We start from the raw sequence: 61,650 nt of genomic DNA, 5'->3' as shown, positions 1-61,650 counted from the left end.
CTCACACAGAGCTGCCCCCCCACGGCCCCTCATGCAGACCCCGATTGAGGTCAAATCATTAATTAATGGCTGGATATCAACCTTCCAGCCGGGCTCCAGCTCCACAAAAACCTGCCGGCATCACCCGGAATTCCCTGAGCACAGGGTGATGATGGAGGTGACACCTGTGGGCTACAGGGGTGCCTGGGAGTGAAACAGGAAATACCAGGGCTGGCAGCGAATCCAAAGTGTGGAGAATCCCTGTTTTTCAGGGATAGAGAGAGGCCTGAGCAGTCACGCCAATGGCTGAGCCTTCCTCACTCACCTGCGCTGGCGATGCCCAGCAGGAGGGACTGTCCTGGAAAAAGTCTCTTCCCAAAATCCTGCCCCCCCTCTGGCTCCACGAAGATCTCCAGACAGGCAGGTGTTCCCTGTTCACCCCTGGATCTGATCCCTGTCAATTCGAGATCTGTTGCTTCTCCGTTAAAGGAAGAACAACAAACCCCCCAAACTGTAAAAAATTACCCCGGGTCATAAATAAAATGTTAACAATTCCCTTCGTGCTTTTTCTTGTTCTGTTCCTCGTTAACGAGCCCTACCTTGGAGAACTGGAGTGGCATTTTATGTCTGTGAACACAAGGTGGCAGGATTAAAAAGCAGATTTTAGGTACGGCTACATCCCATCAATGCAGGGATACAGAACTGGTTTCCTGACGGAGCAGGAATAAAGTGTTGGAAATAACCAGAACGTTGTTCTCCAGTACAGCCAAGAAGCAGGATCGTATCCTCCCTGAAATTACAGCAATAAAAGCTTAAAAAATGTAATAAATTCAAAGAACTGGGAATTAAGATTAAATAAAGCCCAGATAGGTTTGATTAGCTCGAGATCCACCTCGTGGAAACTGTTTCCCGAGGGATTCACAATGCTCCAAAAAAAAAGCAATTCACAGGAAGATTTTCAGTGGACATTAGATGTGGGGTCAAAAAAACACTCACGAACTCTTAAAACTTATTTCCTGCTTTAAATCAAGAAAATGTGCCAAAGTCTGGTAAAGAAATAAGAATAATTCATTGCAAACTCAGGACGGGATGAAAACAGAGGTAGCTTTAATGCTGCTTCAGACTGAAGTTAAAAACACGTGGAGAATGATTGAAATTGGTCAATTTAAACCAGAACAGTCTCAAACCCGTGTAAACAACAGCAACACATCAACAGTGTCTTCAGAACGTGCCAGGAACTCCGGGAGTGATTCCTCCTGATGCTTCATCCCACCAGTTTTATTCTTTATTCCAAAATTGCCCATTTGATTCTTTTTGCTGGAATCAGAGAGGTGGAAGCACTTTAATATCTCTTCTCTGGGTGAGGAAGCCTGACAAAAATCCATCCATCTCACACCACAGTCGTGATGTTGGGAGGATTGATCCCGTGCTCTTCGTGCCGCCCATAAAATCAATTTACGTGTCTTAAAAATCACCTTATTCTAAAGGCCCTTCGAGTTCAAGGAAATCAGTCAATTAAATGAATGATAATATGGGGAGAACAGGAAAAAAAAAAACCCAAAGCAACAGTCTAAAAAATAAATATGTAGAAATCAAGAAAAATATGGAGAGGACAGCCTGTTAAATTTAAACATAAGTGAAACAGTGACACAAAAGGTTTGATCAAACAGTACAAGAAATGAGGAGAAGGAGCAGTTTGTATACAAAAATAATTTTTAAATCTTTGCCGACAGATTTTTACAGTACTCGTATCCTAAAAAATAGTTTTCTATTATTCACGTTAAGTACATCTTATAATTTATTTCCTAGTCTAGTTTATTAACAAAACCTGTAGAAAAGCAGGAAATAAAAAGTCAGGAAGAGATGACCGAAACTTCAGATGTCTGCAGGCACAGATATCTGGATTGGGTTCGTTCTGAGACGCGCTTCTTGACGTGGTTCTGGTCCCTCTGCTCACAGGACGCCGAATTTTCCGGAGAAGTAGTTTGTTTTCCCGGGGGATGTTGCATTCCTTGCATCCCCTGCCCTGGGAGGCGTGTCCAGGGTGGTGTATCGAATCTGGAACCCACCCGCAGTCACCGAGGCATCTGTCAGAAACTTCAAGGTCATGACGTTGCCTGAGAGGAGACAAAGAAAAATAAACTTACATTTTGGGTGGCATAAAAAATGTGATATTTCAGGGTGGGTTTTTTTTGGTTTTTAAGTGCCCTTTGTTGCTGAAATTCTGAGGTTTTCCCAGCAATCCACCTGCTCCAGTGGGAGGTGTCCCTGCCCATGGCAGGGCTGGAACGAGATGGGCTTTAAAGGTCCCTTCCAACCCAAACCATTCATTCCAGGTCTCTGTGATGTCAGGAATTCCATTTTCCTATGTAAGGGCAGCGGGAGGCACCTCAGTACCCTCGAAAATTGGGCTGATTGACATTTATTTAGAAGGAATTGTGTTTGGGTTTTTTTTTAGCAGAAATAAATTACCTGTGCTGATGATGTCATCGGGCAACTCATCTCCACAAAACCTGGGAAAAGATAGGAATGCTCCAGGTTAAAGGATACAGGGATTGTGGCACAGAACCTGCTCTGAGCTGGGGCTCCCAGGCTCTGCTTTTCTTGGGGATCAAGGCAATAAATTGGTTTTAGGTTTTCAGTGTGTGTGATTTTATCTTAAATCTACTGCCTAAAGAATTTTTGAACTTTATCCCACAGTAAAGTTTAGAGGAGGGAAAAATGCAGGAAAAAAATTCTCAATATATTCAGGAAGAAAATGATGCAAGACAAGAAAAAGAGGAATTTAACAAGGCATTAAGGAGAAGAACAGCGGCCCAAGGCTAAGAAAGGAAGAATACTGTCAGAAAAATAAACATTTAAAATTATGTGTAAAAGCAAAACAAACAGAATATCCTTGCTTTGCTACACATGATCTGTAGGGAGGGTGTGAAAAGTAGCATTAAAAGTGCCTTTTATCACTTTTAATGGTTTGGTTTTTGGTTTGTTTTGTACAGTCCCTGTACTGGAAAATCGAGGTATTTCACACCTAAACATGACTTATAAAGGTTAAGTGAAAGTATGACGTTGAAGAAAGTGAGAATGAAGCAAAGAAGGACTTAAATCTAATAAGAGAGATGAAATATAACACTTATTCTGGTATTAGCTAATGCTTCACTTCTGTAGCAAAGAGTAACTTAAATTAAATATATTTTTCCTATTTTAACACCTTGCCTCCCTCCTTTCAGTTAAAGCAAACACAAAATGCTGTTTGAGATTCCGAAGAGTCCTTCCTGGGAAATCCTGGAGGACTGGGATAAGCAGCTGACTAAAAAGTCTTGCAGCTTTCTTTCATCTGGTTAAACAAAGTGAAAAAAGGGCAAAGCTCCATTCCCTGAAACTCTTAACAGGCCTGTCTTAATAATATTAAAGTAAATTGGGAAGATTAAAGCAAAGGAAAGATAAATCAGGTATTATTGCTGCAGGAATTATGGACAACTCAGCAGTGCTGGATGAGGGATACAGTGTCCTTCTGAAATTCTAGGGGGAAAAAATTAATAATATATTTGCATATTGAAGCTGGATTTGCTTTACCTGCCCACGAAGCCATTGACATCGTCATAGCTGTCGTAGATTTCCAGGAAATCCGCCATGCAGGCAACGTCATCTTCCACGTCGAACTCCAGGAACTGCAGGTGGATCCTCTGGCCGTACTTGACTCGGATGTGCCAGTAGCAAATCTGCTCGTTTTCGTACTCATTCGGGTACCCTGGGGACTTAAACACGTGCCTGGAATCGGTGAAGACTCCCCCACACTCCTTTCCTGAGAGGGAAATGAAAACATCACAGTTTGGGTATTCCTTCTGACTACGGCTGTGGGTTGGGTCTTTGGGCACTTCGACCTGGCAGATCCATAAAAAAATCCCACAGGAACATCCAGAGTGACAGAACTTCAGCACTTGGTGAGTGTCAGTCATTCCCAGCTTTTGGGAGAAGATATTTTGGAAGCAAGAGGTGAGAGCCCTGAACTCAGAGGCAAAGCTTTGATTGACTGCAGTGGACTCGGGGCCAGGGCTTTGTGTGTTTTATGTCAAAGGCATTTGGGATTTCTGCCTCTTTCAGGCTTTACAGCTGGACTTGCACATCACCCTGACTCTCATTTTCAGCCTTTCTTCTCCAAAAAAAACCTCTGCAAAGAGGCTTTCTGCAAAAAGCCTTCTGAAGGCTGGTGGTCACACCCATGGTGGTGTGCTCCTGTTGTTCCTGCAGCCCTGCACTCCCTTTGGGAGGAAAACACTTGTTCCAGTTTGATTTGGGCTCCAGTAGCTGGAATGCTGCCCCCAGCTCTGGGGCTGCAGCACAAGAAAGATGTGGAGCTGCTGGAGAGAGTCCAGAGGAGCCCATGGAGATGCTCCAGGGCTGGATCCCTCTGCTCTGGAGCCAGGCTGGGAGAGCTGGGGGGTTCTCCTGGAGAAGAGAAGGCTCCAGGGAGACCTGAGAGCCCCTTGCAGGGCCTAAAGGGGCTCCAGGAGAGCTGGAGAGGGACTGGGGACAAGGCATGGAGGGACAGGACACAGGGAATGGCTTCCCACTGCCAGAGGGCAGGGAGAGATGGGAGATTGGGAAGGAATTGCTGGCTGGGAGGGTGGGCAGGCCCTGGCACAGGTTGGGCAGAGAAGCTGTGGCTGCCCCTGGATCCCTGGAAGTGTCCAAGGCCAGGTTGGATTTGGAGCAACCTGTGCTAGTGGAAGGTGTCCCTGCCCAGGGCAGGGGCTTGGACTGGATGATCTTTAATGTCCCTTCCCACCCAAACCACTCTGGAATTCTGGGATTCCACGATCACTGCTGGGTGGGACGCACATTTCAAACATCAAAGAGCCCCACAAGTTCCTCCTCAGGTGACACTTTCAGCATCCTGGAGCAGAGCACAGGCTCAGTTCAACCAGAGGTTTGTCTTTGCTCCCCTGGCCCCTCAGCTGCTCCTGCAGACACCCCCACCAGGCTGTGCAGAGCGTGAGCAGCAATCCTGGGCATGGGAGAGGCTGAAGCTCTGCTGTGCTGGCAGCTCTGGTTTCCTTTTGTCCTCTGCCCAAACAGTGTTTGGCCAGTAACTCCCTCCTGGCCCAGAGCAGAGGCTGATGAGGAGAAGGTCAGGCTCACATGCTGTAATTCCGAGTGCAGGAGTCTCCCCTTGGATGTGGAACATCTGGGAACGGCCCCCACCCCGCAGAGCTATTTGATGAGCGTAAACAAGCGCAGGCCCTGTGAGCACAAACAAAGCGTGCACAGCTGTGCAGACGTCATGGAAACTCCAGTCTGGCTGTGCCAGGCATGGCAGGACACTGGGAGCAGGGGGACAGCCAGGTTAGGCTCTGCTTTCCTTCCTGCTGCCTGCTTTTTCCAGCTTCCATGCTACACGAGGTGATGCCAAGCTAATCTGTAACACAGTGGCCCTGTGGATGTTTGAGTCACCTCCTGGGGTGAGGTCTTGTCACTCACGTTTATCACATCTCCAGATCTGCTCTGGAGATTCATTTTTCTCCATCTCGTTACAGACACACGCACAAGGCACTGCTGGCATCTGGATCTGTCAGGGTTGCAGTCAGAGGATCATGGAATCACAGAATGGTTTGTGCTGGAAGGGACCTTAAAGCCCATCCAGTTCCAACCCCCAACACCTTCCACCAGCCCAGGGTGCTCCAACCTGGCCTTGGACACTTCCAGGGATCCAGGGGCAGCCACAGCTTCTCTGGCCAACCTGTGCCAGGCCCTCATCACCCTCCCACCAGTAATTCCTTCCTAAGAGAAATTCCTAAGGTGCCAGTCCCGGACATGACATTCGTTTTCAGAACCTTTCCCGTCTCAGCCACAAAAAAGAAGGAATAAGAGTTTAACACTGAATTAAACTTATCCACAGGAAAAATACCTGGGAAATGGTTCCCATTTGAAACACCTCAGATTGCTGAAATGAAAGTGGAGGTTGAGCAGGACAGAGCCAGGGGCTGCTCTGCACTCACCGTGGGGGTTGTAGCAGTAGGCGTCCCACCTCTCGCTGCGGTTGAGGCGAATCCCGTAGTCAACAATTCCGGTCTTCCCAAAGCCACAGTTGGCTCCAGCTTTTACTATGGGATAACCAACCCTGCCCTTGGCCATCCAGCCAGCAGCACACACGTGGAAACCTGCAGCAGGGAGAGGAAAATGCCACATGGACGGGATCAATCAGTCCCAGGCCAGGAACGCTGCTTGTCCTTCAGCTAAGTCTTACTCAGGCTGATGACTCAGCGACCTGGGTGTAATTGGCCTGGTAGAAATTGAGCTCCAGGAAAGAACAGGACTTTGAGAGGATCATTTTAAACACAGAGTATAAAATTGCATTGTGTTCTCCACGGTGTCATTACCGGGACTTCGTTTGAGGATGAAAATCAAACACAGATGGGCTGCAGAGTTGCCCAAGCAGTCAGCCTGAAGTGCTCTACCAGCACTTGTAATCAAATTATACACTGGATGAGTTGTCTAAGTGTGCTCTTTGTTTCCCTTTTGAAGTCACACAAATTTACTCAATCAGATCTGAGGAGTCCCCAGCGAGGAGTTCTGAGCATGAATAAAACACTCCATACAAAACACGGCTAAACCCCTGCAGTATTCATTTAAAACGCTTTCAATTTAAATTTAAATACCTGGGATGCATCAAGCACTTCTTGCCAAACTGAAAGACCCTGTTAATGCATTTTGGGGCTGAGAACTTAAACCCAGTAGGCAAAGAATGCAACGTTGTTCCCTGGCTGGTGGAGACCAATCCAGTGCTTGCACTGAGAGGAAATGGGAACATATTTGTGGCATCTTTGGGCTCTGAGCTGCTCAGAGAGACAAAAGCACCCCTTTCACATGTATGCTGGTGCTGAGAGCCAGTTCTGATTCAACAGCAGAGCAAGAAAATGTCTGGAGTGGGGAGGGTATTTTCCATTGTTTTCCCAATGCTCTGAATGAGTGGATAATTTCTTATTAGGAATCAACTAGAAATACAGTGGAGCCCTCACTCAGCTCCACTTTTTACTCCAAGAACACACAACTCACTTTCTCCCAGAGCAAATATGGCTGGAATAAAAATCTTGATGAAAACAAGAGCTTGACCTGTTGGAATGATTCCAGAGGAGGCCATGGAGCCGCTCCAAGGGCTGGAGCTCCTCTGCTCTGGAGCCAGGCTGGGAGAGCTGGGGGGATTCACCTGGAGAAGAGAAGGCTCCAGGGACACCTGAGAGCCCCTTGCAGGGCCTGAAGGGGCTCCAGGAGAGCTGGAGAGGGACTGGGGACAAGGCATGGAGGGACAGGACACAGGGAATGGCTTTGGGCTGAAGGAGGGTTGTTTTAGATGGGATATTGGGAAGGAATTCCTGGCTGGGAGGGTGGTGAGGCCCTGGCACCGGTCACACTCCAGTTACCAAGGTGGGAAACTGGAAGCAACCTGAGCAAAAATCCAGGGATTTCCACATCAGTCAGTGCCCGAGTTCACAACAGACACCCCAATCCACAACTGCCAACCCCGAAGGAGGGCTGTGAGAAGCCAAGTGCCGGGAGTTTTCCATGATTTTTTCCATACCTATTTTCCGGGCCGCCTCCAGCTGCTGGTACGTGGCCAGGTGTCCTCCCTCGTACTCGCACACGGCCTTGGCCTCGGCGTAGGTGAGCCGGTACTTCCCGGAGCGCGATTCCCGGTGGTACACGCCGGCTGCCCGCTCTGTGGGAACGAGGGCAGGGGAACATGGATTCACATGGATGCCACATCTCGGCCCTCCCACCTCCAGCAGGGAGGCCTCAGCGTGGGGCTCCGGCTCCTCCTTCTGCCAGGTGGGAAGAGGAGCCAAAGGTCCAGCTGGCAGATGTGCCGCTCGCCGGGAAAACACTTCCCTCCCATCCCTCCCCGCTTCCCAAAGCTTGGGTTTGTTTGGGAGAAGTTTTTAACAACAGAGCTTGGAGAATTTTTGAACGGCAGCAGATCAACAAAGGCCGGGCAGGACTCCCATGGGATGAGGGTGAGGGCAGTTTTTGGGAACGCCGGGTGTCAGCACCCCCGGGGCTGTGGATCCTGCCTCGCTCCGAGGAAGCTCCTTCTGGATTGCTATCACAGCATCCCTCTGGCTGCAGCTTGAAGAGCCTTTGGAAGATGAATCAGAGCTTTGTTTTGAGTCTCCAGAGAAGTTAAATCAGAGCTACTTGGATCGAGGAGAGGCGGGAATGAAAGGGGAGAAAAATGCGAAGTAAAAATATCTGAGCGTGTGTCACCGAGGGCAGGGCCGGAACAATCCCTGGCTGACATTTCTGCTGCACACAAAATTCATACATTTTCTTCAGTTTTTCTTTTTTTTTTTTTTTCATTGCTGGTGCAAATATGATGAAAAGCAGCTTTCCAGGGAAACCTGGAAACTGCCAGCTCTGCTGTAAGTTTTAGAATCTCTTCGTGTTGCACTTGTCTGGTGCCATATGTGTGGAAATCTGCCTGAGAACCAGCGTGCATATTTAATCTGAGCCGTGGTTTTGTTTAGGTCTCTCTCCTATATTTAGGATAATCTGAGAGAGGTGGCTGTTTGGAGCTATCACTGAAAAAGAAAAAAAGATGGAAAACAGGGAGCACTTTTACAGTAGTTATTGGTGCCATGGGAAAAGAAGGATGTCTTTTTTAGGGCCATACTTGGAGTCAGTAGTTTTGGCTGGGTTAGGGTGGTTGTTAAAGAGCCCTGGTCACCACTGAATTGTGGTTAATGGTGAGATCCCTCAATAGACCTGGAGTGACGTTGGCCAGGGTGGTTTTTGGACCTGCTGTCACTGGCCCTGTGCCCAGAGAAATAAATTATATTGCTAACAGCAGCCTCAGAAGAGCCAGAGCCGCCTTCCGGAACATCACTGGGAATATCGGTGGCATGGGCACGGGATAACAGGTCCTCCCTGGAAAAACCCTTCTGAAGGAGCCACTTTTATTGCAAAGAAGAGCCATAACAACTCCCAGCTGTGAAACAGTGGTGTGTTATATTAACAAGGCCCATTTTAATTAAGGATTTATTCCTAGGAAGCATTGCTTTTCATTGCCTCAACAGCCTGTTGTGCCTAAGCTCGTGGTAAGTGCTGATAAATCAGCTCACTGCTGCTGTGGGCAGGGTTGTGCTGGATTCAGAATGCAGCAATGGGAAATGGGAGACAACCTGGAATCCACACTGGTGATCACTGAGCTGCCAGGGAAGGAAGGGAACTGAGGGGTGAATTGGAACACAGACTGTATCCCTCGGGACTCACTGACCTGCACCACCTTCACCACTCACAGAGCACCAGAATTCTGAGGTCAGGCACCTTGGCAAAATGAGCCAGAACAAGAGATGTCCTCGAGCTCATTGCCACTGGTCTTTGCTGGTAAAATCCCCCAATCCTCTGGTTGCCACCTCTGTAAGGCCCATCCTGTCCCTGGATGCACCACCAGGGGTCTGGGGGGATTCTCCTCACTCCCTGTAAAAACTTCCCGTTTTCAGCTGTTTTTTCACCTGGTGGTATTGTTTTCAAATCTTAGCCCTCTAGAGGTAACTCCCCCCACTTGTTGCTGAAATGTCACTATGGACAGGCATCATATTTTTCAGAATATTGCTGGGAACTTCTGCTCTCCACAGGGGCTGCAAGGGCTGGCACCAACAGCAGCACCACCAAATCTTCCCCCGACACCCTGGTGAGTGTTGTCACCCTGCAAGGAGCAATCTGCAGCTCCCTCCCTCTCTGTTATTCCTTTGTAACTTGGCAAAAGTAGCCTCTGGAAAACCAGACCACACACATGGAGTCCCCCAGGCGTTGGGATTTGCTGCTGGCTCGGTGTGTCCCAGTTTAAAGCATTCCCTAATTAACTGATTGGATCTTCCACTGGCAGCTTTCCCCCCTCCCCTCCCTCTCAAGTACAGCAGGGGCTGTGCAGACAAAGTGCTTCATCAAACACAGAGCCAGGCAAAGCACTGGGATTATTAACTGTTCACTGACACATTTCTGTCTCTGGATGCGTATCTTTATATAAGCTATTCACAGGCAGGCAGGAGAAGGCACTGGAATTGCTCTTTATGGAGGTGGGACCTGCAGATAAACCTGCATGGAATGCTTGTATTTGCAAGCACAAGCACGTGCCCCCCACTGCCAAAAGGCCAGGGGGTCCAGGTGTTTCTTCCAGCTCCCATTTCCTAAAATCCCTCCTTGGAGCCCAGGGACAGCCAGGACAGGGAGCCCCTCCTCACCCCCAGCAGCAGGAGGTGGGGAAATGCAGCCAAACCCTTCTGCACAGACACAAGCAGATGAAATTTGGGCTGCTGAAGTCCCCACAGTATGCAGGGAACAGACACTAAATGCTGAATAAAAAGGAATATTTAGCTTTTATGCAGAGCTCTCGGCAAGGACCTCTGAAAACACGCGTGGTCAAACTCAGAGAACTCCCCAAACGGGGCAGGGAAAGCCCCTAAACCACCCTGACACGTGGAGTGGGAATGGGGATGGAATTCTGAGCACTGAGCCCTGGAAAACCTACCCTGTGGCACCAAGCACTGGCACTGGAATAAGGATGTATGAAAACGTGGGCGAGACTGTCCCAACCCTCTCATCAGCTGGCAAGAAACCAGCAACACCAACATTCCATTCCCACAGGGAACACATTCCCAGGGAGGTGGTGGAGGCAGCTGCAGCAGGACTGCACTGCACAGCCTGACTGAGAAACAAGAGATGTTTGTGAGGAGAGAAAAGGTAGGACGTGAGCGTTTCCAGGCTGCAGTAATTCAGGATTTTACAGCTTATGATTTGTTGGGGGGAAAAAAAAAAAGGGGGAAGATGGAAATCCCCCTACATTTTCAGTTTGGTGCTGTATCAGAAGAGGAGATCAGCAAAGCTCAGGTGTTTTATTCAAGGAGGGGCTCTTGCTTTAATTCACAGTGAAGGTGAAATTGGGGTGACTTGTTTTACTATTCAAGTTACCCTTTTTTTCTTTTTTTAAAATACACAGAAGCCTGAACTGGATGTCTGTGATTTTGCCCATTTTTTTTGCATTTCTATACAGTGTCACTGAATTCCATTGGTAATTCAATTTGAGCTTCATTTCCCTAATGTTATTGCTGTAGTTACACCAGATAGTGCATTTCGAGTTTGGTTTTATTTAGAACAAGTCATCAATTTTCCCTCCCTGGTTTATTTTTACCGACTCCCATGGTAAATGCTTAGAGGTGCAGCAAACCAGAATTTTGCTGTGCATGCCAATTAACACTCAGCTGCTCCATTTTAAAGAAGTTGAGATGTTTTTCCGTCAATTTGACTGCGATTCATGAAACTGCTGAAGTGACTGATCACTGCTATCCCAAATTTGCATTTATGCTGTTGGAACCCCTAAAGCTGGATAAAACACCTACAGATACACCAATATTTGCAAATAAAACACCCAGGACCCATTCCCTGACCATGAGTAAAAGTGGGATGTGTGTGAGACTCTTCCCCATCGTCAGGGTGGTCTCACCTGCCACTCAACTTCTCTGCCTTGGCCACCAAGGCTTAACAAACCCTCAGCCCAACTTATCTCCTGGGTCTCCTTATTGTTATTCCAGCCAGGAGTAAAAACTTCTGCTCATTTCCCACACAAACCTCCCCTTTGTCATCCTATTTTTGAACAGCAGCCACTGGAGGTGGAACCTGAAGGTGCCTTGGAGCTCCCCTCTGGCTGTGGGACACAGGAGGAATGTCCCAAGGTCAGGAGGAGAGAGGAGTCATTAAAAATGGGCAGTCAAATGGAAATACAGATCATTTCTGGGTCTCATTTGTGTTCCTGGTGGTCTGCATGGTCCTCTGGGAGGGGCTGGAGCCATGTGGGTGCTGCACCAGCTGACAGAGCGTGGCCCTGGTCCCTCCTGGGGCATCTGAGCACGACAGGAACACAGGGATTCCCTAAAATCCTCACAGAATCACACAGCATTCTGCAGAGGAGAAAGGATTTGTAAGCATCTGTCAATAAAACAGAGCACTCGGTGCGTGCCTTTATTTTGGCATCCTTTGTGTGACTCCACTCTGAGTAAGTTTTCCTGTTGTACTGGATAATTATAAAGATCTCTAAAAGAACCTCAGAGCTGTTAAAACCCACTTGAGGTACAAGAAACCCTTCCCACAGCATTTTTTTCTCTCTTGCCCTTTGGAAATCTCCTGTGCCCTGTTAAACGATGTGAGCAAACCAATGGCCAAAAACACAGACATTTCTGTGCTTTTCTAGAAACCTTGGAAATATCACCACTATTATTTCCAGACCATTTAGTTTCCTATGCAGGACCCCAGGCATGTGAAGTATGCTCATGCAGAAAGCAATTCATTCCTTTGGCAAATGTTTCTTTTCTTTCCAGACCCCGTTTTCCTTCATTAGAAGCCACTGCTGTTTAGTGCAGTTTTCACCTCACGCTGCAGGAAAAACACGTTTGGATAAATACTCCATCCTTAGCTTTTCATGCCTTTGAGAGAAACAGCAAACCAGCAAAACTTCTACCCACCACTCAGCTCAAATGGTTTCAGGAGCTGCAGTGCAGGATTTTTGTGGATTGCCAGCGATGCCCAGCTCAGCTTTGTGGTGCTGCCGGACCCACGAACGCAGCGGCTCCTGCAGCAAAACGTTCCCGAGAGCGAAGTTAGTCCTTACCCAGCCAGATGGAGTTGTGCAGCACCCCATCCTTGAAGCCCCACGCTCCAGCCTCGTCCCACAGCAGGGCAGAGAAGAGGATCAGGGCAATCATCTCCTGGGCAGGCTCAGGCTGTAAATACTCCCCGGTCGAACGCTCCGGGCCGGCTCTGGCTCGGTGCTCCTGGAACATCTGCGAGCCAGACCTTAAATAGCACGTTGAGCTGTGAGGTCAGTGGGGCTGCTCCAATTGTGCTGCTGCAGTTCTTACACAATGAACTGTGGTGTCTGCAGTCGCCCATGTGACTCACTTTTGGCTCTCTCCGTTCCCAGCCTGTCCAAGAATCCATTCTATCCCTCACTACTGCAGCACACACGGCCGCTCTCCGAGCCAAAGGCTCTTCATTCTTCGGCGCTCGCTGCCTTCTGATTCCATAAAATAAAACTCAGAGCCAGTCCATCTCTGCTCCCAGTCACACCACTCACAGCACCTGAGAGATCACACTCTGTCTCATTCCCCTTTAAACATTCTGCCCTTCTGTAAATAATTTGGATTTAATTTCACCCAATCAATGGAAAAACGTCAGGAGAAGGTTTTACACTGACTGTTTGAGTTCAGCTTCCCCACACGGAATCTGTCACTGCAAATCAACCTCCCGGCTCAGCACAAAGCTGCAAGTGTCAAAAACAGATGCTCTTTGCTCTGCAAAGTGGGAAATAAAGCTCAAAACTTCCCCTCCAAACCACAGTTGAAAGGCTGAATCACAGCGTGACAGCTGTCTGCTCGTCTTCCCTTCTGGCTGCGAGTGAACCCCGCAGCTGCTCCTCGTGGGTGAGCGGGAGAGAGGAGAGGGGGAAGGATGAGAGTATGGAAAAGGAGCTGGTGCTCCACACTCCTGAGCAGCCCTTGGAAAACTCTGCAGTTGTGATAACATCGGTAACTTCTGAGTCAGGAGCTACGGACAGAGACAGGACAATGATCACACCAACAATCAGACTACAAGAGGAGGAGAGGAAGGGGTGGGGATGGCTGGGCCCACTCAAAAATGTTTTAACACAGATGACTTGAGGTGAGGAAGATTCTTCCTCACTCCAGGCTTAGAGTGAGGGAAGCCTGGCTACACTGTACACACACTCACACATGTTCCTCCCACCTGAACTCAGACAGATGCTGAAGGGAAAGGCTGTTGGGAAACAGAGCTGAGGGAATGAAAAGGCACCTTCCACCAATTTACCGGTGTCTAGGCCTGTCCCTCTCCAGCTCTCACTGGTGGGAGCAGATCTGCTCTTGCAGTGAGGTTCCCCTACGTGCACACAGTGGGGTCAGCTGGTCCAACCTCACAGAGGATGCTGGGACAGGGACTGATCCAGGGACTGATCCAGGGATTGATCCAGGGACTGATCCAGGGACTGATTCAGGGATTGATCCAGGGACTGATCCAGGGACTGATCCAGGGACTGATTCAGGGATTGATCCAGGGACTGATCCAGGCACTGCCAGTTTGTTGGGAGACATTCATGGCGTCCTCTGGAAACCTGGAAACAATAAAAGAGGCAGGAGGGGAAGGGATGGAAACCAAGGGAAAGGGAAAATTCAACAGTAACATAATTTACTGGTAATCTGAAAAGATAAATTCCTGGTTCAGATGGAGGGAGAGAAGCGTGATGTGATGTCTGTCCTTGCACAGGACACCTTTCCTCTGTGCCACTCCATGAGAATCCCCCTGGCTGGGATGGTATTGGGAGTTGGTATTAATGGTCTATCCATGCCACAGGAATTGCTCTGTCCTTGGGAGGTGGGTGCCAGTGCACAGGATCCCAGAAATGTGTGAACACTGAGCTATTTCTAAGAGCAAGGAGTGCAAACCATGGAGATGATTTGTCACGGACTGACTCAGTGAAATCATTAAGAAAGATGCTCATGCAATAGTAAATAAAAAATACCATTTACTGAAGTGAACTGTTAATGGGGAAAGGCCTCAGCTGGAAAAAGCAACTTAATAAATAAAGGGCATAAAGCAGCAAACAGTGTTTGAGAGCAGCTCCTCATCTGTGCAAGGTCTGATGTTTGGGTGAATACAGAATCCAGGGGAGCCGGGGGGGTCGGGCTCTGCTCCCAGGGAACAGGGACAGGAGGAGAGGGAACGGCCTCAGGCTGTGCCAGGGGAGGGGCAGGTGGGACATCAGCAGGAATTTCTCCTGGAAAGGGTGGTCAGGCCCTGGCACAGCTGCCCAGGGAGGTTTGGAGTGCCCAGCCCTGGAGGTGCCCAAGGCAGGCCTGGCCGTGGCACTCAGTGCTCTGGGCTGGGGACAAGGTGGGGATGGGCACAGGGGGATCCATGGGCTGGGAGGGCTTTTCCAACCTCAGGGATTCCTGGGATTCTACCAAAAGCTCTGCAGGGTTCAGTAACTGTTTTAGAGTGAGGAGGAACTGTTTTGCAGTGCCAGTGAAGTGGCACCTCCAGACCTGCCCTGCACATCTGCCCCTCCAGTGAGCTGGAAAGTTCTCACCTGCAAATCCCAGCAGAGCCTCCGACCACCAGGATATTCCACAGCTGGCCACAGGCACTTGGAGACATCTGGCTGACATTCTTTAGCTTTCTTCCAAGTTTTCCACATTTAAATACGTACCAGACAAATCTTATATAAATTGAAGGGGAAGGGGGCTTTTCTTAACTCTTCCTGAACTCTTTCCTTAACTCTTCTCTTGTTTCTTCTTTTTTCTTCAGCAAAGCACCAGGTTTTTTAGTGCCTCTTTGTAGCAGGAAAATTATGTTACAACTCCAATTGTACCTTTAGGTCTCTCCTTGAAAATCAACGTGTTCTTTCCATCTTTCCTGTAGGTTGTATTTTCTAGACCCCTGACTATTCCTGATCCTCTCCCTGTTGTCTTCCCAGGTGTCCTCCATCCTTCTGCAAGTGCCAACAAAAGGCTCCACTGTGACAACACAGAGGTGAGTCATTTATTTTCCACGGGGTGTTTTGGTTCCTGTGATCTCCTGGTTTGACCTTTGCCCCTGGTGAAATTCCCTGGAAAAACAAGAAGTCGAGATTTTAAAATAACACTTTTTTTTTTTTTCTTTAAATTACGTGGACAAGAAGGTGGTTTAAGGAGGAAAATGCATCCAAAGTGGGATTTGGCAGGTCTAACCTGATTATATTCACCTGCTTTTCCAATCTCTCTTTCCTTGGATGCCTCTGCCCCAGTGAAAGCCAAAAAGTGACACAGAAATGGTGTTTTTGGGGGGGAAAGAGTTGATGGAATTCTTACATTTGTGATTTGGACTGGTGAAAAACTCCCTGCTCATAAACTCACAAACCAGGATCTCGACGTTGTTCACACGTTTGTTGTAGTTAAGGCAAGACAGAAGGAATTTCTAATGAAATCTCCCAACTTTTTCTGTCCCCCATGAACTTCAGATGATGCAATCTGATGAAGAATTTGATAACGTGAGGACTCCTTGGCCGATGATCTGAGCATTTACGGTCCCAGTGGCGACTTCATCTTCCAGACAGGATTTTGCCTTACAAATAAATATTTTCCAATCTCCCCTCCTTTGTCTTAAAGTCTCCTTTGTCTTGAAATCAATGCCCATTTTTATCAGCAGCATCAATGAGGCAAGACTCAGCTTCTCTGGGTGATGGTGCTGGAGTTTAAAAATAAAAAAAAAAAGCAAACAAACCCCTCCATGTGAGAGGAGAACAAAACCAAAAACATTGGGGAATATTAAGAGCAGATGTTGGGAGAGAATAATGGATTCTCTTATAAAAATTCTGACCATTTGCCAAGTCGAAGTGTTTGAAGTCCTCTATAGTGAGAGTTATTCTAAATAAAAGAGTTGAACCAATCAAAAATTTAAAAAAATACAGGTATAACAAAATTAACAAGTGTCTCAGGGAAGAGACACTTTAAATTACATTTTTAAACTGCAGAAATATATTCCCAAAAGCACGAGATGCTATAAACAGAGTTTTCAGATGTGAGACTGAGGCATGGGTAATGTGGGAGGGGGGTGCCAAGACAAACAGGCTCCAGAGAGTGCCAGGAAACTCCTCAAAAATAAAAACCAAGAGTTGCAACTCCATCCACTGCAGAGCCAACTGCAACAATGTGGAGGGGCTTGGGGAAATATTAATATTAAAGATGTTATTAATAAAACCTTATTGCTAAAATATTGTTCATATTAATAGGAAATAGTGGAGATAATTATTTGTTCATCCACTGCAGGGGATCGTTATTTCTGAGGAAGGAATAAATGTCCTTTCCCTCTGATTTAAGCTGTTTATGTGGCTGGTGAGTTCTGTGGCTCTGTGGGGCTGATCCCTGTCCTGGCAACGCTTAAAATGCATCCACTGGACACAATGAATGAATTACTGGATAAAGGAGTGCAGTAAAATTCAAATTACTCCCATTTTCAGTGAGGTGCAGCAAAACTGACAGTATTGCCTACAAAGTAAACACTTTTCTATTTTAATAGAAAACATTATATAAGTGTAAAATATTATCTATAAATATACAATAATAAATTATATAAATGTTATAATTGAAATTATAAAGTAACTAAGAATTTATAAGGGTCTTAATCTCCTACATTTATCATATTTCACTGGCAGAAAACAAATAAATCATTATCTAACTCCAAGCATCTCATTTAAGGGTGTGAATGAAGAGCTTTTCCATTAAATGAGCCTCCAAAGGGCATTCCCACATCCTGAATATCCCATTAGTTTTTCCCTGGTTCACCTAAAAACCCTTTTACTTGTCCATCTCAGAACATCACAGACTTTAAAAACCACTTTCCTCCCTTCAGCTGGGCATGGGCAGGGGGTGAGCTTTCAGAAAACACTCTGAGTTTGTGCAGAAATAATTGGGATAATCTGGCCAGGCCCACGGACACTTTGGGAAAACTGGCCTTACCAAACCTCATGAAATGTTCTGTGCTCCTGATGTGCTGGTTCTGATCGATGTTCCTGGTAGATGCACTAGAAAATGTTGTGTGCTGTGTCAGATTTTGTAATGGAATACAGGGATCTCCCACAGGGATATGCTGTGGAATCCCAAATATTCCCTTATCCCTCTGGACACTGGGGTGTGGTGGTGGAATCTGCCCTTGGTCATACAGTCACCTCAGCTCCCACAAAACCAACCCCACACACTCATCTGCTTTCCAGTAATACTCTAAATTCCTCTCCAAACCCAAACAGATGGATGTGGGGATAAAATCCTCGACACACGAGTCTCAGCAGTCGTTGCTTCAGCCTCCCCTCTCTGTCTGCAACACTCACCTCCCACCCTACTCCAGCACTCATCTCCCACCCCACTCCAACACTCACCTCCCACCCCAACACTCACCTCCCACCCCACTCCAACACTCACATCCCACCCCACTCCAACACTCATCCCCCACCCCACTCTAACACTCACTCATCTCCCACCCCTCTCCACCACTCATCTCCCACCCCACTCCAGCACTCATCATCCCACTCCCCTGCACGTCCCTTTTGTCTCCTCCCACCTGCTGCCACCTCAGCCCCTGAGGAAATCACTTTTCTGTCCTTTCCTCACGTCCCAGTGACTCAGGATTGCACCAGCTCCTCCCTGAGGGTTGTTTGGTTTAGTCAGGGGGATGTCTGAGATCTCTGGCACCCGTTCCTGTGGAGGATTGGGTTGTATCCATGGCCATGCTCCACATCCTGTGGGCTCCGGAGGAACAAGGTGGTGTCTCTGCCCGTGGAATTCCACGCAATTCCACGATTGCAGCATCCAGTGGGAACTCATGGCCTGGCACAAGTTGGCTGGAAATGATTTTGTCATGGTGTGGATCATCCCTGCTGCTCATGGGATGATGCCTGGGAGGGTTTTCCCTAGGAAGTCACAGCCACCATCAGCATCTTCCCAGAAGGAATGACCTGCTGGATGCCTGGACCTCTAAAGGATGCAATCCCAGCTTTCCAGCTGATGGGCAATATTGGGTTGTCCTTTGCTGGGGGTAACATCAGCCTTTCCTCTTCTAATCATGCTGGGTTCATTTCTTTATTTCTTTATTTATTTCCCATGTGTTTCTCTTTCCCAGATTATCCCGATGCACCTGTGTTTTGATGGAGCTGTTATTTTCCTTGCTTTACTCTTTTTAAAAACCCATATTTTCTTTGCCATCCTTCTCACTGTGAAATAAAATGGAATATCCTATCCCATAGGAACACCTCTCTATTAAGTCATTTTTTACAAGGCTGTTGTCCCAACCTCCCCCTGCTCTTCCCATGTTTATTAAAACCCCCCTTTGCTTTGTTCCCAAAACTGGGCACCTCGGGACTGATCAAGTTTTATTTTTACAGCATTAATTTGTCCTTGTTTTTCATGCCCTCGCTGTGCTTCTCTCCCCCCTCCACCTCCCCCTTTTGGGCCATCACAACCCTCCCAAAGAACAATTCCAGCAGCAAAGCAACCCCTTCCAGGGACGTGAATTCCACTGCACAAACACAACTGTGAACCTGAGTTCTTCTCAAGCAAAATCATGTACCATGTGTCAAAATAACCCAGCTGGTAAATTCACAGCCATCCTGGAAATGGAAAATAGAAATTCCTCTTAAATTACAATATCATTGGTTCATATCCCTTTGATATTTATCTTGCCCAACAGCAAATATTATTAAATACAACTCCAGGTGCTGCAGAAAAAATTACAAAGTGGGGATGTAAGTGGTAAATTATATTTCTTGCACTTGAAGCTGAAAAGGTAAAAAGAGAATTCTTGCAGATCTCGCCAAAAAAGTAAAAAAAAATCTCTTTTCTTGGTGTGAGGAGTTTTTAAATAGTGCTCAAGTGCCTCACTGGGGTATGAGTTTCTGCACTTAAAGATGTAGGTTCAGGAGTTGTATTTATAAGTATTTTATTTTATTTAAGAGTATATTATATAAATTATATATATATAATATATATTATATATGTGAGTATTTTATTTTATTTTTTTTTTATGAGTGTATTTCTGAGTATATTCATGAATGTCAGGAAAACTTTGCAGTGCCACAAGCCCAGTGTGGCTGATCCAAAACTGAGATTTGGATCCAAGGAATCTTCAGTCTGTAATTCAGGAGCTTGGAACGAGAGGATCTTTAAGGTCCCTTCCATCCCAAGCCTTTCCTTGATTCCATGACCTTAAAGCATCCAAATTCAGCCTTAGAAAAAATTTATAATTAAAGTTTTTCTTGGGGAGCATTGCCACAATGGATCACCCTAAATAATGACATTAATTTTTCTTCTGTTTCCTTCTTTTTTACTCAAGTTTTCCTGTTTGGTTTTTTTTCCCATATAAGTGCTTCCATGGCAGTGAAATATGTGTGAGGTTTGATATTCAGTTTGCAGAACAGATCCAAGTATTTTCCAGGAATCCCAGCCCGACTTCAGCAGAGCATTCTCAAAGCTGGAAGTGTCATTCCAGAAACTCTGTTCTCTGTCTGGATTTAACAGCTGCATCCCATTAAATTCAATCAATATCCCAAATTTAGAGCGAGTGATGAAGCTGCAGAGCTGAATGAATCATCTTCTCCCAAAAAGCTGGGCATAGAAATCTTCCCGACATTTACCGTGCCTGGAATATCCCGGGCTTGGATGCAGCACTGCTCCTGCTCCACACTCGTCCTGGGAAAGGCAGAAATAATCAGGAAATGTGGCTGTTTCCAAAATACCTGGAATGAAAAATCAAGTTGTTTCACTTCGAAGGAAATATCGGAGCTCCTTCAATAAATTCTTTTTCCGGTCAGAAATGTTTTTTACTTGATTTTATGGACAGTTTTCTCCCCCCCTTAAAGCTGTTAGTCAGCTTTCTGTGGGGAAATAATAAAGTTACAGATTCATTCACTGGATTCTAAAGCTGCCTCAGCTGTGAGGAACAACAGAGTAGATATTTAATGTTGGTTTAATGTGAATAATCCACGAGGATCTGTCAGACCTGCTGGACACAGCAAGGTACCTTAAGCCAGAATTAGTGCCATAAAACAACAGTGTTAAAAAAAAACAACACTGTGAAAATGAAACTGAGCTTTTAAGAATTAATAAAACTCCCTTTTAAAGGAAATGAGCTGGGCTAACTGGTGCTGTGGCTTTGTCTTCAAAAGGGGGGTTAGGGTGCAAGAGAACAGGGAGGAATTCAAATATAAGCTCATCCAAAACTGTTAAACCTTGGGTTAGTTTGGGGGGGGGGAAAGGAAAAAGGGAAAGGAAGAGGGAAAGGGAAAATGAAAAGGGAAAGGGAAATAAGAGCAAAAGAAAAATAAAAGGAAAGGAAAAGGGAAAAGAAGAAGGAAAGGGAAAAGGAAAGGGAAAAGGAGAAGGAAAAGGAAAGAAGAAAAATGAAAGAAAGATAAAAAGGAAAAGGAAGAGAAAAGGGAAAAGGAAAAAAGAATAAGAGAAAAAGAAAGGAAAAGGGAGAAAAGGAGAAGGAAAAGAAAAGAAGGAAAATGAAAGAAAGATAAAAAGGAAAAGGAAAAGAGAAGACAAGAAAAGGGAAAAGAAAAAGAATAAGAGGAAAAGAAGGAAAAACAAAAAGAAACAGGAAAGGGGATAAGAAAAATAATAAGAGGAAAAGGAAATAAGAAAAGAGAAAGTAAATGAAAAAGAGAAAGTAAACAGTAAAGGAAGAGACCCACAAGCCATGAAATCCAATCCATTTCCCCTGGAGGGCCTGGCAGAGGAGGTTCCTCCCTGGAGAAGGAAGTGGCATTCCCACAGAAGGGCAGGACACAGCCATCAATCAACCCTTGGCTTCACATTGGGCCTTCCAGTGAAAAACCAGGGCCAAAGAAACCGAATTCCATGAAATATCCGGGGCAGCCGAGGGGCACTCGGAGCTCGGGATGTGCCAAAGGACGTCAGGCTGGAGCTGGAAACAGAACCTGCATTCCCTGAGAACGGGACCTTCCCATGGCACTTCTGTGCCAGTTTTCCCAGTCAGGTGTGTTCAAGCTTAGGGAAGGTGTGACCTGGAATGTCAGTATGGAACTGCCTGAATGCCAGGGTTTGTCTGGATTGGGAGTGAGATGAACCGACCACACCAGTGGTGTTACAACACTCAGCCCAACACGCTCAGTTCCCATTAACAGCTCCACACAAGGGACCTTTCCTCACCATTTTCCAGGAATACGTCGAGGCCAAAGCTCTATAATCCTAGGATTCCTTCCCTTCCCGGATATATCCCCTACATAAGCACTTCTCGTGTTTTAACTTGCTCATATTCACTTTTTAATTGAGCTCAGCTGCCTCCACAGCTTTCTATTTAACGCTTTCTGAACACTCAGTAAGGGTTTCTTTCACAAAGAATGGATTGTGCAACATAATTTTTGGAAATTAAAACAAAAAAATGGGGGAAACGTCAGAATTGCTTACAAAAAAAAGCCCAAACCTTTTGAGAGACCCAGGCATTTATTTAAATATCCCCCAAAATATTATCTTGCTAATCTTTCTTTGGAATTACATTCATACAGAATCCTGCTGACTGCAAAGTCTGGTGAGACACAGAAAAGGTCTTTGTTTCATAGAATCATGGAATTCCAGACTGGTTTGGGTGGGAAGGGACCTTAAAGCTCATCCAGTCCAACCCCTGCCATGGGCAGGGACACCTCCCACTAGCACAGGTTGCTCCAGCCTGGCCTTGGACACTCCCAGGGATCCAGGGGCAGCCACAGCTTCTCTGGAAAATCTGCTCCAGCCCATCCCCACCCTCCCAGCCAGGAATTCCTTCCCAATCTCCCATCTCTCCCTGCCCTCTGGCAGTGGGAAGCCATTCCCTGTGTCCTGTCCCTCCAGGCCTTGTCCCCAGTCCCTCTCCAGCTCTCCTGGAGCCCCTTTAGGCCCTGCCAGGGGCTCTCAGGTCTCCCTGGATCCTTCTCTTCTCCAGGTGAACCCCCCAGCTCTCCCAGCCTGGCTCCAGAGCAGAGGGATCCAGCCCTGGCAGCATCTCCATGGGCTCCTCTGGACTCTCTCCAGCAGCTCCACATCTTTCTTGAGTTGAGGACCCCACTGGATGCAGCACTTCCATATGGGAAGTATTTTTCCATATGGACCATTCCAGGCCGTCACTGAGGCCAAAGAAACACTTTAGCCCTGCTACAGCCTTTGCCATGAGCTTGGGACACACCTGAGGCAATGTTTTTTACTCCTAAGGAATATAAACAACCAATTTCTATTCATTCATCACATAAAATAAAGGCACAGAATAACACTCTGGTCAGGCACATCTCCACACCCTCTCTCCTCCTCTCCCTTGGCACATGGAATTTTCTCTTGCCTTGCTCAAAAAAAGAGAAAGGACTGAAAAAGGGCTGTGTTTGTGCTGCCCACAGAGTGGAGCCCTTGGAACGACAGCTGGGACCTGTGCTGAGGCTGCATTTTGGCAGGTGCTTTAAGGCCTGTCCTGCTGGCAGCACCACTGGGGGAAAGTTGTTCTTCCCTCCCTGGGATGGCACAGGATGAGCTGGACTGGAGGAATGAGCCAGCTGAACCCAGCTTTAGTCAGGGTTAGTTTTCAAGCTGCTTCATTTCCCAGCCTAGATTGCCACATGGCTGCAAGAACACTCAGGATGCAGGAGAAACAGGGAAATGAAGGGTGGGACAAGTTGGTGAGAGACCACCAGCCACGTGTTCTTGGTGTCTCATTGACCACAAGTCTGATGGGCTACAGACTTTGGGATTTCCAAACTGTCATCATGGGGGTTTGGGATGCTGCTTTTTGAGGTAGATGACATCACCCACAGCTCCTGAGAAGCACAGTAAGTGTAAGATTCTGAGCTGTTCCTTTTCCCTGGTGTTGCACCAAGGACAGAAGGAAGAGATTTCTCTGTTTGCCTGAGGTTTGTAGTTTGGGTTTTTTTTTCCTAGTAAATTAGCAGGGATCACTGAGGATGGGAGGTGGAACAGCTAATCACCATTCCCTTTAGGCTAACTCCTGGACAAAGCACAAAGGATTGGGACAACTGGGTGGTGAGGTCAAACCCATTTCTCCCAGTTGCTCTGAGCACAGCATACTGGCTGTTCTGGAACATGAAGTCTCTGTGCTCTCTCTTCCTGAAAACTTCCCAAAGAACACAGGGAAAAGCACTGATAAACAGGAATGTGACTGTACCCTGCTTGTGGGATAGTTCCCAGGTCCTTAAAGAACCTGGAATCTTATTCCCTTTTCTCTCTCTGAAGGTACTGCCATGAGATCCTTGACAGTTTCTGTCCAGAAACTGAGCTGTGGTCAAATAGTTTTGGTACCAGCAAAAGGTACCTTATGGCTGTAAACTTTCCTCCAGCTTCATCAGGGTATTTCTTGCTGTAGATGATCCCTAATCACGACTTTATTTTGAAGTTTCCAGTTCGGATTCCTGGGCTCATCGAGAGTTTTTCAGGCCCCTGAAAATCAAGTTTGGAATCCCTGCAGACTGCTCAGAGAAATCCTGGGGGTTTTAGAGCTCCTCGTGCTCCACGCTGTGTTTTACTCCTTGCTTTTCCCTGTCAGCTAAACCCTCCCAAGTTATGAAATCCACGCTTTTCCCTTTACTCTGATTCACGTGTGGTTAACACTGTAAATCCACAGCACACAGAAATCCTTTAGGATATCAGCTCCAAGTCAACCCTCTTCCTGTTAAGGAGCTTGGCCTAGCTCAGCATGTCCAGTGAAGCTCCTTCACCAAACAAGCACAAACACACAGTGCAGCTCAGATCCCACAGCGGGCCGTGTCACCACATTGGCGCTGCTCACTCCCTGGAGCTCGGAGAAATGTGGCTCTTCCAGACCAGCTGAGACTTCCCAGCGTGACCAAGGTCACTGGAGAACCGCCTGCCACTCTGACATTTCAGCCTGAACTCTGCTGCACTGAGGTCATAACATAATCACCTCCCCCTCCCTGGCCACTCCAGCTCAACCTCTCCCTTTGCCTCATTAGTAACAGGCTGGGTGTTTACAAAGCAATAGTAAACACAGTTAGCCATTGTCAAGGCAGAAAATAATAACAACAACAGTAATTATAAACCCTCAAGTACAGGGTCAGAGGGTCAGCCACTCATCTTAAAAAGCAGAGAGAATACTTGAAAGTGCCATGGTAATTACACTGTGGGTAAAGCTCCCACTGAATTCAGTGGCGTGAGGTGACTGCTAGCAAAGCAGGGCACAATCCAAGATTCCCTTGGTAGAGCAAAAATTCTGAAAACCTTTATCCAGCACAGCCCTCCTGTTTTCCTCTGGAAGTCGAGTTCCACATCTGCTAAGTGACAAAGTCAGCATCTACTCTTTCCCCCACTATTCGGCATAGTTTGAATTTCTGAGGATTAATTTCTTGAGCAGTCAGTGATGCCTGACTGCAACCCATACAAAAACACTTGGGCCGAGTGAGGACGAGTCTGTTTGCAATTTTGAGGGTAACATTTAAAAGATCCGTCAGCTTAGTTTGAAAGGAAACCTGAAAGTGATATACCTCATTTTTTTCTTGGCTTAGGATGCACACTCTTTCCTTTAATTATCTACATAGAACCCTGGAATTGTTTGGGTTGGAAGGGACCTTAAAGCCCATCCAGTGCCACCCCCTGCCATGGGCAGGGACACCTTCCACCAGCCCAGGGTGCTCCAACCTGGCCTTGGACACTTCCAGGGATCCAGGGGCAGCCACAGCTTCTCTGGGAAATCTATTCCAGCCCATCCCCACCCTCCCAGCCAGCAATTCCTTCCCAATATCCCATCTCTCCCTGCCCTCTGGCAGTGGGAAGCCATTCCCTGTGTCCTGTCCCTCCATCCCTTGTCCCAAGTCCGGTCTTTTACCCTCCCTTCACGGAGGACCAGCACTTTCTCCTCCTCAAATCGATCCTCACTGAAATCAAAGTTGTTTGTTTGTTTGTTTCCCCCCGAAATCTCTTTAGAGGTCACATTTAGGCGGCATAACCTGACACTTGGTGTTGCGGAGTTTTTCTGTAAATTAGTTTTTCTGTAAATTAGTTTTTCTCCATCCGCCGCGAGGGGGGCTCTGCGCGACGCCTTCTGCCGCAGAAGGGAGCCGAACTCCTTATAACACAAACACAGTCCCCGAGAACTCCAAACGCATAACAAACAAATATAAGCAAATAAATAAACAAACTCGGCTTGCGGACGTCAAGCCTGTGTCGCTTCATTTCACAGAGAAGCGCAGGAGGCTGCAGGCGGGGGACGGCCGTGAGGCGATGGACGCCCCCGCCGCCCTCACGCCCTCCCCTGGGGCGCCTTTCCCAGCCCTCCCGCTCCCTGCCTTTTCCCGGGATTTCCCCATTTTCTCCACCTTTTTTTTTTTTTTTTTTTCCCCTGTGTCCCGCGGCCCTTGCAGGGCTCGGCTGAGGCCGGGAGAGCCGGCACCACCTCCCTCACGTGTGTGGGAGGGAGCGGAGCTGCCCCCGCTGCCCTCGCCGGGGCCGCGGGACTGTGACGGGGGGCCGGGGCGGCTCCGGCTCCTCCTTCGCCGGCGGCAAAGCGAAAGCGAAAGGAGAGGTCCCGGGAGTGCTCGGAGGGCTCTGGGGAGCCGGGGGACCCCGGGGTGAGCCCTCAGCCCATGCCCGGCCGGTGCCGGTGGGTCCCACCCGCGCGGTGAGCGGCGATGGAGCCCCCGCGGCGCAGGGGACGCGGAGAAGCCGAGGGAAAAAAGTTGCTCATTTACCCTGTCACTTGCCTCTTTTTCAGGAAGCGGAACGGAAGTCTGTAGGTTTTAGTTTCTTATTCCAAAACCAGGACGGGATTTCTGGATTGTCAACTCGATTTCAAGCCTCGCTGGTGAGTGAAGCAGGTTGGGTGGCGTCGGGTCAGGACCGAGGGGAGGATTCGCCTCAGGAATGCCCGGACGGGTCGGGATGTTGGGCTGTGCCTTCTGGGGTCCCGGCACTGCTCAGAGTGTCCAGCCTGGGGGGTTTCTAATCTTAATCTAAGGGTGTCAACCTGCGGTGTTTCTAACCTTAGTCTAAGGGTATCCAACCTTGCCCTGCGCAGGCATCCACAGGATGGATTTGCAAGGGAGCGCGTGCACCTTGGAATCAGATTGGGTTCCAGATTCTAAAATACCTGCCGTGTAAAAGTGTTTTCATTTGCGTTCAGGCAGGTTCACAGGATCCCGGACTGGTTTGGGTGGGAAGGGACCTTAAAGACCATCCTGTTCCACCCCTGCCGTGGGCAGGGACACCTTCCATCAGCACAGGTTGCTCCAGCCTGGCCTTGGACACTTCCAGGGATCCAGGGGCAGCCACAGCTTCTCTGCCCAACCTGTGCCAGGGCCTGCCCACCCTCCCAGCCAGCAATTCCTTCCCAATATCCCATTTGTTTTAGGACAGAAAAGCTGAATTGTTCGCTGCAGAATCCCTGACATCTGTCTCTAGGTTTTATGCTTAGGAAGAAAAGAGGCTTCAGATGTTCATTATCTATCACTTCTGCCTGTAAAATGATACATTTCAGTTTAAAAGTTCTTCCTGTATGGTATTGCAAAAAAACCCCAAACAATACACCCAGTGTTGTCACTTTTTTCCCCTGTTCCCTCAGGTTTCGATGGATTTGATGAGCCCCCCACTGTCTCTAAGAGACAACGGTTTTGTAAGTATTTCCTGATGGGAATAAAATGTGTATTTGACAGTTGTGTCTCTTGGTGAAGGTTTGTTCTAGGACTGCCATGTCCCTGCTTCACCTTCCTCCACCCTTCAGCACTTGGGACATTCCTCATTCTCACCTCCTTTGTCCACAGGGAGAGTCGCATTCCAGAGTCTCTGCATTGCAGATCCTGTTAGACCTTCCCTGTCCTGCCTCTCTCGCTCATCCCTTCATGGAACTTTCTTAGGGGAATTTCCTTTTTCCTGGGGACTCCCTTGCTTCAGTTCCAGCCATGTGTTTGGATGGGACTTTCCCTGAGATTTCTTGTGTTTTCCTTTTTTTTCAGGTTGAAAACTGTTGTCTTGGATAATTTTTCAGTAAAAAACAGGAGTCCTTTTTCTCACCAGCTTCCAGCTGCTGACAGGTGCATCCTCCTGCTTTCTTGCACTCAATCCCTCCAGTGAAGGGATTTTCCCAGTTGGAAGGGATACACAGATGGGCATTCCCCTGTTGCTTAACAGGACAAAGTAGCAGAAAAAAACCAAAACACTTTCTATTTTATTGTCTTTAGGAAATACCCAGCATCACCAAGAGAATACACAAGATTATCTAATTTAGACCTTTTCCCTGCCTACATTTCATGGTTCCTGTTCAAGTTTTATGTAATCTTAAGTAAAAGGGAGGGATTGTTTCAGTGGGTCTCTTTGGATTTTATTTTTTTTATCTTCTGCAGAATGTTGCAGCCATAGAAACAAAACAGAACAAAGAAGATTCGCTCTCTTTTTTGGGCTTTATCCAGTTGTAGCTTCCCTGTGCTCGTGAACCTCTGCCCTGAAGTGCTTCCATTCTGAAATGGTCCTTTTATCACCTTCCTTGATATCACCTTTTATTTTCCAAACCTCCTTGGGCTTGGAAGAATCCCGTTTTAACATTTATTTTCCTTATTTATACATTCTCTTAGAGGAACTGCTGAGAAAGCACAGAGCTAAACATTTGTATGTTCAAGTTCTGTGTGGAAGAACATGAAGACAACTTGCTTTTATTATTTATCCAAATATTAGCCCGTGGATATTTGCGGTTGGATAGCGAACAAATAATAATGAGTGACCAGTAATCCACATTTTCTTAGATTTTTGTCCTGCCCAGCCATTAAAATAGTCCAATAATTAGGCCAAAGTGAATGATTTTTTTTTTTTGGTAAATTATGTGCACTTTGAAGACTCATTTGTGTGATGTGGGGCAGTCATTGCCTCAGGAAGGGCAGAGCCAGCGTGTCCCTCTTTTCTCTGCAGAGCATGGTGACCCCCGAGCCTCTGGGGACAGAGCAGGAGAACCTGGAAACACTCAGGGAAGAACTGAAGGCATGGAAGGCAAGTTCTGTAAAACACATGGAATTGTGGGAACCACCCCAAAGATAAAGACCTTTAATCCATCCTTCTAAAACCAACTCAACCCCTCCCCCTCAGTTATAACATTATATAACTTTATATTTTATATATAACTTTATATATATATATATATAAAACATATTTAACATGTTCTCTATTCCTCTTTCAATGCTTGTGTTGATCTCAGCACTAACTCCTCTTCTAAGCCCAATATTTACCTGGAGCCTTAAAAATAAATAAACATAAAGGGCTCGCTCGAGGTTTTGTTTGTTCCCATAAAGGAAAAAAAAAAAGAAAGAAACTAAAATCTTTTTTTTTCTTTTTACTACCCAGCAAAGAGTTGCAGAAGCTGAAAATGTAAAAGCTGACCTTCTTCTCTCCAAAGCATGTGCTGAGGAAGAGTGTGCCAAAGCACAGGAGGAGCTGATGAAGCTGAAGGACTTGAAGAAGATTGATCAGAAGGACAGTAGTATATTTAGGGACACCCTTGAGGTATGGAGAAGGCTGTTTGGATTTGGAGGGGGGGTTGTGAAGGAGCTGTTGATTAGAGAAAATAGGAGGAATATTTCCTTTCCAGCTTAAATGGCTTTCCCAGTTTGTGGAATGTACAGCTAGGATGTTCTGCACATTTTTTTCCCACACATTAGCTTTTTCACTGGCAGGTTAAGAACCAGTGCAGCAAAATAAGTCTATTTTGTGTGGGTGAAAAGTGACAAACCCAGTTTTCCTCTTCCAAGGTTCTCCACTCTGAGTTTCAGTTCTGTGTGATGTGGATAAAGTGGAACGGGCTGATTCCACTGCTCCCTGTTTTCCAAGAGGTTACAGCACCCAAGGGATCAGCATTTCTGAAGCCACAGTGAGCTGGGCAAGAGCCAGGACCTGTTTGAGGAGGGTTTTTCTTCCTTGAACTGGATGTTTCTAGAGCTAACTGGCTCATTCCCTCAATATTCCAAGTGCAGTCCACGGTGCAGTAACGGGAGGAGATTCCACAGGCTGACAGAGGAGGTGATTCTGGGGAGGTTTGGCTTGGCCAACCTTTGGATCACTGAGGAGAAATCCAATATTGCAAACTGTTAAAATATAACTAATAGGTTAAGTACATTCAGGTCAGCATGAGATGTTCTGAAAGTTGGGTTGGGTTCTTTCGTCTCTCCAATCTCAAATGTTTGGATTTTACACCCAGGAAAGGTCGGTCTCATCATCTGGCTTTTGTTTCACCTTCAGCTGTGGGAGCTGCTCTGAATGTCTCCAGTGGTTGATGACTTTAAAGGAGCCATCTGGGGATGGCTGGAGCTGACAACATCTGCTGTGTTTCCTACTCATTCTGCCGTGTTCCCTGTCCAGGAATTCCTGGATTTAGTTCCAGTGCCTTTGTGCCCAAGAAGGATTCACTGGTGCAGAGGAAGGAGAGGTCATCCCTCTTTCTTCCTGAAGAACACAAAGAGGGAAGAGCAGCAGCTTGTCAGAAGCTGTCCAGAATTTGCTGAAATACATTTTTCTCTTTATTTCTGTGTTTAATTTTGCATTCCCTACTTTTTGGGCTGCAGGACCAACTCCCTCTGCTGCACAGGGAAAACACTGAGCTGGAGAAAGCCATTGAAAATCTCAAGGAAGACCTTGAAGAACACAGTTCAGTGCAGGCACTGAACACTCAGGTAAAGCTGGAAATGTTTCTAAATTCATCTTTTAGAAGGGCAAATCCTTATTTTCACAGAATCATGGAATGCTTTGGGTCAGAAGTGACCTTAAAGCTCATCTCGTTCCATCCCTAAGGACAAGAGGATGGATGAAAGAAGTCATTATATGACTTAATAAGTCATGATATGACTGAAATGTTTAAATACATTGGCCATTATATGGCAAATATAGCATTTATTTTAGCTTTTACTGACCCTGATTATAGTCTCTCTCATAGTACATGAATACATCTCATATTTTAATTTATTACACCTCTCATCAATAACTCAGGTTGCAGCCAGGTGAATATTTGTGATACTGAGTAGATTTAAACTCAGCATCCAAAGTGTCCTGTGGTGAACCTGCTGCAGACTCTGGAGGGAGTGTTCAGGAATTGGAATTTCTCCTGTGGAAATTCCAGCTTTTAAAAACCTGGTCTTGTTCCGGATTGGAGGAAATAGAATTATTTTGGGGAATTTGCAGGAAAATGAAAACACTGGGTGGGACAAGGAGATTCAATGGGACCAGGGATACTTTAATTATTCTGCTCATTTTATCCTGACACAAACAGTATTTTTCTTCTACACAGGGTTTTATTTTGAAATAATTACATTAAGGGGGAAAAAAACCAAACCATAACTTGTAGCTCCCTCAAGTCTATCAAAGCAGCCCTTTCCTAACCAACATGTTCAGGAACAATTTATCCCATCCTAGCTGCAAAATATTTCTGTATTCTTACCTATTTTAGCAAGATGGCAACACAAAAAATTCTAAAAAGTTGATTTTAAGTTGAGAGTTAATAAAAGGGAAAAAAACCCACCCAAGTGACAAGAAAAATGCCAAGAACAGGCAAGACAGCAAATCGCTTTAGTTTGAGGAGTTAGACCTGCTTTACCAACCATGACATCGATTATGGCTGTTAAACCTTAAAAACCCAAAATACACGTAGCATTTCAAGGCAGAATTACCACCCTCCTTCAGTTCTGCTTAGTAAGCTGCAGAAATTATTGCTTTTCCCCTCTCTCGATTCTGACATTTCAGATTCAAAAAGAGGTGGCAGAAATGAAACTGAAGTTCGGCCACATGGAAGGCACAAACCATTACTCAGACGTGGACACTCACTGCGTTTTTGATGCAGCCACCAGGATCCCCTTCAGCCTGAACCAGAACCAGGCACTGCTGACTTTTGAAGATGAAGGAGGTATGGTGCATATTTTAAGTAGAAAATTAAGGTTTCTGCTGTATTTCACCGGGTAGTGATGGGGTTTTCCCCCAGGGATATTTCGAGTGAAAGGGGAGAAGTCCAGTAATAATATTTTACACAGTAAGAGCATCTTTTGACAGCACAAAAGTTTTACTATTCTTTACCCCTCACGATATTTCTTTATATATATAATATTTATATCTGTTATAATACATTTATTATTATTTATATTTTTTCTTGTTCGTTATTATTATAACATTTTGCCTACAGCCAGGGAGGCTTTATGGAAATGCACGTGCCTGAAGACATGTGGGATCTGGTTGCCTAATTGCTATTTATTTCTTCTTTTATTGATGCAAAAGGACATTTTGGTTAAGAGACTGGGGATTAGTTTGGGGTTTACAGTGATTAAACAGGGCTTTTCATATCTGATTTTTCCTTAGTTGCCCAGAGACTGACAGAAAAGGGGAAGCACACTGTGGACCTGGACAACAACGTAGTAGATGTGAGAGCGGTGCCTGTTCCACTTGAAATGGGATTCAAATTTAGGGTAAACAAGTGAAATATGAACCTACAAAAATAGGAGTTCTTAAAAACCTTTAGGTTTGCTTCCCCCCCCCCCCCCGCCCAGTGTTTTCAGTCACAAAGTTCACCACAAATTTTGTTATTTTTAGCTCCATGTCATTATTTCTGGAAGGAAGATCAACGTTTCAGACATACCTGAGCTGCCCATTCCTGATGATTGGATGAGAGACAAATTGGAGCTGAATTTCTACAAAACTCAGCAGGGAGGAGGGGGAGAAATAGAAGATGTGAGCTATGACAGTGGGTCTAGAACAGCTGTGATTACATTCCTCAGACCTGGAGGTAGAGTATGGAATATTTTGTTACCCCTATTTAGGCCAAATTGTCCACTCTGGGTTACTTTCTATGTAAAGCTGTGGCTTCACCCACACATCTGGAAATAAAGCAGCATTTCACCCCAGCCCTTTCTTGATCAAACATGACCTGGTCACGCTTTATGAGCTTTATTTCTTTCATAACTTTGCCAAACCCCTTGGTTTTTATGTTGCATTGCCAGACACTCAGATTGCAAAAAGAAAACGAGGAGAATGTGTTCGGTTTTGGCTCTCGTTTCACACCAGTGAAGTGGCTCAGGCATTCCCATTGCCCAATGCTGTGAAGATCAGTGGAGCCACATCCACACAGAGCAGCTGCTTTAGATTTATTTCAGCAGCTTTCGTGGGTATTTCATGATTTTGCTTTTTTTTTTCTTTTTTCAAGTAAACTTTTTGCACAGTGCACATGAAGAACCTACAAGTGTGAGCTGGACTTGATGACCCTGCTGGGTCCCTCCCAACTCAGCATATTCCATGATTTTTATGATATATTAGTTTCTACATCCGTATAATACAAAGATGAGTCTGTGCTTTGAGATGCTTATAAAACAAGTTTAAATTGCATGACTCTTACCCTTCTTTTTCTCCTTCTCCATTTCAGCCAGCAACATCTTTGGGGGATCTGCTCAATACCCTTTCTTTGTAGGTGGAAGGTGCTACAAACTTTCTGTTTCCTCACATGCCTACCTAGAGCTGGAAAAGTTTCAGGTAAAATAACCTAGCCCAGGCAAACAGAACAGGTAGGTGGGAAACAGGAGCTGTGGGCAGGATCTCCAGTCCTGAGCCCTGCAGGAGCTTTTGTGTCGTGGACTTTGTGCAATTTAACAGCAAGTGTGAGTCTGCAGCAGGCTGATAATCTCGTGTTTTTGCAGTGGGAAAGCTGCAATTTATTTGTAAAGGGGTGTGCGTGTCTTGCCTTGATTAAATTGTGTCAGAACTCACCAGAATGCCTGTGCTGGATGGCAGGCAGGTGTTTGGGAAGGAGGTTAATCCTGGACACGGCGTTTTCCAAGCCTCAAAGCCCTGTCCCACTGCTCCCTGGTGAGAGTGCCAGCAGAGAAACATTTGCTCCTTCATTCCTCGCATTCATTCTTACAGCCCAAACACCGACTCCTCTCCCTGTAACACAGAGCTTATCATCCTGTTCCCATGGAATGCTCATCCCTTTCTCACTGGAATTGCCTCTTGCTTTGTGAACAGATGGTAATCGAGTCAGCATTGTGGATATAATTGTGGGTATAACCAGCCCTTTGTAATTAAAGCACAGGCTGGAGTGTGTGAGCAGGAGACACAGCAGCTTTGCAGGTGTGGAGCATGTCCTGGCAGGGGTTTTTATGGAGTGGTGCTCTGGAGTCATCAGAGATCCCCAAATCCTGAGTGGGGGTGTGTTAGGGAGTGTGGGACACACCGGTTAAGGAGTCTGCATTCACTGAACTCAGCAGGAATATCCTGAGTGGGGAAACACCCACAAGGCTCACCAGTCCCACTCCTGGCCCTGCACAGACACCCCAGCAATCCCACCCTGTCCCTGAGAGCTCCAAACAGGGAAAACTCTCCCCTCAGTCTCCTCCAGGATGAACAAAGCAGTGCCAGGAATATACCCCACGATCCCAAATCTTTTCCTAACGAAAGATCCCAGCCACACCTGCTCAGGGAACTGAATCCCCAGATCTGCCAGTCCCTGACGTGTCATCCCAGCGTGTCTTCCTTTCCTCCACAGCCATACTGGGGGGTTTCCAAGAAGACCATCCTGCTGAAAGGAATCCAAGAGGTGGAAGAGGATGAGGAAAGTATCCAGGACATGATTGAAATCCACTTCCAAAAGCCAAGTAACGGCGGTGGGGAAATCGAGAAAATCAAATATGTCTCAAAAGAAGCAGCATATGTTTGCTTTGAGGAGGATACTAAGAATGCCAGCTAGGAATTCAGAGTGAACTCCTCACGTTCCCAGTTTTTGCTCCATCAGAGGCATAGGAGCTGTGCTTTTATGTTTGAAATTTGTCCTGGTAAAAGAGGAATTACTGCCTTTCTGATTTGTGCAAGGGCACAGGCTCTGCATGGAAATGCAGCAAAACTCACTGCTTGGGCTTCCAGACGAAAGACAGAGAAAGAGCCTCCATCAGCACTTGAAACATCAGCTGAGATTTTATGCATATTGGCAAATTTTGTATCTTGTAAATGTTAATATAGTTCAAGTACTCCAAAGTGGGATAAATATATGATTTCTTACATTTTGGATATAAACCCCCTCTGTAATCCCAATCCAAAGCCTGGAGCAGACCTGCTCTGTTGGGAGTGCCAGATCTTCCCAAGGTGGCTCTGACACAACTGCAGTCCTGCTGAGGCTGCTGAGTGCCATCAGATCTCAAATCCCTGAAAGAAGCCCTGTAATTTCATAAAATCCAATGTATCCAATTAGTAATGGAATTAAAACAGAAAAGGGGAAAGGGGCAGTGCAGAAACATCAGTTTTACTCAAGGAATTGCAAATAATTAAATGCCCTGGCAGGAATGCTGCCTTGAGCTGCTGAGCTTCTACTAATTCACTTATTTTAATAAATGCTTCTACAATTAAATTTTTCCTCATTTTTGTCCATGTTTTTTTCTTACTTCAAACTATTTACAGGCCAGGATGGTGCTTTACCTAACCCAGACTGGTTTTGTAACAACACTGGGGAAACAGCCTGAGGGATCTGGTGACTCCCAGGCTCTGGGAGGGTGTGCAAGGAGGGAACAGGGAAATGCAGAGTCAGGGAAAGCTTTGTTTTCCAAGGAAAAAATGCTTTTCCTTTTCTGCTGTCATCCTTAGAAGATAAATCCTCCTCTCACTTTGCATTTCCATACCTTTTGCTGAAGTGCTTTGGCCACAACAACATTAATTTCAAAGTAACTTGAGTCTGACGTTGAAAATCACTTATTTTCGGGGTATTTGACGTGTTGGTGCAGGAAATGGACAATGCACCGAGCTCCCAAAAAATATCTCAGGGATTATTATTCCAGAGGAATTGAGCTGGCAAGAGACTGAGATGAGTAAGGGAAGCTAAAAGGCTGCAAGCAGCAGTTTGTTTTGAATTTACTGTTGAGTGAGATACATGTGACTGTAGCACCTCTTGCTGTTTAGTGCATGCAAAGGCATGGATTGATTACCTGACCACTGTGAAGTAATAATAATAATAATAATAATAATTTAAAAAGGGAATAGCACTGAAGTGTTTATGGAGATCATGTATTTCTGCTCACTTAAAAACTCGGTAAAATCAGACACCTTGAAAAGAAAGGGGGAACCCCTGAATTTTAACCGTGCCACATTGTTAAATACTGAGGACTAAATCCTTAAAAAAGGAAGAAAGTGTAAAATTCTCATAAGGTGCCCGTGTGGGCTTGGCATGTGCCTCACCACGTGTGTGTGCCGTGCCACGTGTGTGCCTCGAAACACGCCTGCTTTGACATACGTCTGGCTGTGCCACGCGTGTGCCTTGCCGTGCGCGTCCCTGCCCGTGTCCGTGTCCCCCTGCACGCGTGTCCGTGCCCGTGCGATGCCATCCCGGCTTCTCTCGCTGCTGGCGGGGATTCCCTCCGGGAGAGCGGCGGAACTCGCGGGTTGTTTCTCCGGCAGGGCGGGCGGTGGAGCCCCCCCCGCTCCTCCTCCTCCTCCTCCTCTTCCCTCCCTGCCGCTTTCGCTTTCGTTTCCCCGCCGGGCCGGGGAGGTCGAGCCGAGCTCCCCGAGCTCCTGGGCCCTATCCCGGCGGGCCCCCATCCCGGCAGGACCCCCATCCCGGCAGGAGCCCCATCCCGACAGGAGCCCCATCCCGGCAGGACCCCATCCCGGCGGGACCCCCATCCCGGCGGAGCAGCGGTCATGGCAAGTGCCGAAGGACGGGAGGGGAGAGCGAGGGCGGCGAACCCTGAGTGGAGAGCGGCCTTCTCCCAGCTCCGGGGGGAACAGGGAAGGAGAAGGGTGGGAAGGAATCCAGAGGGAGCGGAGCGCGGGGCTCGTGGCCGTGGGTGCCGCGCTGAGCATCGCACAGGGCCGGGCTGTGCGGGGCCCCTGCGTGTCCGGGGGTGCCGCTTGGAATCGCTTCCAGAGGGCAGGGATGGATGGGATACTGGGAAGGAATTGCTGGCTGGGAGGGTGGGCAGGCCCTGGCACAGGTTGGGCAGAGAAGCTGTGGCTGCCCCTGGATCCCTGGAAGTGTCCAAGGCCAGGGTGGACGGGGCTTGGAGCAACCTGTGCTGGTGGAAGGTGCCCCTGCCCATGGCAGGGGAGTGGGACTGGTTGGTCTTTAAGGATCCGACGCAAACCAGTCTGTGATTCCACGATCCGGGGAGCAGCTTTGCCAAGGAGCCGCACGCAGGAGCCCGTTGTCAGTGGTTACCGGCACAACAGAGCTCCTGCCCCTCTCCCTCCTGCCCATCCCTGCGGCCCCTCCCGGTGTTGCTGCCCAGGACCAGCTGCTCCACACGGGCTGCTCTCGGGAGCCATTCAGCACTAAACGCACGTTCGTGGTGGGTTTTTTTTTTTTCCCCTAACCCCAATAGCAGGCACGAGTGTTGCTCCCAAACACCAGCTGGCAAGGTGTGAGATGCTGTCTGGCAGCTGAGAGCTCGGGAAGCGTGAGAAAAATCCCGCATGGATCTCGGGAGCACCGCGTTTATATTCCCCTCGTGTTGTCTCATTAGCGCAGGGACTTGCTTTCACACGAACATTACCAGCAAAAATAATTGCCTAATGTAATTAAAGCTCCTGGCTCTTTAAGTTTGATGGGTGATAAAGGAGGGCCTGGTGTCTCTGTGAATTAAAAGCTTGCATGGTTGCACAGGCTCACTGGATCTGTCTCCTCGTGGTGGCCCCCGGGGATTTGGACACACATCCTCCTTTGTGGCCCTCATGTTTTATGCAGCCCAGGCCCAGAAAAAAACTGAGAGAAGTGTAAAGAATTTACACGCAGTGACTGACCTCGAGCCCAGTCTCTCTGACGTTACTGGCAGCTCAGACACACTAAATTTATTTCCTTTCTTCCAGAAAGTCAGTGAACTGCTACTAAATTTAGTCAGCGTTCCAGTATTTACAGAGATTTTGCCGTGATATTCCCAGTGAAATGCTGCTGTTTGTGTCCATGGAGCAGGAATGGAAAGCAAATGTGCTTCTCTTAGCAAGACACGGATGCAGAGCCTGTTTGGGATGGGTTTCATGTTTGCTGTGCTGGGGGTTTGCTCTGATGAGAATCATGTGTGCAGCGAGTTGTTTCATGCACTGCGGAGTCTCGGATGACTGGGATTATGTTCTCCCAATTTAACAAGGTTATCCATTTAATAAATGGAGAGAGATGAGTCAGAGCACAACCCCAGATCCGTGTCTGGTGAATTTAACAAGTAAGGACAGTCGGAATCTGACCCTTCCACTCTGGAAGGAATCCTTACTGAGCAGCCCATGCAATTACAGTTTTCATTCCCTTCACGTTTAGAGTGTTAGAATCGGAGGAAACAACATTATCAGCGTGACACTGGACCTTCCACTTGAGAAACTGGAATTCAGTGCTAATTTTTCCTGCTTTAAGAAGGTCCTGAGAGGGTGTAAATTACATTTAAGGCCGTTTTTTAGTGCACAGCGATGTGGGTGCCTGAGGGAGCCTGGCATGCACTGAGATCTGATTCAGCAGCTTTAATTCACTGCTAAATGCAAAGGGAAGGGGAGTCACTCCAGGGATTGGGGTGAGTGTGGGTGATCCCTATGGCAGGTCACAGGTATTCCCTGCATTTACCACGTGCCATCTCTGCACAGGCAGCGGGAAGAGCCGCCAAATCCACCAGGACGGTTGTCATTGCTGGTGTCCCAGATGGCCTTCTGCAGGATGATGTCATGGCTGACATCCTCACCATCCACTTCCAAAAGTCGGGGAATAACGGTGGAGACGTGGAAGAAGTGACTTACCCAACAGGGAACAAAGGAGTCGCATACGTAACCTTTGAAGATCAGGAAGGTATTTACATTAATGTCCTAATAAAGCACAGCCAGCCCCTGGAGAATTAGCCCCAAGCCAAAGGATCTTAAACCGTGTATTAGTGCTAGAGTTTTGTAGGCTGGAAGATTAAAACCTCCCTTTGAGCCAGTGGAAGTTTTGGGATTTCATTTCTGCTCAGCCGTCACGCAAAGCGTTCCGCTTGGGTTTTGGGGAGTAAATTTGTGCCATGCCCAGCATTTCATTCTTGCAGCCAGGCTTTTGAGAGTCACTCTCTGCCAGTTGATGTTCTGGGCAGACGGGCTTCTGTCTCTCCGAGCAGTTTGGACTCCCACATAAAATGTTAGGCCAGAGGATGGAGTTGCCCACGTGTGTGTTTGGGGAATGGTTGGGAAACACCTTGGGAGTTCCCTCAGGCTAGAGGTGACACGTTATTTTACTGCTCAACAAGCGATTTGGGCTTTCCTTTTAGTTGTGGGGAGTGTCCTGAGGAAGGATGACCATCGCCTGGAAGACAAGAGGCTGTCCCAGTCCTATCCCCTGCGAGTGACCCCGTACTGTGAGAAGGTGAGCTCCTGCCTGAGTCACCCGCTTTGCTCCCATGCTGTGTTAACCAGTCCTTAACTCCTCCAACTCCAAATTCCAGGTCTTCAGCTCTGTCACATCTGTCCTCAGCATGGGTGTTTTCAAAGGCCAGTTTGTTTTGGAGGATCTGGTGGCAGAAATGAAGAAGCAGAGCAGGGATTTGAGCTTCGGGCCGTTGCACTCCGACGGCTGGATCGCTGTCCAGGGCTCCTTTCCGGCAATCAAAGCACTCAGAGACTTCCTCTTGCTAAAAGCCAAATCCCTCTCAGAGAAGGACAAGAGAGGGGAAAGTAAATCCCATCAGAGACCGAGGAGGAGGCTACAGGAACACAGAAGCACCACGGAGATGAGGAATTCCGTTCCTGATGGAGATGGGGGGAAAGAAGTGGTTGTTCTTGACACGGATATTTATCACTACATGAAGCACTTCTTTCCCTGGATATTCCAAGAAGATGGTGTTGTAGTCTCTGCTGTCACTGATGGTGATATAACTACAGTGTGTGTTGAGAACGCTGGAAGGGCTGATGCTGGACAGGTATCGAGTGTCAAGAAGAAAATTGAAGATCAGTCCATAAAACTCCACAGCACTTTACGGAAAATAAGGATCCCCTTAAAGGAACGCACCAGAGACGAAAAGCAGAGGCACAAAGGGGTGTGTGAAAGGCTAAAATCCTGTTACCCTCAGGTTCTGGTCGTTCCTTACGATGCTCACATCGAGGTGATAGGGTTTTCTTCAGACATTTTTAAGGTCACCGAGGAAATGAGCACCGGGTAGAAAGGGAACGCTCACATCTCTGCTCTCCCTGCTTCTCACACGGACTGTGGCACTGCAGATCTCCCACTGTGGCACTGCAGATCTCCCACCCTGCGGGCTGAGAGGGGGGAACTCTGCACATGAGGGTGAGCAGGCCCTCCGTGGCACTGGGAGGTCTTCACAGTAGAAAATAGGCATTTTGTTTCCATAGGAGCAGGAACGTTTCTCTTCCAGCTGTAATGGCTTCTGCAGCATCTCTTGACAACACTTTATTCAGACATGAATGTCCAAAGGTTTGATGTGAAAGTCTGGAGGCATTTGGGCTTTTGAATCAGGTTCTGTTTAGGCAAATCTGTTTCTATATCCATTGCAAGGGTTCAAAGACTTTTTTTTTTTAAAACCAGTTTAGAAAATAGCTCTTATTTTGTGGTATCAGTGTGCCCAGAATCTTTAGTCAAATCATCCAGAGCACTCATGTATGATGAGCAGAAAAGTTTTAGGTTTTTAATGCCATTAAAGAAGTGACTTGTACAAAACACCGTGTCCGTGTTCTTTTAACCAAATCCCAGATTTTTGGTTGGAAGCCCAAACCTGAAGCCCCAGAATTGCTTTGGGCATTTTCTTGTCATGACTGATTATCCGTTGCAATTATGCCAATGGAAGATAAAGTTGTTAAACCAGCGTATTAAAAATTATGTCAAAGCAGGAAGAGGATGAGCTTAAGTGCTTTGCTGAATGGGAAGGGGGGGGAGAAGCATTTAAGGATTTAATCCCTTCCAAGTTCCCCTGTGGACTGTGTGGGTTCTCCAGGGGGGTTGGAGCTGGGGTGGAAGGTGGATGCTTAGTCAGGCCCTGGAAGATACATGGGGGTTGTTTTGGGGTCCTCCCCACAAGAGCTCAAGCAGAGATGGGACGCTTTTCAACCTTGTCAAAGAAAAAATCCTCAGTGGAGGATAATCCTTTAATGAAATTAGTGCTCTTTCCAGTATCCAGATTGTCTCTTTTCCAAAGAGCCCCTTTTTGTCTGATTCAGAGCATTGGTATTTCCTATTTGCCTCAGTAAACGCTCAGGGCTCCACTGCTAAACCAGTGGCACTGGTGTTGGGTTGAATCCCGCTTGGTTGCTGCTGGCTGAGAGTGGTTTTTGGAGCCAGGTCTGACTTCAGAACAGTTTGCAGGAGCATTATGAGCGTCCTTGAGGTCTCACTGCCTGGCAAGTCATCCTAACCCGACGATTTTCAGTCAAAAACCTTGAAAACATCGCGGCTGAATAAAATCAAATGTTCTGGTTGGCTCGTGGTGCGGCTGGAACAGCTCCTCCTCTGCCCCCACGTCCTTGGCCGGGAGTGCCAAGCGTTGTCCCATTGTTCCCAGCGCTCTCCCATCTGCTCCCGGTCAGTTCTTGGGACAAAAGGGTTGTTTTGTTTGTGGAGCGCTGAGTAAACAGGAATCTCGGGGGCGGGGGATCGGTAAAGAGGAGCTATTGTGGTGCTCCAGGGGCTGCTTTTCCAGTGGGATTGGCCTTGGGAACGCCCCACCTTTGGCTCCTGGGCCGTGTCCTGGGAGCGGTGCCGGGCAGGGAAGGACAGGGCATTCCTGGGGGTGCTAAAGGGGTCGTGGCACCCACGGCCCGCGCCCGGCTGAGCTGCCCCGAGCTCCCACCCCGCACAGGAACGGCATTTCATCAGCAGGAACACAAAGCTGCGACCCATCAGCACAGCCCGGGAAATGCTGGGGAAACACGTAACCAACACCTCGGCAGAGCAACATCCCGAGGGAAGCGTCTGCTCCGTCCTTCGCGATGCAGAGAACGAGGGATGCTTAGCAAAGAAAAGCAGCCCCCTTCGGTCATCGCCGTGAGTGCTTCGGCAAATACAGCACAGCAGATCAGTGCTGGGGCTGGGCAGGCACTTGCCAGCTCTCAGTTCTATTAAACTCCACTTGACAAAGCCATCGAGTGTTTGTGTGTGTGTTGGAGAACGGATCAGATGTTGTTCCTGGAGCTGCTGCCTGGGGCTCAGCGTTCTCAGGTTTTGCACTTCCATTTGAATAAAGGGTTTGTTTGTGGCTCCTCCACAAAATATTTGTCCTTAGTGCTGTGCCCTTTGCCGAGAGGACATTGTATATATTATTATATAGAATTCACGTTGTAAAAATACAAAGCTTAATTTTCATTTAAGGCACTGAAAAAGCCTAAAAAAAAATTAATTAAAGGGCCACGAAGGGCGGCAGAATGTGAGCCCAGTTCCCTGTCACTGGGGTAAACACCTTGGAAGGATTTGAGAGACAACCCTTAGCAGGAAAATATCAGACAATTTAGACAATATTAGACACTCTGGAGGCAAAAGCAATGTCCGTGTTTGGCAGAGGGGATGGGGGAGGTGGATTCCATTCCTGCCAGAAGAGGTTTTCCCATCAGGAAAACAAAGCCCTTCCTGCAGGTCCATCCTCACCAAACCTGCCCCTGCCACCCTTGGGCTGCCTCTGTTCCAGGAGCACAAACTACAGAAGATCTGTCACATCTCCTGGAAGATTCCAATCCCAGAGGGACATTTTCTGGAGGAAAGAAACACTTGTTGCCTTATTTTAACCCCCTTTCCCCCAACAGTGCGTAAGAAAAATAAATGGGATTAGTAATAAATAACTTATTTTTTAAGACAACTGCCACACATCTTCATCCAGCCACACTGGAGACTCAGAAGCATCAAAGCCGTTGGAAAATGGACAATAACTCTCAGCTGAGGGTGAGCTCAGGGTGGTGGGTGAGTCAGGACCTGCAGCCCCCAGGGGTCGGATGGGGACAGGATCCCCCCAGGAGAGGAGATGGATTTAGCAGGCTCTCTCTTGGCTCCAGTTTGGCTCTCAGGAGGCTCCACAAACACACACACACGTTCCTGTGTCGCTGCACATCTTGTGCAAGGGACAAGCAGCTGTAGAGCAGGGCCAGGGAAGGCTGGGAAATGCCTTCTCCATTGCACAACCTTCGGGGTGGCTCCTTCCCTCCCGTGGAGCGTGGCTGGTGTTCACAGGACACGTGGATTCCATCCCATTTCATTCCAAAGAACTCTGCCCTTGGCCTTGGGGCTTCTGCCCTTCAAGCTGCTGCAGTTATGGATGGAAGGACCTTTTCCATCCCTCTTTTTTAAACTAAGAGGAATCACATGTAGATACTTTGCCGTGTTCACCTGCAATTAGAGGAGTCTTCCCTGATTTCTGCAGCAGCTGCCTGAAGATAACCAGACAACTCAGCTGAGAGAATAAAAAATAATTCACCATTAATTTTAGTTATGCTTTAAAACCAGACCAGAAAACTCGAGTAAAACTGCACGGCTCAGAACTGATAGTGCCTGGTCTGGTTGTATTTACTTTTTCCTTGGAGTTGTAGAACATCTGCTGGAAAACAAGTCCCTTTTTCTGCTTTGCCTAACACGGCTTTCCTTTGTCTCCTTTAAAGAAATCTCCTCAAAGTAATTCTTTTAAGGAGAAACACCACCTCTAATGGCAGCAGCTGCTGGTGCTGGGGTGTTGCACTAAAACCAGTTTTAGGGTGGATTTTCCCCGTCCTTACCGCTCCCACCTTTGTCAGAGGAGCAGTGTGGATCAGCACCTGCTACACAGAGCACCAAAGTTAAAATAATAATAATAAAAAAAGAAACCAGGATAAAATACTGGAGAAACAAAAGTTCTGCTGTATTTGTCAAGGTGAACAGTTTGATATCCCTAAAATTCCTGCCCCGGTGGAGAAAGGACACCAGGCCGAGGGTGTTCCAGATGGCAGTGCTGTTGTTTGGATTGGATCACGCAGAAAAAGGTGGATTTTCTGCCGAGCAGAAGCTCTGGCTGGCAGTCACGACTCTGCACACGGAGCCGCACATCCCATTCCCCACCCGTGCCCCGGGAATGTTTCCCGGCAAGCCCAAGGGGGCAGCAGATTATGGAGCTGGTCCAGATCGGGTCAGGTCCTGACCAACAGCTGACCTGAAGGATCCGATTCCCGGGCTGGACACGAGCAGATGGATTTGTCCCGTCAGACTTTCCCTGCCGTAAGCAGCGGGAGCACAAGGGGGAGCCAGATGCTTTGGAGCCGAAATCCCAAGTTTTCCTGCCCAGCTGAGCCCTGCCGAAGGAGGAGATGCCAGGAGCGCGTCCTGCTCTGTCCCTTTGCTGGTGGAAGCGGAGCTCAGGTCGCGTTTTCCCGGAGGAGATGTCGGGAGCGGGTCCTTCCCGTCTTTCCTCGCTCGCGATGCTCTCCCATCACCTTCTTTCGAGGCTGCCTGAAAACGGGAGGGGAAATCGAGCTCCTACTGGTTTTGAAAGACAGACCCCACCAGCTCCCAGCCACCACTCCACTGAGGAATTTAACCCTTCCTGCACATCAGGATAACCCAGCCCATCTCCCCTTGCTGTGGCTGGGACTGGAGTCGGTGGGCACTGCTGGTGCCATGGAACCACAGGTTTGATTTCCACTTAACACACCCTGAATGAAACAAAACTCCCAAATTTAAATCTTCACTTCCATTCTCCATGGGTTCTGACAATTTTTCCCAGTACTCTAATAAAAGCAACTTCTCTCCTTGTCGCAAATTGACATTTTCTGCCTGCAAACAGAGACTTATTTTGCGTAAACCCGTCATTTTCACCGTCATCTGGGTGCTTCCATTTATTAACGAATACCTCTTGTGCAGACAGAGCCCTCAACAACTGGGAAGTTTTAATGCACACAGTAAAAACACCACCGCGAGCTCTTTACCCCCCTCCGTGTTCTGCGAGCGTCTGACTTAAGGGGCTTGGCGTTTCTCTCAGGCATACTTTACATTTTCCAAACTTTCCCAATAACGCGCCGAGAGACTCGAGCATCTGCACTGCCAAAGCAAATGAGGGAAGGAACCGTTTTGCCGGCTCATTAACGCCTGGCACTGACAGGCCTGGAGGGGCTGCGGTTGCATTTCCATAGGGCACAGACAGCCCTCGAGGGGAGAGCGTTTGATTTACGCAGAGAGAAAGTTCCTTCAGGGCTGGGGGGATGCAAAAAGGGGCAGGAACCGGGAGCACAGCCTTACGATAGATACGGCTCAACCTGGGCTTCCAAAAACACGCTTAAAAACACGGCCACGAGTGCTGGTTTTGGCAGCAGCTGGAATGTTTTCCCCACACGTGGAGCTGTCGGAGCTCGGCTCCATCAGCGCCCTGAGAGCAACCGGCGCTGAATCAGCTGCGAGGGAAAGAAACAGAGAACGCAGAGATGGAAAGATTAAGAAAACCCGCAAAATCCCAGCGTTTGAGCGCTTCTGAAACCAAATCGAGTAACTGCGTTTATCTGGCTGTTGGCTCGATGCTGTTTGAGGAGCTGCTCCCCGACCCACCCACCTCCATCCTCAGCACCCCGATCATCCTCGCAGCCTCCCCCGGAGCTGCTGCTGAATTGGATCCAGCTGCTTGGCTCTCTTCCCACCCCGCTCTGCATTCCTATGAAACGCACGCACCGGCTCTCCCGGGTGGGGATGCTGCGGGAACGGTTCCAGCTTTCATACCCCCTCCCCTTCCTGGGCTGGAGCTGGTCGGGCACCAGACGTTCACAGTGGTGAACTCGGTGTGCGATGTCATCGGCCTCAGAAGGTATTTAAAGTCTCGCTGATTTGGGGCTTGTTAAATTTTTAGCTCTTTTTTTTTTTTTTTTTTTGGTGTTAAGTTCTCAGTTTTTTTAATGTGAGTAACCTTGAAGAGCTTCCAGACTTGCAGAGCTGCCACGGGAATCACATGTTGAATACCTAATCAAACAAGAGATCCTCGAGAATTAGATTTGGTTTCGAATCGGGAAGAAGTTTGGGTTGGGGAGGAGCTTAAAGCTCATCCCATTCCACCCCCTGCCACGGGCAGGGACACCTTCCTCTAATCCCAGAATCCCAGGTTGCTCCAAGCCCCGTCCAACCTGGCCTTGTCTTATCTCACTAGAATTGCTCACCTTGTCCAGCAGTAAATTATTTACCTGAGGATAGCCAGCCTCCTCTGAAGGATAATTTATGCCACTTGGGAACAGGTGACGTGTTGTTTTATCCCCTCTGCTTCCCTGCCTGCTTTGTTGGGAATGCAGAGGAAGGCGCCAGGGGGGCTGCTGATGCTTCTCCTGCAAGAGCCCTTGCTTGTGACGTTCATCCAGTGTCGCTGAGTGAGGACAGCGTGTGAAAACCTGTGTCTGTGCTCCTGACCTGTTCTGCTCGGTAATTCCTGTGTGCCGAGCGTCATCAAGCTCTAAAAACGCGGGTGCCAGAGGCTTTAAAACACCTCAACACCTCACCCATCGAGCCCTTATCTTCAGGTCAGCCCGTTCCGCCGCTGTGCCAGCGGGTCCAGAGGTGAACATCATCACCTTCCCCAGGCTCTGCACAAACACGAACAGTAAATAAGTAAATAAACCCCCGGGTCGCTGCACTAAAGAGTTAAACCAGCTCAGGTGCAGCTCGTAAACACTGTTCCAGGTGGGAATTAAAACAGCTTTTCCCCCCCAGCCCTGCACCAAGCCGGGGCTGCATCAAGAGGCTGACAATTTCCTGGGAAAACCAGCTCTCTGCACTAATGAGCCTCAAGATCAGCGCGCTGTGACGATGCCTGAGCACAGCTGTAGCTGCAGCTCCGGCACGGGAGGCCCCGCAGACCCTTTGATAATTCTCACCGCTGCTTCTTTCAGGGGTTTGTGTCTCCCACTGTTTTTTGCTCCCCTTGCAAACGACTTCTGATGTGCTGTGACATCTTCCCTGTCAAATACCGAGCGTGGATCGCTGCTGATTCAGCCAGGGATGGGCGGCACAGGGAATGGGCTCTGCCAGGAAAAGGCAAATTCACCAAAGCAGGGAAGGGAAGAGCACAGCTCGTGTTTCTGACTTTCTGGAAAAACCCGTTTTTCTCTCATCCAGTCCCACCTAACACGCACATTTGTCACAGTTCATTTTTGCAGGGCTGCGAGAGGAGTTTGAGGAATGGCTCCGTTCCCCTCACCTGGCACGTTCATATTTTCCCAAATGACTTTGCAAATGGTTGGTGTTCTCTGACAGGGCAGCAGGGCAAAATAAAGCACAATTGTCAGGTATTGCTGCTAAGTGGCTTTTGCAGATTCTTCACAACTGAGTAGATAAAACTGTGATTTACCTTCATCTTCCTGGTTGCACTGGTGAGCAGATGGGAGCTGACCTGGTTTGCAGGTCCATATTGCTGATGGCCCAGTGACTGTGAGTTGTGATCTGCACTGAATTTATACTTGAATTTGTGCTGTTCTCTGAACAACGACCCTATATTATATCTTACATATTTATATTTCAATGTGTCCTGTAGTACATTATAACTAAATTATTTTATATATTTCAACATTTTATATATAGCCATATATTTTATACATGTTGATTTTTGCATTTACGTATTAGAATTATATATTCATATATTTTATATAAAGTTATAGCCTATAGTATATATATTTATATTTTTCCTTTTTATATTTTATAGTAAATTATAGATTATTTTCTGGTTTTAATATTATATATTTATATATTAATTTTAGCACATGTGTTTATATATTTAATATGTTTATGTATATAATATATATTTATATATTTACTATATTTTTACATTAAGATATATTACATTTTTGTATTTTTATTTATTTTCTAGTATAAATATATTATTTATGTTAACTTCTCTTGGTAGGGGAAGGCCCCCTAAGGCTGTGCTCCACACCAGCACCCATTTACCACCACCCAGGAAACACTGGACACGCTCCATATATTCATGTATTTCCATGGGGAGGACTCTCCTCTGGACAAGCCTCAACCACATCTGACAGATCAGTCCCACTTTGAGCCCCTTTTGGCAAAGTGTGGCAGGAAAATCTCATGTTCTTTGTGTTTAAAAATGAGTATTTTCACATGTAGACAGAAGCCTTCAATCTCCAGGGCCATCAGTGCCAAAGCTGAATGAAAGGCACAACATAATTACTGCAGATTACTCCATCTGACACCTTCAATATTAAGACATCTCTCCAGTCTGGAATCACTAATCACTCATCCCGATGTGTTTGTGGCACCTCAGCCTTGGGAAATTTTCAATAAAGTCGTAATGATCTTCACTTCGGGCTCCTGGAATGATGGGATATTCCAGGCCTCGTGCTGGGAAGTTTTGGTTGCACCTGAATTTCATCCTAGTCCTGTGGAGATGTTTTCCTGAACGTGAAATTTGTGGCAATGCACCCTTTTTGTTTGTTTGTTTGTAAAGCAGGCATTATGGATAATGAGTGTAAATGTCAGGTGTTTTCATAACTGTCAAACTCATTTCAAACTAATTCTAATTTCTTTTTCATTTTCTGGATTGAAAAACTGAGGCAAAGAGGGCAAAGGCTCTGCCTGGGGCTACACATTCCATGGGAGAATAAAAACCGGCACCAGGAAGGTCAGGCCAGAGGAATATTAACACCCTGCCAGCCTCGGGTTTTTGGGAAGCACAGGACACCAGACCCCACCCGTGTTTGTGTCCCTAAAGCCCTCCACGTTCAGCTCTTTGCTGTTGGAAGGTATTCAAAAGGTCCCAAAGGTCTGGTGTATTCCCAGCCCTTTGACAGGAAAAAGAGATTGAAAAAGCCTGAAAATGAAAACACTTGGTTGGAAAACCTTTCCAAGGTCGAGTTCGACCAGCCAAGGTCACCACTGACCATGTCCCCAAGTGCCACATCCACAGGGCTTTGAAATCCCTCCAGGGCTGGGGACTCCAAACCTGCCTGGGCACTCCCTGCCAGTGGCTGACTCAAAACAGGCTCAGCTTGGGGGTATTAATTGAATTTATTACCAACAGAATCAGAGCAGGATAATGAGAATTAAACTGAAGCTTAAAATAAAGCTAAATAAAATAAGGTCCTTAAAAAACCCACCTCTCCCTCCTTCCCAAGCTCTGCCTCCTCCCCCCAGCAGTGCAGGGAGATGGGAATGGGGGTCACAGTCAGTTCATCCCAGGTTGTTCCTGCTGCTGCTCAGGGAGGGGAGTTGGAATCCTCCCCTTGCTGGGGGGTTTCCCATGGCAGACAGTTCTGAATGAACTCCAGAGTGAGTCCATCCCATGGCAGACAGTTCTGAATGAACTCCACTGTGAGTCCATCCCACAGCCAACAGTTTTACAAGAACTGCTGCACCCTGGGTCGCTTTTCCACAGGGTCCACCCTTCAGGCACAGCTCCAAGGTGGGTCCCACACAGGGACTCAACTCCTTCCAGCTGACCTGTGTTATCCACTGCCCTTCATGGGGCTGGAATTCCCAGATCCCAGGGAAGAATCCCGGGAGTGTGGATGGCAGAGCATCCTGCTGGTGCAGGAAACCATGGCAACGCTCTTCTGAGCATTTCCAAGCTGTTTCATTTGGCCTAAACACTTTCCAGGCTTTTTTTTTTTTTCCTCCCTTCAGCTATTTTTATATTTTTATTTTTATGTGGGTTTTAATAGACTGGGCTGAGATCTTTGTCCCTCCCTCCAACTGCCCCTTCAAGCAGCTTTATGATGTAGTTTTAGACTTTTCTCACTAAAAATCCTCAGGTAGAAAACAGCCTGGCTTGCCAGAGCATCAGACCACTTGCATGGCACTTTTTTTTTTTTTTTTTTAAGCCTTTAAATCTGGCTAAAAAAGCCCAGACTAAGACAGAGACCCTGCTGCCAACACAGGAGGACTTGATGCTTCATTTTTGTGGGTTCCCCCCCACCCTTCTCCCAGCTGAGATCCTCGAGTCAACCAATTATTGCCATTAAAGGAAGAGCAAGAAAGCTCAGCCGGTGAATGTGGGAGATGCTTTTTGACTTCTGCACCGACACTTTTTGTTGTTTTTTTTTTGCAAGATTACCCTCAAGAACAAGAGAGCCCATTTAATTTCCAATGTAATGACTTCCCCCCACCCCCCCATCCCTAATTCCACCGTTTCCCAGTGCATTAAGCTGCCTGATCTGCAGATTGCTGGGAAGATGTCGTCAGGTACCGGGCTGGATGTCAGACATAAAAGCTTAATAAGTGACACGCTTTACATTTTTTTGGGTGCAATCGAATATATAAAAGCTTCCACTCAGTTCAAATTACCAGAGGTAATTTCAACACAGCTGTCAAGCCTCTTTTTTTTTTTTTTTTTTTTTTTTTTGCCTAGAAATGGAAGTTTTTCCTAATGTGCTTTTTACCGAGATGGAGGGGAGTCGTTTCGGATGTAATGTCTTTGTGTGCAGGTGTTATCTGCCAGAGGTGAAGCTCGACATTGTGCTGAGAAGGTGTTTTTTGAGGTCCTCTGCTGCTGCAGTTGGTCCTCCCAGTTCAGACCGGTGTGGATTTGGTGCTGATGTGAGGTCTGAACCTGCTGAGGCCACATGGGGAATGTTGAAAGCACTGGAAAACCCTGCTCGGGTTTGCCACGGGGAGTTTTGGAGGGAGGGCTTGAACCCCTTCGAATCCTGAGCAGAAAATCAACATTTCAGTGCTCTCAGCTCTTGGTTATTATGGGTTGTTATGGGTCGTTATTATGAGAAAGTTCTTAGTGCTGGGTTTAGGATAACAGGACAACATCACTTGAGTGTGAACAGCCCTGACAAAGCAGGTGCTTAACTCCAAGCACTCTGCTAAAATACTTTGCTGGACCGGGGCCTTATGGCATTGACCTTTAGAGGGGTGATGAGCCAATTTTTGGGAGCCCTTCAGTGCCTTTGTGCCCTTCCCAGAGGCCTTTCTGTGGCATTTTGGGAGGCTGATGTTCTTGAAAGTCCCGGGTTCTGCTGACCCCCAAATTGCATTTCAAACACCAAATAAGATGCCTCATCATCACCTCCAAACATTTGTCTTATGCTCTGAAGGGAGGGTTTGGGGTAAATTTATTTTTTGGAGTGGTTTTGGCTCTGGGGAACCTGTGCTTGGAATGCCTTGTCCTAAAGGCTTGGAAGGGACAGGGATCTGGGAAGGGGACTGGAGGACAATGAGTCAGGAGGTGGCAGGGACAGCTCTGGAACCTCAAAACCCCGTGGGAAGTTTGGGAAAAGGCTCCCTCCTTTCCTGGAATGCACAGGGAGTGCTGCAGAGGGAAGGAGGTGATGGATGGGCCAGGGAATCCCTGCTGAGGGATTTACCCCAGACCCACCTGTGGGGCTGTCAATGCCTTTGCTGTGGGGGATAAATGGATGTGTCCATGAGTGGGGGTTTCACTGCCCATGTGTGCCAGGATCTCCTTCTCCAGCTCCTCTGTGCTCTGAGCAAGGCATTCAGGGTTTGATCCTATGCTCCTCCACCCATCTTTAACTCCTTCCAAAGCACCAATGCTCACATTTAACTCCTTTTATTTTATTTTATTTTTTTTCCCAGGGCCTGTGGTTTTCCCACTTTGTCAGGGAACTCAGCCATCCCTGTAATCACATCTTTCATTGGATCAGATCTCATTTTCCCAGCCCTGTTCCTCCCCCCTTACAACAGCACTTGGCAGGACTGGGAATTGTCCTTTCTCCCCCAGGGGCTGCTCCTCTGCTCAGGTCCAGTTTTCACCCCCACAACTTCCAAATCTTTGACCTGAAGCAGGGTCTGGAAGAGGGACTCCCATCTCCCCTTCCTCCAAAAGCTCCTGCAGATGCAGAATCCTTTATTTAAATGGGGGTTTTCTCTTCCAGGCCTGCCTCAGACACGTCGAGGTCTTGCAGCTCAGGGACCTTTTTGCTGCTTGGCTGAGCCCAAATCTAACAGCCAGGATGAAATCACTCTGCCTTTCCTTCCAGCACTGCAAACCTGTTCTTAGGGCAAAGGGAGTATTTTTCCTCTAAATAGCTGTAAACTTGAGCAGAATGCACTTTAAAAACCAGGAGAGAAAAGGGAAAAAAAAAAACGAACAATTACTTGAAGGAAAGGTCCTACCCCAAAGCTGCACCTTGGGCCCTTTAGGAGGCCTCTGAAGAAAGAGGTTAAAGCAGAAAACCCTTCCAAATGCAAGGTTTATGTGCAGCTGGTGGCAAGGAACTAAAAACCTGGGCATGAACTGACCTGTAGTTTGGAGATGGAGGAAAAGGGGAAAAAAAGGAATCACAGCAAAGAGGGTTTTCCTGCATGGATTGGTCCAAGGAGCTCAGGACTGTCCCAGGGGGCCCTTAACTTGTGCCATCTGAGGGCTCTGATGTGAAGGCACCCACACACATGGCTTCACAAATTGCTTTTCCTCCCTTTTCTTTCCAAAAGGGAATTCCCAAGCCAAGCAGGGGCGTGTTTGGTAAGGTTTTGTTAAATCCAGCATTTGCAGGAGACAGAAGGATTGTGTGGGGGTCCCTCAGCAGGTCCCATCAGGGGTCCCATCAGGAGTCCAGATTCTCCCCATTCTGCCCATTCAGACTCTGTTTATCCCTTCTGGATTTATCCTACAAAAAAAACACCAAAACCAAAACCACAAAGGTCTCAAACAGTGCTCACTGAATTCATGGCAGAAACGTCTTGGGGGGATTTTAAAAGGATTTTTTTTTTCCCATTTCAATTAACTAAACACTGCACTTGATGCCAGTGAAACCCCTGGCCTCCAACACCAGTCCTGGGGACACATCAGCCAGAACTAAGCCAGAACTTTCCCATCCTGGTTTGTTCTAAGACCTTTTTGCTTTATTCTGTTCAACTGTCTCGCACTTGGAAGCAACCCCTGACCTCCAGCTGGTTGCTCCAAGCCCCCTCTGTGATTGTTCCAGCTCCTGAAGGATGTTGGCAGAGGTGTCCTGACACTGTTTGGGTCTGCAGGGACCCAAACCTGGAGGCTGAATGGCTTTGACAGCATCATCCTGAAACCTGAGCTCCTAATTAAGGCTTTTCTTCCACTTCCTGGGCAATGAGAAGGAATTTGTCTGGCCAAAGGTGGTGTCTGTCACCGTGGAATGGCTGGAATTCAATGCAAGAAGTGTCACAGGTGAGATTTTCTTTTTTTTTTTTCCCTCCAAAAAAACACATTATGGAAGAAGATTCGAAAGACAGAAATAACACAGATTTAAAATTTTGATGAAAATAAATATTCAGCTAAGAAAAAAAGAGGGAAGGGAAAGCATGGGAAGGAAAATATCTCCAAGGGGGTTGTTATTCCCCATATTTAATGGATTCTCATCAGTGAGGGGGTGGAAAAAGCTGCTTGGAAAGGTGTGACCTGGAGGGGAGAGTCTCCCACAAGGGGACCAAAAACAGGGGGAAAAGGCACTGGAGGGATTTCAGCTTTGATGTCCCCAAAAACCCCCTCAGAACTGAAGGCAAGAACAAGGAACCATCTCCCTGTGTCTCCGTGACAGGAGGATATTGCTCCTTGTTAATATTTTATAACTCATCTCCAGGTAACTAAACTTGTTTCTCTCCCAGCAGGAAAGCCCAAATATCTTTAATTTCGACTCCTGCAGGGGAGGCCCTGGAGAAACAATTTAAGAGCTGAATTATGAGTGTTTTGTTGGTTGTTTGGGGGGTTTTTCCTTTTTTTTTTTTCCAAGCACACCGAGTGGGGAGCAGGAGGAGTTCAGGGTGCAGCAGCAGAGCATCATCCCCTGCACATCCCTGCCTGCTGATGGCAAAGCAAGCTGCTTATTAAGCTTATTTCTGAGCTTCTAAATATAGAATCCGAGGCATCCACACTGTCAGATGGATAATGCCTGGGATTTTTATGATTTGACACAAAAATGACAGAGCTGAGGATTCAAAACTTCCAGTTTTGTTCTGCTCCCTGCTTTAAATGTTTCTTTTTTTCCCCCCTCTCCTCTCCTCTTCTTCCTGCAGTGGAGAAAATCCCAGCAGACAATGGGTTGGATCAACATTGTTGACACCAAAAGAGCCTGCACAGGGTAATTCTGCTCCTGGTTTGTTTGGTTTTTTTGGAGAACAGTTGGTTTTGTGAAGGAGAAATTCCCAAACACCCCGTGCCAGCATAAAATGGGAGAGGTTAAAAAAAAAAATAGAAAATTTCAATATATTTAAGATCAAAAGTGGCAAAAACAAGATAAAAACGTGATGGGAGTGAAACATAATGGAGAGAAAAAGTTTTGAGGGGATGGAAAATTTCTCTGTTGGGATGCAGACTAAATAATGAGTTATTTAAAGGATGAATTAGGGGAATTAAGAGAAAGGCAGCTCTTGCAAATGTAGCAGAGATTTAGGACATGTAGGAAGTGGACTTGGGAAAAAAAATAGCATTTTTAATATCATTTTGTTGGACCTTCAAGGAGAGAGTTCAGAAATTGGAAGCGTTTGAGATGCAGTTCTGCTTAAAAAAAAAAAAAGTGTTGGGAATTCCAAAAGGAAAAGGACACCAATGTGCTTGGAGGAGCCCTGGGAGACGGCAGGGAAGGAGGAACGGGAAAAGTGCAAGTGGGAGAACAGCTGGAGCCGAGGATCGTTCTGAGGGGATTAAGGGCGATTAGACAAGGGAGCAGAAATCTCATTTACGGGGCCCTGACGCCCGAGCCGGGGCTGGGGGAGGTGGAAGCAGCAGATAATTGGCTTGCAGGACTCGGTGGAAGCATCGCTGGGTGAGCAGCCAGGGGGGTTCCTCCACCCCCGGGGCTCTCCCGAGGAGTCGGGATGAGCTGCAGATCCTTCCCAGCCAAAGGAAAATCCCCCAGCCCCACTCGGAGCCTGGAACTTCACCAGGGTGAGGCTGGGGGAGCAGAGGGGGAGAAAAAAGGGCTTGGAAGTTCGGGCTCCAGAACATCCTCGGCTTTGGACTCGGACGCCGGTGGGGTACGGGATCGTCCCGGGGGGGAAGATGCACCAGGAGCGGGGGGATGTTCTCTGGGATCATTTTCCATCAGGAGCAGATGCAGAACCTCCTGATTTCCATAGACTTTTTGTTAATTTTCTTTTTTTTCCCCCTCCCTTTTTTCCTTCCCCCCCCACCTTTTCCCCCTTTCTTCCCCTTATTTCCTTTTTTCTTTTTTTATTTCTTTTTTCCTTTTTTCTTTTCCCCTTCCCCCTTTTCCTCCATTCCCTCCTTTTCCCCTTCCCCCTTTTTTTCTCTATTTCTCCCCTTTTTTCCTTTTTCCATTTTTCTCCTTTTTTCCTTTCCCCCTATTGTTCCCTTCCCTTTCCCCCTTTTCTTTCCTTTTCCCTTTTTTCTTTTTCCCCTCCTTTCCCCCATTTTTCCTTCCTCCCCTTCTCCCTTTTTTCTTTTTTCTCCTTTCCTTTTTTCCCCCTTTCCCTTTTCCTCCTTTCTTTTTTCCTTTTTCCCCCTTTTCCTCCTTTTTCTTTTTTCCTTTTTTTTACCTTTTTTCCTTATTCCCTTTTTTCCCCTTTTTACTTTTTTCCTTTTTTTCCCCTGTGTAACTTGGGATAAACACACGTGTGAGGTGGAGATGGGGGGGATGAGCTCCTGCATCTCAGAGAGCTGGACAACACCAATCCCTGGCAAATCACATCCTCCAGGAGACTGAAGGAACCTTTTTACCCACCTTGCAAACGTTCTAAACGTGCCTTGAAATCTCAGGACTTCAAAAAGGGTGATTTTTGAGCAAAAACCCCCCCTGGTGCTGGGACACTTGGTGGTGTCGGGCGTCCCTCGCTCCATAACCAACAGCAACAGGCCTGATTTCTGGGGAAAAGCAAGCAATGGGAGCTGTAAAATGGCCAGAATTGGGTCTGGAAAAGCTGAGAGCAGGTGGGAAAGGTGAGATTTGAGCTGGGATGTGGTGTGTGCACAGGTGATGTTCCCCAGGCAGGGAGCAGGTGGAGGTGGCGGGAGGTCGGAGCGGGATCAGAGTGCAGGAGGGGCTCAGCAGGAGCTTCAAAGGGAATCTGGTGTGATGGGTTGTAAATCCCGTGTTTAATAATTAAGGAGAATACTCTGTAAGCTGTAAAGTGATGCCAGGATCAACCTAATTGCCTCTTGGAGAGCAGGAACTCGGAGGGGGGAGCTTGGTGAGCAGGACACGTGGATGATGGGGCCACCAGCAGCAGGGCTGGCAAAGGGAAAGCAAAGCAGCAAATTCTGGGCAAGATCTTCCGGCACTCAGAGGCTTTTTGGTTGGTTTAACATGCAAAATACGAGGGGGAATGGCCTCAAGCTGAAGGAGGGTAGATTTAGATGGGATACTGGGAAGGAATTGCTGGCTGGGAGGGTGGGCAGGCCCTGGCACAGGTTGGGCAGAGAAGCTGTGGCTGCCCCTGGGTCCCTGGAAGTGTCCAAGGCCAGGCTGGAGCATCCTGGGCTGGTGGAAGGTGTCCCTGCCCATGGCAGGGGGTGGCACTGGAAGGTCTTTAAGGTCCCTTCCCACCCAAACCAGTCTGTGTTTCTGTGAATCCATGCAAATAAGGCTGAGTTCCTGATTCAGCAACAGCGCTTTCCCTCTCCTGCCCGTGCCCCTCTTCTTGTGGAAATCACACTTTTCCACCCAAAACTCCCAGCTGATTTTTATTCACTAAGATAAACTGGGTTTTCCCCACTCTCCACAGCAGCGCCTGCTCTTCCATTCCAAGCTTTTTTCAAATCTTCACCTGGTTCTCTGTCCAGCAGGACTTGCAGGCAGCTGCCCCCCAGCCCAAGCTCTGATGGCACCGATGCAGTTGCTGAGCAACGGGATGAGGTCCCTGAGGCAAAACTTGGGCACAAAACCTGCCATTTGTACCAGACTGGGATGGCTTTGGAAAGGCAAATCACCCCCTGCCCTGCACAGACACCCTGTGGCAGGAGGGTGGGGTGTCCAACACAAGGCTTGAGCCTGCCCTTCCCAGTTCCCTCTGGGATGATGTCCCTTGAAGGAGGATTAACTTCCTGGGAGTCCAGCCCAGGGCTTGACCATGTTTTTCCCAGTTCCCTCTGGGATGAAACCCCTTGAGTGGGAATTAGGTCCTAATTAGGTCCCTGGGACTCTAACCTGGGGCTTGACCAAGCTCTTCCCAGTTCCCTCTGGGATAATATCTCTGGAATGAAGAGCAGATCCCAGTTAGGTCCCTGAGAGCCTAAACCAGGACTTGACCACGTTCCTTATGGGATGAAACCCCTTGGCTGGGGATTAGATCCCAATTTCCTGTCCTCAAGAAGCAGCAGTGATGTCATCAGTGCAGCCCTGGCGCTTTGGATGCCCTTGCTCCAGCTGAGCCTTGAATTACTGAAGGGATAAACTTCATGGGAAGGGAGGTGCCAGCTCTGAAATAGCTTTTGGGGCCAAGAGGCAGAGCAAATCCAAAGGTTTTGGCTGCTGGGAGCTTGACTTGCAGTGAGGGGGCTGCTCCTGGGAGCATGAGACAATGGGCAGAGCAGTTCCCCTCTGGTGAGCAGTTACATGATGTGACAGGAAGAAAGATCCGACAAGCCACTGCACACAAAAAAAAATACCCTCTGTGCTCCAGGAATATGAACTCTGTGGGTATTTTGGAGTTCTGTTTGCGTGGGCACTGGTTTTGTTTGGGGTTAAAGATTGGGGGATGTGGGGCAAGGTTTTATTTTCAGTGAAACTCCTCCTGGGCCAACGGGTTTGGGGGGGGTTTGAGCATTTCTTTTTTAATTTATGGGCAGGATACATGGAGCTCCAGGGGCAGGAATTACCTGGAGAGCACAGAGGAAGGGAAAAAAGCCCTGAAGTTGTAACTCTTCCCGAGGGGATTGAAGGCAGGAATGTTTGTGTTGCCAGCAGAGCTGCAGCCATTTGTCATCTACAGGTGGAAGATTTGGGAAGGAAGAAACCCCTAATTCTCCTGTAGTTCTCAGTGCAATTGGCACGTGGCTCAAAGCTGCCTTTTCTGTGAAGTTAAGTTAAAATTTTGAAGTTGCTCATCCTTTGCAAACCCCCCCGGGAACTCCGTGTCCTTCCCAGCTGTTCTTCCTGCCAGCTAAAGTGGCACAGAACTCCACACTGATCCTTCTCTTCATTCTCCTGATAAAATACCCCAGATGAATTAACATGGGGATCATTTCAAGAGGAGGAACTCAGTGCTGTGCCAGGGGAGGGGGATGGAGCTGGGCACAAAAACCTCCGTGCACGTAAAACCCGCTCGGGGAGCTCGGGAAGCTCAGAGCGAAAGCACAGCTGAGTTTTTCCAAAATCCCTCTGCTGAGAGGGTCCCAGCTCCGTGGAAAAAAGCCTCAGTATTAATTGGGATGCAGGTGTCTTCCTCCTCTCTGTTCCCAGGCCTCCCTCCCGAGGCTCCTTGGCTGTTCCCGTGCTCTCCCCCTCCGGCTCGCGGGATGTTCCATCCGGAGCGGTTCAGCTGTGCAGCGTCAGCTGGGGGGGCTGCAGGAGGTGTGCCTGGGAACAAAGGAAAGCTCCAGAATTAGGGAAGAGGAAGACCTTGCTCCAAAGCCCTGTTTGGCTCTTGACCCCACTCCTGCAGAGGGGTGAGCACTTGGAGACGCTCTTGGTGTCCACGGGGAGAGGTGTCGTGGTTGATCCTCTCTATTAATTAATTATAGTTTCACTAGTCAGAGAGAGAGAGGCTAATTACACACTAATAATTCTGTAATTCTTCTCTTTCTGACCACAGAGGACTAATCCCAGGAATGTATTTTAGGAGCTGGGATAACGCAACAGGAGTGGCAGGGAATGTGCTGCCCGCTGTAACCTCAGTGCTGGGCACGTTTGCTCCCAGCAGGTGAAAATGTTGGTTTACACCCTTTTCATCAAAGCAGAGGATCCTTCCCAATCCCCCCTGCAAGGGTCCTGTGCCCTCAATAAAATATATAAGGAGTTTTTAGGATTAATTTGTCCAGGTGACTATTTTTTAGGAGTACTCTGCCCTCGAGTGTGGTGTGGGAGCAGGTGCTATTTTTCATAATATTGAATTAAAAGAAAATATTAACCCCACACTGATATGTGGATTACAGGTGGGTATTTCTGCCAGAAAAGGGGTGGTACCCACACTCAGTATCAGTGTATCCACCCCCAAACGGTTTGCAGAGCTCTATGTGTGGGTTAACTCACAGTGCACCTGGGGGAAAGCATTTCCCCTCCTATCCACAGATAAGAAACACTTCACATCTCCCTTTTTCCTCAAAGGGAGGAAAATGCTTTCCTTAGCTTAAAAGAAATATCACTAAAGCTTTTAAAACTCCTTTTGTTCCCTGCTTGTTTCGACAATGTGGGGTTTTTCAATTTCTCACTCCAACCCCCACCCCCGAAATTCTAATTATCTGCAAAACACTTTGTGCAGGACTTGCTTCAGTTTTGGGAAAGCTGCAGAAACTCAGCTCCAGGCTGATATTTGAGCACGTTCGAGTCCCACACGGAGCCAGAGGGGACGAGGGAGAGATGGATTCCAGATGTTTGCAGCTGTCACGTGGTAGCAGCTGATGCTGTAAGTAACAGAGTTCCCTGGGTCTCTGATTTTGGCAGCAATCCCCACTTTTGTCTAAGGAGAAACGGTGCAGGAAGTTAGAAAGCACAGGACAAAGGAGTATTTTTAGCACACTCAGCTGTGGAACTGCAGGGAGAGGCGGGATGGGAGGAGAGGGGTCGGGCCACGCCGAGGGCACTCGCTCAGGTTCCTGCTGCTCAGGGCACAAAATAAACGCTCCCTTCCTTCCCAGCCTCTGCCAGCAGCGTTCCACCAACAGCTGTTCCCAGAGCAGCACTTGGATAAGTCGCTGTCCTTGGGTTTGCCTCAGCCTTTCCCGGCCCTGCCTGTGGGTGCAGCGGGACCAGCAGGGCCGGTCGATCCCAGACCCAGCAGCTCCCTCACAACACATTTGTTGCTTGTCCTGTCACTGAAGTGACATCTTCTGTCAACTGGGGCTTGTTCAGTGCAGCTCCTAAAATCCCAGGATGGTTTGGGTGGGAAAGGACCTTAAAGCTTATCCAGATCCAACCCTGACACCTTCCACCAGCTCAGGTTGCTCCGAGCCCCGTCCAGCCTGGCCTTGGACACTCCCAGGGGTCCAGGAACAAACTGGGGGGAAGTTGTGCTTTGCTTTTCTTCAACAACAGCAGAGATTTCTCTGTGGAGCAGCAGCAATCAGGTGGAAACAGGGAGAGAGCTTGGGGGGATTCACCTGGAGAAGAGAAGGCCCTAGAGGGACCTTTGTAGCCCTTCCAGTGCCCAAAGGGGCTCCAGGAGAGCTGGAGAGGGATTTGGGATAAGCAGTGAAGGGACAGGACACAGGGAATGCCAGAGAGAAGGGATAGATGGGATACTGGGGAGGAATTCTTGCCTGTAAGAATTACCCTCTGGTGGATGCTGGGTACGAGGAGCAGCAGCTTTTTTGGAGAGGGGTCTGTGCACAGAGGGGTGATTTTATATCATTTCTTCAAAGAAGGAGCTCCTCAGCCACACCCTTCCCTGCTGAGAAATCCCCCAAACCTCTGGGAAAGGGCACATTCCGGTGGGGAATGCAGCCCTGAACACCCTACCATCCATCCATCCCACCTGCTGCACCGTGTGAGAGAGGCAAACCACAGCCAGGGGTTTGGGAATCGCAGCTGATTTACGTTCTCCAACATGTGTTTTTCCACTGGCCACGTGGGAACGGCGCTGTGGTGGTGGGAAAGAGCCAGGGCTGCAGGTGGATGAGAGGAGCTGTCAGAGCAGGGCCAGCACTGCCTGTCCCACGTGGTGTTGCTGTGCAGGAAGGGATGGAAGTGTCCTGCTGGCTGAGGGGATGGTGCAGCAGCTCTGGGACCTGCAGTGATGGGGATCTGTCCCTCTGAGCTCCTCAGGCACTGCTGCCCCAGCTCACTGTCATCCTGCTGGCAGAGCTGCCCAGCCAGCACCTCGTGGTGTGGTGGCACTTCATGTCATGGTGGTACCTCGTGTCGTGATAGCACCTCACGTGGTGGTGGCACCTTCCGCTGAGGTGACACCTTGAGGGGTGTTGGGTCAAAGGTTGTGAGGTGGTGGCACCTGACACTGTAGTCACACCCTGTGCAGTGGTGGCACCTCCCCTGCCAAGACAGCCTGGGAATGTTGGGGCTGTCCAGCCTGGGGAGGAGAAGGTTGTGGAGGTGGAGACCTCACATAATAACCCTCCAGGGAAGCTGGAGAGGGAGACTCTGCCTCAGGAGCTGTGGGGACAGGACAAGGGGAATGGGTACAAGAGGAAAGGGGGGACATTTAGGTTGGACAGGTTTTTCAGTGGGAGGGGGGTGAGACACTGGAACAGGTTGGCCAGGGAGGTTGAGGATGCCCCAACCCTGGTTGTGTTCACAGCCAAGTTGAAGGCCTTGAGCAACCTGGTCTAGTGGGAGGTGTCCTTGCCCAGGGCAGGAATTAGATGGTCCTCAAGGTCCATTCCAACCCTTTAACATCCTCTGCTCCTATGATTCCATCATCACAGCAGCACCTTCCATCACAGAAGGTGAGACGAGGCCACACAGCCAACCCTCAGCAGCAGGAGGAAGGCAAGGCTGGGGGAGCCACAAAAGTTCCTCTGAGTTCAGCCCCTCACACAGGTTTTACTTTAAAAGGTATTTATTCAACCTGAAAATTAATTGTCCCCACGCCCTGCCTGCACCAGCCTCGGGGGATTGAGCAGAGCCAGGAGGTGGAATGAGGGACAAAATAAAGTGTGCTTGTAAAAAATGCCTGAAACCAGGGACAACACAGAGGATGTCAGCTGGATTTTCAGAGCTGGCTGGAATGTCTCTGGCCTCAGATGTCTGGGGAAGGGGCAGGCAGAGCGAGAAACACGCTGTGGGGGGGGTTTTTTGCTGTCACCTTGGTAAAAAATTGATTTATGATATCCATTTGAAGGAGATGGAGCTATTTCATTTCCCATGTGTGATAAAGCGTGGGATTGTAGAGATCAGGAAGGGATAAAACCCAAAAGGGAAATCTCCACTTTTTTTTTTTCTCCTTTTGTGTTCTAGAATGAGAGAGAACGAGGTGAACTGGGCTGCAAAATAATTAAAATGGGCAGAAAAAGGAGTTTCCTTCAGAGTAAAATGTAACCTGAGGGCTGATGTGCCACCTGATGTCGTGAAGGTGGTGTGTTCAGCTGGCATTCACGTGAATAACTGGAGTATCCTGCACGTTGATGAGCAGCTGGAAGTGGATAACACTCTTCACACTTTGGAACTGATATCCCTGTATCCC

General features: G+C 47.8%; 3 protein-coding genes across 7 annotated transcripts; 2 read left to right on the top strand and 1 right to left on the bottom strand.

The window, feature by feature from the left end:
* Nucleotides 1-1,088: 1,088 nt before the first annotated feature.
* On the bottom strand, nucleotides 1,089-12,794 carry TNFAIP6 (TNF alpha induced protein 6). The gene is made up of 6 exons (XM_050339705.1): nucleotides 12,635-12,794; nucleotides 7,556-7,693; nucleotides 5,976-6,137; nucleotides 3,553-3,781; nucleotides 2,452-2,492; nucleotides 1,089-2,096 (listed from the first exon to the last, which is right to left on the bottom strand). The coding sequence occupies exons 1-6, from the start codon at nucleotides 12,726-12,728 to the stop codon at nucleotides 1,933-1,935; spliced, it is 828 nt and encodes a 275-aa protein (XP_050195662.1). The 5' UTR covers nucleotides 12,729-12,794; the 3' UTR covers nucleotides 1,089-1,932.
* A 13,220-nt stretch (nucleotides 12,795-26,014) lies between these two features.
* NMI (N-myc and STAT interactor) lies at nucleotides 26,015-34,845 on the top strand. Of its 4 annotated transcripts, XM_050339695.1 has the most exons (12): nucleotides 26,094-26,196; nucleotides 26,290-26,379; nucleotides 27,136-27,186; nucleotides 27,527-27,604; nucleotides 28,473-28,550; nucleotides 28,902-29,060; nucleotides 30,116-30,223; nucleotides 31,287-31,446; nucleotides 31,893-31,999; nucleotides 32,124-32,316; nucleotides 32,950-33,056; nucleotides 34,069-34,845. In XM_050339695.1, the coding sequence occupies exons 5-12, from the start codon at nucleotides 28,476-28,478 to the stop codon at nucleotides 34,267-34,269; spliced, it is 1,110 nt and encodes a 369-aa protein (XP_050195652.1). In that variant the 5' UTR covers nucleotides 26,094-26,196; nucleotides 26,290-26,379; nucleotides 27,136-27,186; nucleotides 27,527-27,604; nucleotides 28,473-28,475; the 3' UTR covers nucleotides 34,270-34,845. The 4 variants fall into 4 exon arrangements, with proteins under 4 accessions (XP_050195649.1, XP_050195652.1, XP_050195650.1 ...); XM_050339692.1 differs by lacking the exon at nucleotides 27,527-27,604 and having other exon boundaries at nucleotides 26,015-26,146; XM_050339693.1 differs by lacking the exon at nucleotides 27,527-27,604.
* A 1,275-nt stretch (nucleotides 34,846-36,120) lies between these two features.
* RBM43 (RNA binding motif protein 43) lies at nucleotides 36,121-40,296 on the top strand. 2 transcript variants are annotated; one of them, XM_050339701.1, is made up of 4 exons: nucleotides 36,121-36,213; nucleotides 38,134-38,328; nucleotides 38,780-38,874; nucleotides 38,954-40,295. In XM_050339701.1, exons 1-4 carry the CDS (start codon nucleotides 36,207-36,209, stop codon nucleotides 39,665-39,667), a joined length of 1,011 nt encoding a protein of 336 aa, XP_050195658.1. In that variant the 5' UTR covers nucleotides 36,121-36,206; the 3' UTR covers nucleotides 39,668-40,295. The 2 variants fall into 2 exon arrangements, with proteins under 2 accessions (XP_050195658.1, XP_050195657.1); XM_050339700.1 differs by lacking the exon at nucleotides 36,121-36,213 and having other exon boundaries at nucleotides 36,462-38,328; nucleotides 38,954-40,296.
* Nucleotides 40,297-61,650: the final 21,354 nt, after the last annotated feature.

The sequence above is a fragment of the Myiozetetes cayanensis genome, unplaced genomic scaffold, assembly GCF_022539395.1.
Source record: "Myiozetetes cayanensis isolate MyiCay16 unplaced genomic scaffold, myiCay2020 scf9, whole genome shotgun sequence".
NCBI lineage: Eukaryota > Metazoa > Chordata > Aves > Passeriformes > Tyrannidae > Myiozetetes > Myiozetetes cayanensis.
Note: the sequence above shows the minus strand (reverse complement) of the source record. Positions and strands in the feature narration are given on the sequence as shown.

Excerpts from the sequence above, each read along its gene's own strand:
- NMI (XM_050339692.1), top strand. The coding sequence starts at position 27,142 with ATGGATTTGATGAGCCCCCCACTGTCTCTAAGAGACAACGGTTTT. Across the intron at positions 27,187-28,472 it reads CTCTAAGAGACAACGGTTTT|AGCATGGTGACCCCCGAGCC; the intron begins GTAAGTATTTCC and ends TTTTCTCTGCAG. Across the intron at positions 32,000-32,123 it reads AAATGGGATTCAAATTTAGG|CTCCATGTCATTATTTCTGG; the intron begins GTAAACAAGTGA and ends TGTTATTTTTAG.
- TNFAIP6 (XM_050339705.1), bottom strand. The coding sequence starts at position 12,728 with ATGATTGCCCTGATCCTCTTCTCTGCCCTGCTGTGGGACGAGGCTGGA. Across the intron at positions 7,694-12,634 it reads GCACAACTCCATCTGGCTGG|AGCGGGCAGCCGGCGTGTAC; the intron begins GTAAGGACTAAC and ends TCGTTCCCACAG. Across the intron at positions 2,097-2,451 it reads CGATGACATCATCAGCACAG|GCAACGTCATGACCTTGAAG; the intron begins GTAATTTATTTC and ends GTCTCCTCTCAG.
- RBM43 (XM_050339700.1), top strand. The coding sequence starts at position 38,079 with ATGGCAGGTCACAGGTATTCCCTGCATTTACCACGTGCCATCTCTGCA. Across the intron at positions 38,329-38,779 it reads AACCTTTGAAGATCAGGAAG|TTGTGGGGAGTGTCCTGAGG; the intron begins GTATTTACATTA and ends CTTTCCTTTTAG. Across the intron at positions 38,875-38,953 it reads TGACCCCGTACTGTGAGAAG|GTCTTCAGCTCTGTCACATC; the intron begins GTGAGCTCCTGC and ends TCCAAATTCCAG.